Source organism: Pituophis catenifer, unplaced genomic scaffold, assembly GCF_029215685.1.
Source record: "Pituophis catenifer annectens isolate HBS135680 unplaced genomic scaffold, rPitCat1.0.hap2 SCAF_17, whole genome shotgun sequence".
NCBI classification, from domain to species: Eukaryota; Metazoa; Chordata; class Lepidosauria; order Squamata; family Colubridae; genus Pituophis; species Pituophis catenifer.
Genome location: NW_027256897.1, coordinates 1,720,575 through 1,791,064, shown reverse-complemented (window position 1 = coordinate 1,791,064; position 70,490 = coordinate 1,720,575). Strand labels below are relative to the sequence as shown.

The 70,490-nt window shown below is 44.6% G+C and overlaps 3 protein-coding genes across 3 annotated transcripts in view; all 3 read right to left on the bottom strand.

Moving 5' to 3' along the window:
* ABL1 (ABL proto-oncogene 1, non-receptor tyrosine kinase) overlaps window positions 1-27,496 on the bottom strand; it is a 71,856-nt gene extending 44,360 nt beyond the window's left edge. Inside the window, 1 exon segment of the mRNA XM_070955937.1 lies at window positions 26,457-27,496. Coding sequence (XP_070812038.1) covers window positions 26,457-26,595 — 139 coding nt within the window. The 5' untranslated portion in view covers window positions 26,596-27,496.
* A 2,972-nt stretch (window positions 27,497-30,468) lies between these two features.
* On the bottom strand, window positions 30,469-37,959 carry EXOSC2 (exosome component 2). Its single transcript, XM_070955571.1, has 9 exons — window positions 37,823-37,959; window positions 35,912-36,013; window positions 35,434-35,479; window positions 34,674-34,763; window positions 34,465-34,530; window positions 33,938-34,006; window positions 33,551-33,727; window positions 32,699-32,827; window positions 30,469-32,415 (listed from the first exon to the last, which is right to left on the bottom strand). The coding sequence occupies exons 1-9, from the start codon at window positions 37,951-37,953 to the stop codon at window positions 32,335-32,337; spliced, it is 891 nt and encodes a 296-aa protein (XP_070811672.1). The 5' UTR covers window positions 37,954-37,959; the 3' UTR covers window positions 30,469-32,334.
* A 5,052-nt stretch (window positions 37,960-43,011) lies between these two features.
* PRDM12 (PR/SET domain 12) lies at window positions 43,012-58,396 on the bottom strand. Its single transcript, XM_070955791.1, has 5 exons — window positions 58,120-58,396; window positions 51,749-51,939; window positions 48,142-48,297; window positions 44,971-45,082; window positions 43,012-43,640 (listed from the first exon to the last, which is right to left on the bottom strand). Exons 1-5 carry the CDS (start codon window positions 58,394-58,396, stop codon window positions 43,258-43,260), a joined length of 1,119 nt encoding a protein of 372 aa, XP_070811892.1. The 3' UTR covers window positions 43,012-43,257.
* Between the last annotated feature and the right edge of the window lie 12,094 nt (window positions 58,397-70,490).

Here is a 70,490-nt window from a genome sequence, read left to right as displayed (position 1 = left end):
AAGAAAGAAAGAAAGAAAGAAAGAAAGAAAGAAAGATCCATAGACAGATGCAGAAGTGGGCTTCAAAAATTTTAGCAAGGGGTTTTCTGCCCGGTTGCTGGGTGGGCGTGGCCATGGTGGGCGTGGCCTAATCAGCATCCTGCACCAAGGTGGCAGAGGTTTGCCCTCCCCGGGCTCCAGAGGCTTTCCTCGAGCCTCCAGGAGGGTGAAAACGGCCTCCCCAGGCTTCAGAGGCCCTCTGGAGGCCGGAAACAGGCCCAAGTTCCCCAACTTCCGGTAGGCCCATTTTTCGCCCTCCCCGAACCTCCGTGTGCACCCTGCACTTACCTGCATCCAAAATGGGATGCCTGGGGACTCCGGGTGGGGGCAGGGGGGAGGGGTCAGCCAGGAGTGGGATTTGGGGGTTCTCTGAACTGCACAGAATCCTAGCTAGAGGTTCTCCCGAACCTCTGTGAACCCCCAGCAGCCCCACCCCTGGATAGATGGTATCATCTAAATAGGTAGGTAGGCAGGTAGGCAGACCAAGTCTTCTAGATAGGGATACATGGATGGAGAAAGAGAGAGAGAGATGGAGTTTTGGATGGATGGATGAATGGATGGATATGAATAGATATGAACAGACAGACTCAATACACAGCACTACACAAAACAATTATGAATAATATGAAATATCTGTCCTTACAAACAAACGGTAAGGATCTTGCTAGAAGAACTACTCAAATAACCTCTGGATTGAAGGTCCCTCCCGACCCATTTTTAAAGCCACAAAGAGCAAATCACATCCCATCCATGCCACCAGATTTCACAGCTCCGGAGATCTTTCAACACTAACCACGGGATCAACGACAGCAATTGCCAGTGCAGCAGCACCTTCTAAAGACCTTCGGGCTTGTCTCATGCCCACTTCCTTCCTCCTGCCTAGCCACTTCCTAAGAGCTTCGACAGTTTTATTTATTTTGTCATCATGGGTTTTGAGAGCGAAAGCCTTCCGCAAATCCCCTGGTGTATGCAGTACAGTTCAATTTTATCAAGCTTACTAGAGGTCTTCAATGCCCATGGCTGACATGGTGACCTCCAACGCTGGAAGGGAGATTTTTGGATAAAATGATGGAGAAGACACCCAAATCCCTGCTCGGCATCTCTGGTCCAAGGACCTTCAAAGAACGTATTTCTCAGCCAAACAGACAAGATAGTCTTGGATAACTGCCACATGTCCTCCTGAAGTTCTCAACTTCTTCTGATGTTCAACCAAGACATACCCTATAAATGGATGGAGAAGACACCCAAATCCCTGTCTGGCTTCTTTGGTCCAAGGATCTTCAGAAAACTTGTTTCGGAGCCAAAGAGACGAGAATGGTCTTGGATAACTGCCCGGTTGCCTTCTGAAGTTTTCAACTTCTTCCAATGTTCAACCAAGACATTTTATATATCTACAAATCAGTTTTATATCTGCTTTTTTTTAATTCCCTCTGATCTCTATTTCTCAGTTACTCTCTCCCAGGTAAAAAAGATTGCAGATCGCCATCATTTTTACATCAAATTTAACCACCCATTCCCTACATATTTGACCCATCAAGTAATTACTGAAAAGTACAGATTATGTACAAAAGAAAATGGGTATTGATTATTACTCTGTCAACACCAAAGCATCCAATTCTCTTTTACAGAATAAAAAAGAACACTAAGTGAAACATTTGTTGATTGAATAGGTTGCAATTTGCAATAACAAAAAAGAACAGGAATCCATAAATATTTTTCTTTCACTGCTACAATGATCCATCAATGAAACAGTGTAACGGCAAGAAAAATTGTGTCCATCATACTGAAATAACCCGTCGGTATTATTTTTGTTAACAGCAAAAATAAAACACCAAATCCATCAGGACATAATAATCCATAAATGCAACTTGGCAAAAGCAAAGATAAAATATTGTACCCACCAGAACCCTGAATTAAAACTGCAGCTCCCCATTAAACTCGGTGCAGTGATCAAGCAGAAAATGTTTACAGCCATCGCAAAGCAAATGCATCGAGTTTTGGAGAGAATAAAACCAGAATTAAATAAGGAACTGAAGGCACAGCTCCAACACACACCCTTAAACATCCCAAAAACCCAAAGTAAAATAGAAGGCAAGCTCACAGGATCATTATGAGGGGGGGGGGGGGTTGGACTAGATGACCTCTACAAGGTCCCTTCCAACTCTGTCAATCTGTATCAATAAAGGAGAAAGTTGGTAGCTCAGGGTTGAAATGAGGGTGCTGTCTGAGCTTGGTGATTTTCTTACAGATGTTTCATTACCCGACTAGGGAACATCATCAGTGCTAGAAGGGAGAGGGGTGTGTGGAGAGGAGGGGGGAGGAGGGGGGAGGAGCAGGAGAAGCAGGAGGAGGAGGAAGAGGTCTCCTGCTCAAACAGGGGCATTAGATTAGAAGACCTCTAAGATCCCTCCCTTGTTATTTCGATGGAGGGAGGGAGGGAGGGAGGGAGAGAGAGAGAGGGAGAGGGAGAGAGAGGGGTAGAGAGAGATAAATAGATAGATAGATAGATAGATAGATAGATAGATAGATAGATAGAGATAGATAGACAGAGATAGATGGATAGATAGAGATACTGTAGATAGAGATAGATAGATAGATAGATAGATAGATAGATAGATAGATAGATAGATAGATACTGTAGATAGATAGAGAGATAGAGATAGAGATAGAGATAGATAGATAGATAGATAGATAGATAGATAGATAGATAGATAGATATGGATGGTAGATAGATAGATAGATAGATAGATAGATAGATAGATAGATAGATACTGTAGATAGATAGAGAGATAGAGATAGAGATAGAGATAGATAGATAGATAGATAGATAGATAGATAGATAGATAGATAGATAGATAGATATGACAGAGAGGCAGACATATAATATTAGTTTTTGTTGTATCTATAAACTTCAACTAAATCATTACAAAAATAAAAAGCCGCCAGACCGATCTCTCGAATAGGCAAAGAGCAAAATGGAGTGAAATACAGTTTCACCCACTGTTCTTCTTCCCCTTTTTCTTGAGTGAGTTTCATTTCTAAGCATTCCCACAAAAGGTCCCCAGGCCTCTCAGAGTAGATAGATCCCATTCCACTGAACCCAAATTCCCTGCCTTTTTTTAAGGCTTATTTTTTTTCCCATTCCCGGTTTTGTGCGAAGCCCCACCGAAAACCTGGAGCCGTGGACGTCACCACTGTTCCAAAATCCCAAGTGTCAAATTTCCCACAAAATGTTGCAACCGCTTTACACAGCCTCTAATACCTGCTAAAACTCCCAAGGACCTCATTTTCTGTCGTCAGAGGGTTGTTAAGCAAAGGATGAATTGCCTCCTCCGATGACCCCAGAATACAAATACATCCATTAAGATGATTCATAGATTGGCTGTTGAGATGCAAACGGATGCGTAAGCTGTTTTCCTCCAAAAATTTTAAAAAATAAAATACATATATATTATGCAACCATTGTGTAAAAGCCAAGAAGAGGCTGCCCTGAGTCAAGTAAAGGTTTCCAGTGGCATCGAACAGAAATTAAACCTTTGATTAACTCTGTGCAAGTGGTGATCCACTGAAGGAAAAAGAGTGGGAAAGAAAGAGAGGGGGGGGAGAGAAAGAATGAAAGAGAGAGAGAGAGAGAGAGAGAGAGAAAGAAAGAATGAAGGAAAGGAAGAAAGAAAGAAAGAGGAAAAAGAAAGAGACAGAGAAAGAAAGAGAGGGAAAGAAAGAGAGAGAAAGAAAGAACAAACGGAAGGAAGGAAGGAAGAGAAAGAGAGAGAGAGAGAATGAATGGAAGGAAGGAAGGAGAAAAAGAAAGAGAAAAAGAAAGAGACAGAGACAAAGAGAGAAAAAGAATGAATTAACGGAAGGAAAGAAGGAAGAGGAAAAAGAAAGAAAGAAAGAGAAAGAGAGACAAAGAGAGACAAAGAATGAAAAGAAGGAAGGAAAGAAGGAAGAGAGAAAGAAAAAGAAAGAATGAAAGAAAGAAAGAGAAAGAAAGAAAGAGAAAAAGAAAGAGACAGAGAGAGAGAGAGAAAGAAAGAGAAAGAAAGAATGGATGAAAGGAAGGAAGGAAGGAAGAAAAAAGAAAGAGAAGAAAGAGAAAGAAAGAAGAGAAAGGGAAAGAGAAAGAGAAAGAGAAAGAGAAAGAGAAAGAGAAAGAGAAAAAGAAGGAAAATGTCCCTTGGAGAGTTTTTTGCTGTCCCCAGCCTCCAGAGACTCCTAGAGAGGCTGAGAGCTGAGCTGGCGTGCCAGGCGATATGGCTCCGCGTGCCACCTGTGGCACGTGTGCCATAGGTTTGCCATCACGGCCCTATAGCAACGCCCTTCTGGAAAACCTACAGTGATGGAGCACCCACAACTCTGGGAGATAAGCCATCTCTCTCTCTCTCTCTCTCTCTCTCTCACACACACACACACACAAACAAGCTAGGTTTCCCCCCCCCCCCACAAATGTTATTTTACAGCTGCTTCTTTTCAAACAAGCCTTAGTTGAATTTTTTTTCTCTTTTTGGAAGAGTACCATCCAGTGGTGAAAAGCAAGAATTGCCAGCAGAAGTTGAAACCGAAAACACTTTCTTGAAAAACTTCTGAAATCTTGCATCGCTTGGACCCAGGCAGAGCAAACCTGAAAACCGTGAACTGCGTTTAAAATAAATAAATAAATAAATGTACTGTAGATATAATTTTCCAGGTGTTTGCATTTAGGATGAGCCTTGCAAAGCGAAGCTTAAGGCAATGGTCGAAAAGAGGGGATAACATCTCAAATTGAGTATGCTAAATGATTCTGAATATTCACCACAATTTATCTTGCTTCCGAATCTTCAAACTTCGGGTCCCTTTTGGGAGTTCCATTATAATTTTGAGTGGTCGCTAACAGTGGTGGGATTCAAATTTTTTTACTATCGGTTCTGTGGGAGTGGCTTGGTGGGTGTGGCTTGGTGGGTGTGGCAGGGGAAGGATACTGTAAAATCCCCATTCCCTCCCCACTCCAGGGGATACTGTAAAATCTTCATTCCCACCCCACTCCAGGGGAAGGATACTGCAAAATCTCCATTCCCTCCCCACTCCAGGGGAAGGATACTGCAAAGTCTCCATTCCCTCCCCACTCCAGGGGAAGGATACTGCAAAGTCTCCATTCCCTCTCCACTCCAGGGGAAGGATACTGCAAAGTCTCCATTTCCTCCCGATCAGCTGGAACTCGGGAAGCAGAGAATAGACAGAGGCGGGGCCAGTCAGAGGTGGTATTTACCGGTTCTCCGAACTACATAAAATTTCCGCTTCCGGTTCTCCAGAACTGGTCAGAACCTGTTGAATACCTCCTCTAGTCGCTAAGCAACCGGTCATACATTTGAGAATAGGAATATAGAATAGAATAGAATAGAATAGAATAGAATAGAATAGAATAGAATAGAATAGAATAGAATAGAATAGAATAGAATAGAATAGAATAGAATAGAATATGAATTAAGGATAGAATTGAACAGAATATGAATTAAGGATAGAAGTGAACAGAATAGAATAGGAATTAAGAGAAGAGTAGAGTAGCATAGAATAGAATATGAATTAAGGATAGAATTGAACAGAATAGAATAGGAATTAAGAGTACACGAGAAAAGAGAAGAGAGGAGAGGAGAGAAGAGAAAAGGGTTGAGTTGGGTTGAGTTGAGTTGAGGAGTTGGAAGGGACCTTGGAGGTCTTCCTAGTCCAAATGGGATGACCGATGCAGTCACATTTCTTAACAATTTGTAACATCGCAGTTGTGAGTCACTGTTTCTTCTTCCTCCCTGTTTTGATGATTAAACCTAGCCAGTGGGCAGGCTCGGATTCTTAACCGTCCTAATTGTGGCATGCTTGCCTATAAAGATTTGTGCTTTTTTTAAAAAAAGTGATCCCTGATGCAATTTTAAAGAAAAAAAAATTAAATTGCAGGGAGCACACATCACCGAGTTTGACTAGAGTTAATTTTTATGCAGACGGCTTGGGCAGTTGAAATCTAAAGGATGGGTCATAGCTCATCTTGAATCATCATCTGAAGGAAAACCAAAGAGTGGGAAAAGAATGCTCGCTATAAAATCGCTCTGCCTTAAAATATTTACAAGCATTCTGGAAAAAATAAAATTAGGTCCTAGGATGAACGTCTTCAGAAAAGACGCTTAACTCACAAACCAATTATTTTTAGTCTGGAGAATGGCATTTTAACTCAAAAAGAGAGGCACCCGGTTTAATCAATATTTTCTATATCCATTTGAGCTTTCAGTGCTCATCCAGTTGTTGATTTCAGACTCATCAATCCTGTATTATTTATGGGAAGGCATCATGATCAAATCTTACGGCTTTTTGGCATTAATGTTGTTTTATACGTCAGTCAACGCTCTTCAAAACATTGGCTGAGCCTTGTTACGAAATCATTCATGCTGCCCAGCCGCCTCTTATGTCGTCTTTAAGTCGAGCACAAATCTCGAATCCTCTTAAACTGGGCCATGTTAGGTATAGGGGAAATTCTGCTGGGGAACATGGGTCCAATTTGGGAACCGTCCTGTCAGCCTTCTGGAGATGCCTTCAACTCCCAAAGCCTCAGATATCCTATGGGGTGCAATTCCCAGACTTGGGAAGGGTTGAGGAGCAGACTGATTTATGGAATACAGGTAATTCTATTCTGTTCAATTCCATCCTTAATTCATATTCTATTCTACTCTACTCTACTCTACTCTACTCTACTCTACTCTACTCTACTCTACTCATTTCACTTAGGTGCATTTGTTTTAAAAGCAATACAGGCAGTCCTCGATGTACGACCATCATTGAGCCCAGCTATCTTGCTTAGCAACAGACATTTTGGGCTCAATTGTGGTTGTAAGTCGAGGACTACTTGTGCACCTTTCTAGCAATGGAGTTTTTTTTTCCCCCTCCTGTATCGATTATAAAGAAGAAAGGAAGATTTTAGCAGGGGCATGGTGGCTTTAGAATTTGAAGGGAACCCATTCCGATATTCCATTTGTATTTCCGACCATACAAAACCTAGAAATTTCTGCAATGCTGTAAGGTCCACACATTTTCTGCTAGGATTATACAACTTAAATCAATGACTTTATTATTTATTCATGCCGGGTTGCGTTTTGGGGTTTCAATAATTTATCGCAAGCTGCTCTTGGTAGTGATCTTTCAAAATCATCTTCATAAACAATGGCGTTAAAACAGGAGTGGGAAAAAATGATTAAGGGACGGGGCCAGCCCGGATTCCTTTTAGAAACAATCAAGAAATTCCAAAAAGGTAAAACTTGGCTTCTATTTTCTTTCTGCGCATGAAACAATTCCCAAATTTTATCAAGCAACAGTTTGTTTAGTGACCGTTCAAGGTTACAACAGCAGTGAAAAAACTGACTTATGACCGTTTTTCACACATCCGACCATGGCAGCATCCCCACGATCACATGATCAATATTCAAAGGCTTGGCAACTGGCATGTACTTATGACAGTGTTGTGGTCTGCCGGCAGCCTGCAGAGCTGGCAACGGAGTCGTACAATGAGGAGGCTGGGGAGGAACTTGGGCCAGTCCTGGAGTTTGGGGAACGCTCAGACGAGGGCTCTGCGTCAGAGGCAGAGAGGGGGGCAGGGCCATCTGGGAGCGATGCGCAGACTCCGGAGCCTCCAGAGTTGGACATCAGGAAGGCAAAGGAACAGGGGAGCCTATTCCTTGTGTGCGCATGTGCAGAGCTGACAGAAGGCAAGAACAATTAAAACAAAAGGGATGACTCAGGAGTAAGGCTTGGAGATGATTGGCCCCTCCCATAAGACATAAAGGAGGAGCAAAGGCACGTGGGCCTTTGCAGGAAGCAACTGTGTTAGTACTGGATGGTTTAAATTCTGAAGCTCCGTTTTGACTCTGTGCTCCGTGTGGTCTTGCCAAGATAATTGCCAATTAGGTCTTTGGCAGCATGTCAAAGAAGATAAAGGTGGGTGTTTACCAGCCTTATCCGCAGACTTCTGTTGGACTATTTATAAACTCTTGGTGATTCAGCACGTGCTGTGAATGAAAGGAATTCACAGCCATTAAAATAATAAAAAAGGAGGTTTTGAGACTAAGAAAGACCCGTAAAATGGGGCAAAATTCACTTAACAAATGACTCACTTAGTGACAGACATTTTGGACTCAATTGTGGGTTGTACGTCGAGGACTACCTGTATATTAGCTTTAACAAAGGTAGTGAAATTTCAAAGCCCTAGCTTTGAAATGGTTCGAACAATTTTTGCATACTTGAACAGCGCACTCAAGAGTGAAATGAGTTCTATATTTTAGCTATATTTTAATATTGGCAAAATTAAAACACCACGTGCAAAAATCGAAGCAAGAGAAAACAGCATGCATTGGGGGAAAAGGGCAAAGGGAATAATTAAAAAAAAAATAAGTGTTTTCCCCAGTCAAATGGCGTTCAGCCCTAAACTGATTTTCATTATGTCGCACCTACCCAATAAAGAAATTAAAACATTCATCAAAGTGAGCCAGGTTGAAACTTTAAAAAAAACGCAATTCTCAATAACGGCAGAGAATATATTTTCAAGCTCGGTTGAACGTTGGAAGAAAAAAAATATCTCAGCGACCAAAAAAATAAAATAAAAACAAAACCCTCACGCTTGATGGATTATTTTCCAAGATGAAATGTTGTTTCCCTCTCCTGCGGAAAATGATGGAAGGAAATTGGGGTCGTCAGAATTTCATTCGTTCGTTCACTCACTCACTGACTACTCATTCATTCAGAAGATATTGTAAAATTTGGGAACACAGTAGAACTATTAGCAGGGAAAATGGGATGATCAGAGCTCTGTGGCTCACCCTGGATCGCCTAAAAGTCCGAATTTATACCTGCAAAGAACTTTTTTTAAAAAAAAAACTAACAAGGAGAAAAGCAACCAAGAACTAAGGAGAAACTTACTAAGAGTGAGAACAATTAAGCGGTGGAACAACTTGCCTCCAGAAATTCTGGATGCTCCAACACTGGAGGTTTTCAAGAAGTTATTGGACAATCATTTGTCTGGGATGATGATATAGGGTCTCCTACTTGAGTAGGACGTGGTGGCTCGGTGGCTAAGACGCTGAGCTTGTCGATCGAAAGGTCGGCAGTTCAGCGGTTCGAATCCCTAGCGCCGCATAATGAGGTGAGCTCCCGTTCCTTGTCTCAGCTTCTGCCAACCTAGCAGTTCGAAAGCAGGTAAAAAATGCAAGTAGAAAAATAGGGACCACCTTTGGTGGGAAGGGAAGAGCGTTCCGTGCGCCTTTGGCATTGAGTCATGCCGGCCACATGACCACGGAGGCGTCTTCGGACAGCGCTGGCTCTTCGGCTTTGAAACAGAGATGAGCACCGCCCCCTAGAGTCGGGAACGACTAGCACATACGTGCGAGGGGAACCTTTACCTTTTACCTTTACTTGAGTAGGGAGTTGGACCAGAAGACCTCCAAGGTACCCATTCAACTCTGTTATTCTGCATTTAGAACAGGGTAAGAGAGCAATTTGGTCTATTTCCTCAAAGGATAGGATCGCTTCTCAGTCCCAATTTTCTGTTTTGACAAAGTCAACACCGTCCTTCCAAAATCGTCAGTCTAACTTCTTTTGAGAAACTCTACATCCATGCAAATTAGCCACCCCCGGGTCTTTCAATTCCTTTTTAAAGAAGAAAATTAATTGCACACCATTCCGTGAAGTTATTTCATTTGCGTGGCCGGTCAATCTTCTTCTTTTTAAGGTTTCTTCCCCCCCCCTTTTTTTTTTCTTCTTCTTTCTTTCTTTCAGGGCTGCCTCCGCCGCCGCTGTTCATTTATTCCAATCTGCTGCATATTCCCGCAGCAAGGTTATTAGCTCTTTTCCTAATGGCTGCCAGGACTCATTTAATTCTGCTTAATGAATGTATGTCTGAGCAGCGGAACCTATTATGTGGAGCTTAATAAAGGTTGGGAATGAATTTCCCCCCCCAAAAAAAATTGATGGCTACAGGCTGCTGCTTCCAGATAAAATACACCGTAGTTGCTGGGAAGAAACCAGGCAGGGGAAATGATGAAAAAAAAAGGAAACATACCCCATGATGGCTGAGTGGCGAGTGAGGAAGGTACCCCGTATGTATCAACTTATACGAATCTGATTTTTAGGGGGAAAAATTCACTGCCGTTGTTAAGTTAGTCGCATACTGGTTGTTAAGTGAATCTGACTTCCCCCCCTTGACTTTGCTTTTCAGAAGGTCGCAAAAGGGGATCACGTGACCCCGGGACACTACAGCTGTCGTAAGTCTGAACCAGTTGCCAAGGGTCCGAATTTTGAGAACTGTGGGGATGCTACAAAGAAGAACAGCTGTACGTCCCTTTTTTCAGGGCGGTTGTAACTTTGAACGGTCACTAAATGAACCTGCAAATGTAAGAATCGGCGTTTCTCTGAGCATCTCCGTAAATGTTTCTCCGTGGACATTTGTTGCCTAGGAATCTCAATCTACGTTTCTCTAAGCAAAAAGTTAATGTTGGCGCCTCTGCTAGATCCATCATCTTTCCAGTTTTACATTCCACCAACTCCTTCTTCTAACCACAAAACTCACCGAAGACATCACCCAACACCTCCTGCCTCCCTCCCTTGACTCACTCCTGGGCTAGGTTGGTGACGCATCGAATTGGTGAGATGACTCAAAAGCAACTCACCCAACTCTTCCGAGATGCATCAGGCCGTGTGAGCCGTGACGTTTGGTAGACCCATCTCCAAACTCAGCTTGGAAGAGAGCTTAGCAGAATAACCGAATTGGAAGGGGCCTTGGAGGTCTTCTAGCCGAACCCCCTGCTCAAGCATCTACCTATATAAGCATCTGCCTATATACTTGTAAAAAAGATGTGGAGACTCTAGAAAGGGTGCAGAGAAGAGCAACAAAGATGATTAGGGGACTGGAGGCTAAAACATGAAGAACGGTATGTCTAGTTTAATGAAGAGAAGGACTAGGGGAGACATGATAGCAATCTTCCAATATCTCAGGGGTTGCCACAAAGAAGAGGGAAAGAAGCTATTCTCCAAAGCACCTCAGGGCAGGACAAGAAGCAACAGGTGGAAACTCACCAAGGAGAGAAGCAACTTGGAACTAAGGAGAAATTTCCTGACAGGGAGAACAATTAATCAGTGGAACGACTTGCCTCCAGAAGTTGTGAATGCTCCAACATTGGAAGTTTTAAAGAAGATGTTGGATAACCATTTGTCTGAAGTGGTGCCTAAGCAGGGGGTTGGACTAGAAGACCTCCAAGGTCCCTTCCAACTCTGTTATTCTATTCTGTATCACTTCAGATAGATGGTTGTCCCATCTCTTCTTGAAAACCTCCAGCAATGGAGCACCCATAACTTCTGGAGGCAAGCTGATTAATTGTTCTGTCATGAAATTTCTCCTTAGTTCTAAGTTGCTTCTCTCCTTGATGAGTTTCCACCCGTTGCTTCTTGTCCTGCCTTCAGGTGCTTTGGAGAATAACTTGACTCCCTCTTCTTGGGGGCAGCCCCTCAAATATTGGAAGACTGCCATCCTGTCACCCCTGGTCCTTCTTTTCATGAAACTAGACATATCCACTGAGGCCAACTTTCCTTCCCTCCCTTCCCTGAAAAGCAACAAATTAAGATCACCACGATGCATAAAAGTAACCCGGTTTGCACGAACGTCCAGGCCATGAATGAATGAGTGTGCAAAATCTGCACAGTTCCAGAAACGAACCAGATTTATTGGCCTTCTGCAGAGGCCCAGCCTGTTCCTCCTTCGCTCGCTCGCTGCCGCGTGTGAAGAATTAAGAGCAAATCTCGCCCTTGTTGGCTCCCAGTCCAAATGTTCTCGGTTGCACGTGATCGATTTCACAGGCCATCACTTATTTAATGTGTGACTCGTGGAACAATTAGAGGCAAATAATGGAGAATCGGCCAGTCGGCGGCTGCCAAAACTCCAAGCTTTATTATTCCAATATGATCCGTGGCTGGAAAGATGATTATTCTGATGCGATCCGTGGCTGGAAAGATGGTCTTGTTAAAAGAGTCAGGAAGGCTGATCAACTTCCATCAAACGGGGCTGGGAGGAAGGATGCAGCCCACCACTCAACATTTCTTGATGAACACGGTCCCCAAATCCCCTGGAATGTTGTTGTTGTTAGTTGTGAAGTCGTGTCTGACCCATCATGATCCCATGGACCAGGTTCCTCCAGGCCTTCCTTTCCTCTACCATCCTCTGGAGTCCATTGAAGCTCACACTGACTGCTTCAGTGACTCCATCCAGCCACCTCGTTCTCCGCCGTCCCCTTCTTCTTTTGCCCTCCATCGTTCCCAGCATTAGGCTCTTCTCCAGGGAGTCCTTCCTTCTCATTAGGTGGCCAAAGCATTTGAGTTTCCTCTTCAGGATCTGGCCTTCTAAAGAGCAGTCAGGGTTGATCTCCTCTAGGACTGACCGGTTGGGTGGCCTTGCAGTCCAAGGGACTCGCAGGAGTCTACTTCAGCACCAGAGTTCAAAGGCCTCCATTCTTTGGTGCTCAGCCTTTCTTACGGCCCAACTTTCACAGCCATACATTGCAACTGGCCCCTGGAATAAATCACATTAAAGAAAAGCACACCTGCTATTGATTTCACACTCCTTGTGCAGGTAGTCCTCGATTTACGACCATGGTTGAGCCCAAAATGTCCACTGCTAAGCCAGACAGTTGTTAAGTGAGTTTTGTCCAGTTTTTACTACCTTTCTTGCCGCAGTTGTTAAGTGAAACACTGCGGTGATTCGGATAGCAACCTGGGTTGTTAAGTGAACCTGCCTTCCCCATGGACTTTGCCTGGCAGAAGTCGCAAAAGGAGACCACAACTCCTCCGTCGTAAATATGAGTCAGTTGCCAAGTGTCTGAATTTTGATCACGTGCCCATGAGGAGGGGGTGTGTGCTGCAGCGGTCGTGTGAAAAATGGTCCTAAATCATTGGAACAGTCACTAAATGAACTAAATGAACTGTCCTTGACTTACAACTACTTGTTCAGTGAATGTTCAAAGTTTATTTATATTTATTTATATTTCTCATTTCTAGGCAGCCCCATCTCCCTCCAGGTGGGACCTTACAAATAAAGTGACAACGGCCCTAGGAAGAAGGAAAAAAATACCGTTGTTAAGCAAGACAGTTGTTAAGTAAGTCGCACCCAATTTTATGACCTTTTGGCCATAATTGTCAGGTGAATCACTGCAGTTGTTAAGTAACTCAGCTGTTTCTCCGAGCGGAGCATTAGCATTTGCAGGAAAGCAGAAAGGTAGATAAATTTAGACACAATAATAATTATAGATAACTAAACCCCACGCCGATGTCTTATGTCAGCCAAGAACTAAATGTCAAAGCTGGAACAGAAGTGCGGCACAGGAGGAAAAAAACAATTCTGGAAAAATTCACCCACGGCCCAGCCAATTAATTTTCCCCAGGGCTGCTCCAATTACAGATCCTCCTTCTATCCAACCAGATTTGCCTCCACCTCCAGACAAGTCAAAATTGCTTCCTCCACCTTTGATCATCTGTAAAAAATTTTTTTTGCAAAAGCTCTAAATTCTTCCATTTCTTCTTAATTCCTCAATGCGGCACCCAAAGATGCTATTTAAAAAAAAAAAAGAACAACGGAATCTATTTTCCATAAATATACTATGGTTCTCGCCACCCCACCCAAAAAAATAAGATAAAAAATAAAATAAGGTGGAGAACTGGGGGAAAAAGATGGAAAAAGATTAGAGAGGGAGATTCAACGTTATTTCCCATCTAGGCAGACATTTTGTGAGTGTGCCCATGGAACAATCCAACAACAATCCAGCCCAACAAGAGACGGGTGGGCAGGCGAAGAGGGGCTGGGAGGGGAGAGGCGAATAGGGGCCGGTGAGGCGCCTCTCGACGTGAGTGACATAGAATTGGCCACACCCACTCAGTCACATGACCACCTAGCCACGCCCACCCATCCAGTCATTAGTGGTCCACGGGATTTTAAGTTATGAATTTAGTAGTCCATGAGGTCCGAAAGGTTGAGGACTAGAAGACTTCCAAGGTTCCTTCCAACTCTGTGATTCTATGAAACGGTCTCAAAATTCCTCCCCCGTGGCCCCCAGCCTCAAAAAGCTTGGAAAACCCAACCCCCTGCTAATTTTCTCTCCGTTTGCATTCCCTTGCTTTGAAAAGAAAAGGGATCAAAGGCTTCCTCGCCAGTCAGGCCCAGGGAAAAAGAAAAGAAAAGAAAAGTTGACTGCCTTGAAGACTGAAGGAGTAGTAGCTGAACAGATGGTTTATTCGTTCGCCTCGCTGTCTTTTCAAGTTTTAAAACAGCCCCTAATTAAGTCACTTAAAGGAGATCTAATTAGGTGGTGTCAGGAGACGTACTCATTATCAAGACATTTCAAAAACAGGCAAAAAGGAGAAAAAAAAATAAAACCCAAAAGAGAGAGAGAGAGAGAGAGAGAGAAAGAAAGAGAGAAAGGCCCATTATCGGAAAGGAATTTTTAATAGCTTCCGTTATACCTCCAACTTCATTTCTTACTTAGACCAAATTCCATCTTCTTTTTTATATTCATTTTTTAAAAAGTTTTTTTTATTAAACAAACATTAAAAACATTGGACATAGTGTGACCATCCCCGGTCTTGTCATATCCATACATATTTTTAACATCACGACAAATATAATTACTATTTAACATACATTACTATTTTGTTCTTATTTACACATCCATACATGTCCCCATATTTGTCTAAATATTATATTATCCGATATCCATTTTACAAAACCCTAATTCTTTTTTGTTCCAACTCCTTTCCAACCATTGGTACACTTTGTCCCAAATTTATATCTTTATATCTTTTTATATTCTAAATAAATTCTGAATATTTCCAAAGCTCGGTTAAGAAAAGCCAGTCGGGGGAGTAACTGAAATGATGAAAAAAATTGTTCCCTGAATCATGTTTGGCCAAATCATCATTAAAAATGTTTTTAAATTGTGAATGCAAGTCGTTCCCTGCTTCGTTTAGTGTCCGTTTGACGTTACAAGGGCACTGAAAAGAGTGACTTAAGAACATTTTTTTCACACTTAACGTCCATTGCAGCATTCCCTGAGGTCACGTGATAAAAATTTGGATGCTTGGAATCTGGCATGTACTTATGACGGTTGCAGTGTCCCGGAGTCACATGATCCCTTTTTGCGACCTTCTCACCAGCAAAGTCCATGGGGAATTCACTTAATAACCATGTGATGAACTGAACACAACAGCAGTAATTCTGCTGTTAACAACGGCGGAAGGAAAGCTTGTAAAAAAGGGGCAAAGCTTAAAATTTAACAAATGTCTCACTCAGCGACAGAAATTTTGGCCTCAACCTTTGTCGTAATTCAAGGACTATTTGCAGCCTCTCACAAATGCATTACAGCAATTTATGATGTTTTTGCTAAAACAATAATAACCTGTATTTCCGGTTTTGGGCATCATGAACAATGGCTTCACTTAAGGACCACAGGGTTCTTTTAACGGCCGCCACAAAAAGGATCATTAATTCAGGACAATCACGTGATGACCTGCTTTTATAACTGTCACAAGTTACGACCGTAATTGGCAGGCTCCACTATAGGCCACAAGGTGAGGACTACCTCCCCTTAATTTTAAGCAGTGCTTCCCATTGACTTAAGAGGCAAAAATTAATCAAATAAGTGCCAAAATTATCTGTTATGACAAAGGCATTTCAAAAGTCAAAATTAACACCGTCACAAAGAGGAAACTATTTTCTTCCAGCAAGAGAAGAAAAAGAAAACATCTTTTTTTAAAAAAAAAAAATCCATTTCTTACAAACCAGTTGTTTTTATTTATTTATTCATTCTTATTATTATTATTTATTAAATTGGCATGCCAGCCGATTCCCAGGCACAGGGACTCTGGGTGGCTGAGAAATTGAAAACAAGAAAAGGACATTTTATTTATGTACCTTCAAACGTTTTTACGGCCTCTTGTTTCAATTGAGTGGGTAGCTGACAACACAGAAAAAACAGAATAGAATAAAAACAATATAAGGCCATGAAAAAAATTTTAAAAAAAAAATGCCCCGGGGGGGGCTGCAAAAAAACACAGTTTTTCCATCATGTCAGGCTTTTGAACGCTGATGCAATTTATTGGCAGGTTTTTAAAGACTGTGGCTCATTCCTGGGAGCCCTGCAAACTCCACCAAGAAATGTCTTAATAATAAGGAGGGGAAAAAAATTGTTTTCCACAAATGTAATTCGCAGATCGGGACCCAAAGATAAGAAAGAAGCGAAAGCATTCGTAAACCCAGAATCTGATTAAGAGGAAGAGGAAGAAAATGGTTAAGCTGTTAGGGAACCCCCCCCCCCCCGAGGATCGAACATAGAATAATATGGGGGTTGGAAGGGACCTTGGAGGTCTTCTAGACCAACCTTCTAGCATCGCATAGCGTTCCAGACAAATGGCTGGCCAACCTCTTCTATAGAAAACCTCCAGTTGATGGAGCACCGAACTAGACTGTTTTGTTTCTCTGGGTCATATAATATATGTGGGTACATACATAATTTGGTATTTATTTATTTTGGCGTGGTTATGTGGTGTATATTGGAGGTGCTGACCCTTTGAGAGCTGGGTGTAATGAAATTTCATTTTAATGTATGCCAATCACTGTACATTCAAAGTGGCAATAAAGTTATTATTCTATTCTATTCTCTATTCCTATTCCATTCTTATTCTATATTCTATATTCTATACTATATTCTATATTCTATTCCATATTCCCATTCCATATTCCTATTCCATTCTATTCTCTATTCCATTCTCTATTCTCTATTCTCTATTATATTCTATTCCATATTCCCATTCCATTCTATTCTCTATTCCATTCTATATTCTATATTCTATATTCCATTCCATATTCTATATTCTATTCCATATTCCCATTCCATATTCCTATTCCATTCTATTCTCTATTCCATTCTCTATTCTCTATTCTCTATTCTATATTATATTCTATTCCATATTCCCATTCCATTCTATTCTCTATTCCTATTCCATTCGTATTCTATATTCTATATTCTATACTATATTCTATTCCATATTCCCATTCCATTCTATTCTCTATTCCATTCTCTATTCTCTATTCTCTATTCTCTATTCTCTATTCTCTATTCTCTATTCTCTATTCTATATTCTATTCCATATTCCCATTCTTCTAGTCTCTATTCCATTCTTATTCTATATTCTATACTATATTCTATATTCTATTCCATATTCCCATTCCATTCTATTCTCTATTCCTATTCCATTCTTATTGTATATTCTATATTCTATATTCTATTCCATATTCCCATTCCATTCTATTCTCTATTCCTATTCCATCCTTATTCTATATTCTATACTATATTCTATACTCTATATTCCATATTCCTATTCCATTCCATTCTATTGATTGTAAGACGAGGAGTCCTCACAATGACCCTTTTACTTGAATTTCAAATATTTCAAAGACAAAGCAGAGCTGACTTCAAGGCCAATTCATTATGGGAGTTTCCAAAATATGGTCACTCCAGTTGTCCAAGAACCTGACATACAGCAAACCGTACCAAACCTTTTCTGATCAGGGAACTGTTTGTGTGTGCAGAGCCCTCCTGCCACCCTGTGGTCAGTTTCACACCCACACAAACACACAAGCACTGCTTGAAAGCACAGTGGTATTTAAAGAACGCCGCAGCCGGAAAGCAAAATTTCTCAGGCCCAAACTTGCAATGCAGGTAGTCCTTGATTTATGACTCCACCTGGGACTAGATTTTTCATTACTAAGCAAGACAGTTTATTCACTTGTGTGCAAATTTACAAACTTTCTTTGGGGAAGGAGGGGCAGAGTTCTGAAGCCAATGACCATTAAATGACGGATGCTAAATTTACAGATGCCTCTAATTCAGAATTATGTTGTGAGAGGACCAAAAAAAAAGGAGCTGCAAAGATACACCTCCCGTTAAAGTCTCTGCAAATGCCGCTTCTTAATTCTATCCTTTGGGATATTCCCATTTCTCCTCTTGCCTTTTAGCTTAAGCTGTTCAATACAGGTGGTGCTCAACTTACAACCGTTTTGTTTAGTGTCCGTTCCGAGTTACAACGGCACCGGGAAAAAAAGTGGCTTATCCCGTATTTCACACTTAACGGCTGTTGCAGCATCCCTGGGTCACATGATCGAAATCCAGGTGCGCTTGGTTAAAGGAGATACTATGCTACATGGGATAGTTTCTATCAATGGTTAGGAACACGAGGTAGAAGTTGGAATGCGAAAAGAATCAGGTTAGGTGGACATGGAAAGAGACATTAGGTAGGTCCGTAATGGCGAACCAATGGCACGCGTGCCACAGCTCACCTCTAGCATGCATGCGTGCGCCAGGCAGTTGATTTTTGGGCCTTCTGGGCCCACCAGAAGTAGGGAAACAGGCTGTTTCCTGCCTCCGGAGGGCCTGGGAGGGAGGGGGAAGGCCCGTTTTTCTTTCTCACCTGGCTCCAGAGCCTCTCTATGCACCTGGGGAGGGCGAAAACAGCCTTCCCCACCCAAAACGGCCCGTTTCCCAACTTCTAGTTGGACAAGAAGTTTCTGGCCTTTCTAGGAATTTCTGGAGGCTGGGGACAGCAAAAAACGTGACTTCCTGTTCAACCAGAAGTTGGAAAACGAAAATGAAAGTAAAGCAAGCTGTTTGCTGTTTGCTGCAACGAGGCAAAATTGCGCAGAGGCAGAGGGAGGTTTCTTTTTCTTCTTTTCCTCACCGAAAAAGGTAGGTGTGTCTTATACTCCAGTGCGTCTTATACTCCGAAAAATGCGGTACTTAACGAACGGCTCGTTTAAGAACAAGGAATTTGGGGCTCCATTGCAGTCGTAAATCAAGGACTTCCTGTGTCTGCAATCCTAAAGATAAACTCTATACTTTCTACCAGATTTCACAAGCTCCTTAAGGAGGCGGATTTCATCCCGAGAAGCTGGAACTGATGATGCCCATGTGACAAAAGGAACCGTGAATTCCTTCTTCCTTCTCCTGCAGCAAACAAGATTTGCTCAGCACTTCTTCGGGAAAACAGAAAATGAAATAAAATGAAACATGCAATTTGTCCTTCTCTTTCGCTGCTGCCAAACCCAAGCAAATGTGCGACTCAGCAGCGATAAGAATAAATATTTATAGGCCTGACAATGCATTTTGCAGCGGTGACCCTTTCCCCCAACAAAAAAAAAAAATCAATCCTCCCTCCTGGCAGCTCCAATTTGGTGAAGGGGTTAGATAGAAAATGCAGGCTGCAACCTTCCATGTTTGGGGATCCTCTGATTAAAACAATGGAATTGTTTTCACTCCGTGAAAATTTGGGGAGGGGGGATCGTGTGATGCTCAGCGACCCCTTCCCAAACCAAAGGGCAGGAAACGTAGTGCATCCTCAAAAATCATTGCCAAAATATAGCTGTTCAGATATTGTTGTTAAATCCAAGGAGGAAGTCACACCAATTTTTAAATACATGGATGAAGGCTGCAAGTAGAGGAACCAAGTTTCAAGTCCTCATTGTGAGTCGGCGCCCAGGAAGTAGGTCAGACCAAGAACAAACAAAGACCAAGAGCAAGGAAGAAGATTAAGGGAATGGAGACGAACACATATGAAGAACGGTTGTAGGAATTGGGTATGTCTAGCCTAAGGAAGAGAAGGATTAGGGGAGACGTGATAGCAGTCTTCCAATATTTGAGGGGCTGCCCCAAAGAAGAGGGGGTCAACCTATTCTCCAAAGCGCCTGAAGGCAGGAGAAGAAGCAATGGATGGAAATTAAGCAAGGAGAGAAGCAACTTAGAACTAAGGAGAAATTTCCTGACAGCGACAACAATTAATCAGTGGAACAACTTGCCACCAGAAGTTGTGAGTGCTCCAACACTGGAAGTTTCTAAAAAGAGATTGGACAACATTTGTCTGGACTGGTGTAGGGTTTTCTTTTTCCTCCAAGGTCCCTTCCAACTCTGTTACCGTCTTTTATTGAGTTTGCCTGTCCTAACCATCTTGCAAATCTGATTCTGCTGGGTCGTTAAGAAAGGTCGTTTAACGGGACAAAACTCACTTAACAACTGTCTCACTGAACAACAGAAAACTTTGGTCATAAGTCGAGGACTACCTGTACAGTGCAATAAAATCAACACAAAAGAAAATGAAATTTAGTGAGTGGGGTTCTTGCCTATATTTCGAGCATGGCCTAGCAAAAGTGACCCCCCAACCCTTAAAAGAAAAACCTGGGGGATCCATTCAAAGTTATCCAGAGGCTTCTCCATTTCTGGACCAAGCAATAGCCCATCAGTAACCAAACTTTGATTTAATTTCCTTAAAAGACGTTCACTTCAGTTTTGTTTCTTTAAGGGGTCCTTTGGCCTGAAATCTTTCCCTTCCCAACTGCCCCCCAACCGTATAGAAAGACCTCTGTCTTCTTAAATCTCCAACATCTCCAGGTTGGGGGGAGTTAAGATAGGCTCCAGTCATCAATCTGGAAGTGTCACTGTGGGACGCTGTGACCTTCCTGAGCATCTGAGCCCACAGTCTGACTCAGTTAAAAACAATTTCCTAAGCTTGCATATTTCCAGCGTTGTTGGAAGGGGATCTGCTCTAAACCTCAACGATGATGCAATTCGCGGAGCCTTCTTAAAAGTGTAAAGTATCGTTCGGAATAGTCTAGGGAAAAGTTTTATTTTTACGAGTCGGACCTCTCCTAGTGTAGAAAGATCCTGTTGGCTATTTGCAAAATGCTCAGTTTAACAGACTAATGTGTAAAAATAGGGGTCCGTTAAATCAGAACATCCATTAAATCTGAAAGAGGATTTAATCTACTATTTGGAACTATTTGTTTTATTTTTACAAGTCAGACCTCTCCTGGTACAGAAAAAATCCTTGCATGAAAGCCCTTTTTGCCTGTTGGGCTATTTGCTAAACAGGTCTTACAGGACAAATTGGAAATGCTGAGTTTAACAGACTAATGTGTAAAATAGGGGTCTGTTAAATCAGAACGTCCATTAAATCTGAAAGAGGATTTAATCTACTATTTGGAACAGTTTGGAAAAAATAGTTTTAGTTAACAAGTCAGATCTCTCCTGGTACAGAAAAATCCTTGCATGAAACCCCTTTGGCTATTGGCTATTTGTATTGACTTCCGACTCTACTTTTGATGCAGTAGAATAGTGCAGTAGCAACATAAAACTTCAAACTTTCATATACTAGTCATTTCTATAACAACAAACGTACCTTATCAGCAAAACCCAAAATCAAAGTTTCTCTTTTTTTTCCTGCACCTCAAACCCAAAGTCCAGAAGTGGTTTCCATGTAGAAACAAAGTTAATTGTATTCTTTCTTTTTTAAAAAAAATCAAAACAGTCGATTTAGCCACCTCTGCTAATCCCATCAATTTTGGCAGCCTTATATTCTGAAAAATACGGTATTTTACCAGGTGAAAACGCGCAAGGACAAGTTTGACTCATCAAAGCCACTAAAGTGAACGCAGTAAAAACTCACATCCCATCCACAGTTATAAAACCTACTTACCAATCTGGCGTGCCATCCATCATTCCTGTTAATTAGCCTGCGCATCACTTGAAGAAAAATTTATTTCCAGAGGAACTAAACTGCACCCCACAGAATACAAAGTGGAAAAGCTGACCAACTTTTCTTTTTTTCCAAAAAAAAAAAGAGAGAGAGAGAAACCCACCAATCAACGTTTCTGCCATTGGAAAGAGCTACGAGGCCCAGGTGCAAACTTGAAGCAGAATTCAAAATTTCAATATTCCACTTTAAGGTGTTATTTATCGTGCAAAGCTTCATAAAACCGCAAGGCCGAATAGGGAGCGATTGGGTGATTTAAGTAACTGAAAGACATTTAAAAAAAAAATACCCCGCCGTTTGCATTCAGAGAGATTATTCTGTAAAAAACAGGCAAGGGTCCTCATGAGGCTTAGTCAGGTTTTGGCTGATCTTTAATAGGTGTGTTTTTTTTTTCCTTATTTTTCTCTTTCAAGTTATAGTCTTCTATTCTCCCTGATCAATTAGGATACATATAATTTCTACCAACATATGGCGAGAAGATGTTACGGAAGTTCATTTCCGCCGAAAAAAAGGATTTTCCCCAACCAAAGATATTAAAGCGCAAGCAACTTTCAAAAAGAATGATAAATGTCTCATTGGGTGGATTGATGTTAAGAGCATCAAGGCGTGTGTATCAACAAGAAAATGAAGTTGGCTTATTGGATCGGGAGTTTTTTTCTGCCTACAACTTTCCAAATCTCGCCTCCGAGAGAGAGAAAAGCATAAAGTTGTGGAGTTGGGATGGATTGGATCCCCAAGGGCTATCTAGTCCAACCCTCTACAAATTAGAAAAACTTTCTTTGAGAACTAGCGAACTAGCCTCCTGAAGAGATGGAGAGAACCCATAACTTCCAATGGTGGATTGTTCCATTGTTGGACCAATGTTACTATGATAAACTTTTAGTACTAATATTAGAACTGAAAGGAAATTTATTGGTCCTCGAAGGAAAATTCCACGTGTCTTCTAACATAGAACATACAATCATATTGTATGGAATATGTTTGGAAGGGACCTTGGAGGTCTTATAGTCCAACCCTTTGCTCAAGCAAGAGACCCTCTAACATTATGAACAAATGATTGTCCAATCTATATATATATATATAAATGGCTCTGTGTGTATGTTCCAGCATAATTCTGGAACGCCTCGAGCAATTTCAACCAAACTTGGTACACAGATGACTTACTCTCCGGAAAGAAATACTGTGGGTGTAAGACACCCCTAACTCCCCTCGGGAGGGGGGGTGTCTCTGTGTGTGCATGTTCCAGCATAACTCTGGAACACCTGGGCTGCTGAAATGAAAACGAATGAATTATATCTATAGTTTTGACAGTGATAGTGTGCATGTTAGATTCATGTTAAGATACAGGCTGTTGTGCCTTAAAATGGCTTCTACTGTACAGCATGGTGGAGTTGCCATGGTAACGGCTTCAAAGTACTCTACAAGGGGGCTTCCTCTGGTACGGGGGATTGGGATAAATAAATACCTGGGCAACGCTGGGTTATCAGCTAGTCTCTTCTTAAAAACCTCCAGTGTTGGAGCATTCACAACCTCTGGAGGAACGTCGTCCCACTGATCAATTGTTCTCACTGTCAGAACATTTCTCCTTAGTTCTAAATTGAGTCTCTATGTTCCAAAATTTCTCAGCAGATTATCAGCTAAGGTGGGAACTGAAGATGGCTAGGAGTGAAAAGAACACCACCAGGAGATCCCAACAGTAGGGAAAATTAAACCAGGAAGCTGAAAAATATCGCAAAGAAAAGTGCTTCTAAACTACTGCTAAAAACATCAAGATGAATGTGTGCCTGTATCATCCCCAGAAAGCAAATACAATTTTTCTTTTTTTAAAAAAATGTATTTCCTCTTTATCCTTTTTCAAACTTTCAGATGCCAAGATAACCTTAACCGCCTTTTGAACTCCGAGTCGCACCAGGGCAGCGTGGACTGGCTAAAACCCAAGACACCAATTTTATATTTGCTTTCTCTGTTATCCCACTCGGTGGAAATTATCTGTAACTCAAACCCAGAGTTTTAGCTACCCACATAATAAAGAGGCAAGGAAAAACAACTGCCAGCTACCCAAAGGAAAAGGGCTCGTGTGTTTACGTGCTTCATAAACTTTGTGCGTCTGGACCACAAGCAGCGTGGTTTTTAAGGTAGGAAAACTTCCTCCTAGCGATAACATCCCAAACATGGTTCTCTGCGGATCAACCACAAAACAATCCATAATTCAAGATTTCGGACCTAGTCCAGGTCTCCCTGGAGAAGAAGACAAGGCTGCCAAGAATGAGACACACAAACCAGAGGTCGCCGGAGCAGGAGAACCAGAGTCCAACTGCAAGGCCGAGGCTGGGCTTGGGCAGCTGTTTGCAAAATCCCATTTGGAAAAGGGATCCTGCTCTCAACCCGTGAATTAAAGAGAAACCAAAGTCAAAAGTTCAGCTCCGAACTGCATATGCAGTTGAATTAAATGTTCTGTTTTCTTCTGAAACTTTTTTCTTTTCTTGGAATTATCCATGGTTGGCCTACTGGGGGTTGAAAAGCTCAATAAATCGTGTGTCGGTGGGTGTCGCACATTGGCGGTTGTGACGCATATTTTGAGTGACAGGGAGCCGTGGCGTTTCTTTCGTGAGCTTCTGTTTCCCTGAAAACGAAATAGAAGCTCACGAAAGAAAAAGATCTCACCTCTTGCCATGCTGCCGGTGTTGTGATGCCCCACCTCCCGCCGGCCAGCTGGTCTTCGGGTCTCTCTTCTCTCTCTTAAGCTAATTTGAGAGGCCACACACGCCTTCCCCTTATCAAAATGCTTTAATTAACCAGACCAAAATTCAATTTTCCAAATCCTAAGAGCCTAAAAACCCAATTCTCCGCCATCCTTCCCACCGCCAGTCCAGGTGTCAGCTGACTCAAGAAGAAGAATTAACTTCCTATATATAGGAAGAAGAAGGGATGTGGCGGCTCAGTGGCTAAGACGCTGAGCTTGTCAATCGAAAGGTCGGCAGTTCGGTGGTTCGAATCCGTAGTGCCGCGTAATGGGGTGAGCTCCTGTGACTTGTCCCAGCTTCTGTCAACCTAGCAATTCGAAAGCAGGTAAAAAATGCAAGTAGAAAAATAGGGACCCCCTTTGGTGGGAAGGGAACAGCGTTCTGTGCGCCTTTGGCGTTGAGTCGTGCCGGCCACATGACCACGGAGACGTCTTCGGACAGCGCTGGCTCTTCCGCTTTGAAACGGAGATGAGCACCACCCCCTAGAGTCGGGAACGACTAGCACATATGTGCGAGGGGAACCTTTACCTTTATATAGGAAGAGGCGAGAGAGATAAATAAACGTATAAAATAAATAAATAAGGGAAATGTGTCTGGAGCCGAACTAATCACCCAGCTGATTCAATGATTACTAAGTAGCTCAAATCTTTTATTTAAAGGCTTGCAACGAAAGCAAATTAAACCCTGCTCAGAAGCAATTCAACACATAGATCACACAAACTCTTGTTGTGGTTGCTTTCATGTGTCATACAAATCCCACATTTGTGTCAGCTTACGGAGAGCAGGTTGCGTCTGCACAACTTCCTTTTCCTCGTTTATTTAGATTTATTTTCTTAGATATTTTTTTTCTCCCTAATAACCACAGACCAGTGTTTGTTCTTTTCCTTCATTCTTCAGGCCAATCATGGGAAGCACCTGAAAACTATCTCAAGAGACCGTCTGTGTTCAAACAACCGCTCGAGCCATTATTTAGGTCTGTGATGGTGAACTTAATGGCATGCATGCCAGAGGTGGCACGCAGCGCCCTTTCTGTGGGCACGCGAATCATCGCCCCAGTTCAGCTCTGCCGTGTATGCACACGCATCCTGCCAGCCAGCTAGTCTTTGCATCTTTACTGTGCATACGTGGCGGGCAGGGCGCGCATGCACAAGGGGCGGCGTGCATGTGTGGTGCACACACTCATGCAAGGGCAGCACACGTGCGAGGGAGCGGAGCATATGCAGGGGGTGCGCGCATGTGGGGGGCGGGGCGCATGCAGAGGGCCACGCACACATGTGCAAGGGACTGCACACGCATTGCATTTTGGGGGTTCAGGCACATGTGCATTCACACGTGCATGCACACGCTGTGGGCACTTGGTCCAGAAAAGGTTAGCCATCACTGATTTAGGTAAACTACAGTTGGTTGAAAAACTTTGGGGCTGAGCCACTGTTTAAACATCACGACAAGTGCAGCCCACAAGCCTACATATCGTGATAGGCCACAAACAAGCATCACTTAGCATGTGTGATCATGGCCTCCTTCTCTTTCAAACCTGGTTTGAGTAACACAGAAAAGCATGATAGTTATTACCTACAAATAGGGAGTCCTTCCCTTACGGCCAAAAATCGGGACCCTGATTCCCATCGCTAAGCAAGGCGGAAGGTTAAAGTGAGTCGCGTCCGACTTGATGGCGTTTTTTTTTTAACCCGGTTGTTAAGTGAACCGTGCAGTTGTTAAATGAACCTGGCTAACCCCGTTGACTTGGCATTGTCAGAAGGTCGCAGAAGCGGATGACATGACCACCAAGACACTGCCACCGTCGTAACTATTGAGCCAAGCGTCCGGATTTTGATCGTGTAACCGTGAGAACGCTGCAACGGTTTTTAAGTGTGAAAAACGGACAAATAAGTCCACTTTTTTCAGCGCCGTTGCAACTTCAAATCAGTCGTTAAACGGAGCTCTACCTGAATGTTCAGTCTTAAAGGCTCAGCCCCTCCCTCTCCCCTCATGCAAATTCACCTGGCCAGGTGAACCCACCCACCCTGCTCAAAACAAACCAGGAACTCTTACCATGCTCCAGAAAGACGTTGCAATGGGTGGCCCCTTGCTTTGACGAGGCTTCTTTCTTCACCCCACCTTTGATAAAATGCAAGGCGGAAAGACTGGGCCTCCGTTGGTCGCCCAGGACTTTTCCAGGTTGCTGACCCATAGATTTTTCCTCCCACGCAAGACACACCAACACGGCCTTTCCGGGACAGGACAGTAAACTTCAGCGTCGCCTTCCCAGCACCGGCCTTTCCAAGCAAAAGCCACGCTTCTCGTCTCCCGTTCTCCTCTTTCAGCCCTGCGTAAATTTGCAAACTTCCATCCGGTCAGCAGGCCCGGATTTTTAAAGAGCCCTCCTTTGCTCCGTCTTGCAACTTCACCTGTGGAAAGGTGAGGTCATCCTCAGATTGCAAGAAGACACTCACGGAAAAGTTCCCTTTTTCTGGCATAGCGTAAGGCCAAATCCCTGTGGCTTCAAGCGTTATTCCAATGGAATCAAACAAGAGTCTAAAAATTGTAGTTTTTTTGTTTTTGGTCCGTTCACCAGTCCTCCATAAAAGTCCTCGAATTTGCATCTGTAAGAGGAAGGCCAGGGAATCTTTCAGTTATATTCGGTCCGATGCAAACGTTTATGGGTGCCGTAGTCATTTTAGCATTGCTTCTGCCCCGATTCTGTTCTTTGGACATTCCTAGGAAGGTAAAATGAGAATTGATGCAGAGTGGGGGGCATTTTAAGGACCAAATTGTGAAGAAGCGGCGATATTCGCGGATAATAAATTCAATAAACCCAGCCACAATCGGATCTTCCGAGAGGCAAAACATTTGAAGGAAGGAGGAGGTTAGTCCAAAGAAACGGAAAGCGAAAGAGATGGGAGGAAGAGTTGCAACAGAGGGTCATCTCAGGTCAGTGCCAGGTAGGTTGTCCTCAAAAGCAGGTGTTTGGGGGGGGGCGGTCAGTCAGTTCCTGAAGATTGGGGTCCAGCATCGGATTCAGCAGCCGCAGGAAGACCCAGGCAAAGTTGGGAGCCTCGGAGAATGGAGATCGGAAGGGCCCCCTTCAAATTACGCTGTGGGAGGTTAGAGAAAAACAGGATTGGGGGAAAATGTGGGAAAGAAGGGAAGGGGAAGGGGAAGGGGAAGGGGAAGGGGAAGGGGAAGGGAAGGAAGGAAGGAAGGAAGGAAGGAAGGAAGGAAGGAAGGAAGGAAGGAAGGAAGGAAGATGAAGAAAACTAAAAGAAAGAAAAAGGGTGAGATCAGAAAATGAGGGACCAGGGGAAGGAACTATGAAAAGAAAATAGGAAGGAGGGAAGGAAGGAAGGAAAGTCTGAGGGAGTCGGAAAGTGAAAGGAAAAGAAAAGAAGGGAGGTTAATGAAATGGTGAAGCCAAGGAAGGAAGTATGAGGGAAAGGGGAAAAGAAGGAAGGAAGGAGAGAAAGGGAAAAAGGAGAGAAAGGGAAAAGGGAAAAAGGAGAGAAGAGAAAGGGAAAAAGAAGGAAGGAAGGAGAGAAAGGGGAAAAGGAGAGAAAGGGAAAAAGGAAAGGAGAGAAGAGAAAGGGAAAAAGAAGGAAGAAAGGAGAGAAAGGGGAAAAGGAGAGAAAGGGAAAAAGGAAAGGAGAGAAGAGAATGGGAAAATGAAGGAAGGAAGGGGATAAAGGGAAAAAGAGAAGGAAGGAAGGGGATAAAGGGAAAAAGAGAAGGAAGGAGATAGAGGGAAAAAGAGAAGGAGATAAAGGGAAAAAGAAGGGAAGGAAGGAAGGGGATAAAGGGAAAAAGAGAAGGAAGGAAGGAGATAGAGGGAAAAAGAGAAGGAGATAAAGGGAAAAAGAAGGGAAGGAAGGAAGGGGATAAAGGGAAAAAGAGAAGGAAGGAAGGAGATAAAGGGAAAAAGAGAAGGAGATAAAGGGAAAAAGAAGGGAAGGAAGGAAGGGGATAAAGGGAAAAAGAGAAGGAAGGAAGGAGATAAAGGGAAAAAGAGAAGGAGATAAAGGGAAAAAGAAGGGAAGGAAGGAAGGGGATAAAGGGAAAAAGAGAAGGAAGGAAGGAGATAAAGGGAAAAAGAGAAGGAGATAAAGGGAAAAAGAAGGGAAGGAAGGAAGGGGATAAAGGGAAAAAGAGAAGGAAGGAAGGAGATAAAGGGAAAAAGAGAAGGAGATAAAGGGAAAAAGAAGGGAAGGAAGGAAGGGGATAAAGGGAAAAAGAGAAGGAAGGAAGGAGAGAAAGGCTAAAAGGAAAGGAGAGAAAGAGAAGGAGGGAAAGAAGGAAGGAAAAGAAGGGGATAAAGGGAAAAAGAGAAGGAAGGAAAGGAATGGGAAGGAGGGAGGGAGAAGAAGGGAAGGAAAAAAAGGGAGCTCCGGAGGGCGGGCGAGGCCAGCAGAAGAGAAGCCGGGGGTCGACGGGGTCCGGCCGGGGGTCGTCGGGCGGCCTCTCAGGCCTAAGGAGCAGCGGTGTCGGTGGCGGCGGCGGCGGCCATGGCTGCGGAGGGCCGGCGGGAGGGCGAGGGCGGCGCCCGGCAGGAGGAGAAGGAGGAGCGCCAGCCAGGCAGCGCCAGTGGGTGGCCCGCGAGCCCATCCTCCGCAGCCGCCCCATGCTCCGCAGCCCCCGCCCCAAGACGGACCCCGCCTGGTGCCATCATCCCCCGCCGCCCCCCCCCCCACACACACCACCCCCTCCTCTCTTTTACCTCAGGGATACTGGACTACAACCCCCATTGCCCACAGGGCTGGGTGAGGACTCCCATCCTCCACTGCCGTCCTCACTGGGTGATGTGTCCGGCTTTGGCACTTCCCTTCTATGTTTTCCATCATCCCCAGCCCCCCAACCCCCTCACCCCTCTTCTCTTTACCTCAAGAATACTGAACTACAATCCCCATTGTCCACAGGGCTGGGTGAGGATTCCCATCCTCCACTGCCGTCCTCACTGGGTGGGGTGTCCGGCTTTGGCACTTCCCTTCTATGTTTTCCATCATCCCCAGCCCGCCAACCCCCTCATCCCTCTTCTTTTTACCTCAAGAATACTGAACTACAATCCCCATTGTCCACAGGGCTGGGTGAGGATTCCCATCCTCCACTGCCGTCCTCACTGGGTGGAGTGTCCGGCTTTGGCACTCTCGTTTCCCATCATCCCCAGCCAGCCGACCCCCTCACCCCTCCTCTCTTTATCTCAAGGATACCAGACTACAACCCCCATTGTCCATGGGGTTGGGTGAGGATTCTCATCCTCACGTCTGACTTTGACACTTCCCTCCTTTTATTTGCCATCATCCCCAGCCTGCAGACCCCCTTCTCTTTACCTCAAGTGCATTGGACTGCAACCCCCATCATCCACAGGGCTGAGCAAAGAATCCCATTCTCCACAGCCCAAAGCCTTTTCCCAACCCGATTCTCATTTGTTTGTTGGTACCCATCATCCTCTGCCAGGGATGCCCGGGGCCCAGACATCTCTTAATAAAGAGATTTCTATTTTATTTAATGTTTAATTAAAAGCAAACTCCTAAATCTCTGTAATAAGCCACCAGTTTAAAAATATAAATTTTTAAACTGAAATTTTAATTCGTTTTAAATTATTGGGAGTTTTAAATTGCCTCGGGCAAAAATTATTTAATCGGGTTTTAATCATGCTTTAACTTTTGTATTTATGTGTTTTATTTTGTGCCTGTTCACCGCCCTGAGTCCTTCGGGAGTAGGGCGGTATACAAATTTAATAAAATGAAATGAAATGAAATAAAAAACGTAAAAAACTAATGTATCCTGAGTTTTTTGGGGTTTTTTTTTTGAAATTCTGGCTTAACTGTAGCAAGACTGAATCCTAAAATTATATAACAAGTTTAAAATGTAAATAAAGGAACTAATGTATCCTTCGTTTCAAAGTCCTGATGCCACAGTAATGAATTCCACAAAAAACTCTTTAAAAATAGAAACAATAAATTGTGGTGAATTGCACCTTAAAACCTGGCGGACAAATTCCATTTATTTATTTATTTATTTATTTATTTATTTATTTATTTATCTATCCTGTAATTTTCATCCAGAAGGAAAGACAAGGGATTTTTTTATTTTATTTTTTTAAAGGCAGGCTTGATGCAAGGTCGGCAGTTCAAATCCCTAGTAGAGTTCTCAGGTTGGACTAGATGACCTCCAAGGTCCTTTCCAACTCTGTTACTGTTACTGAATCGACTTCCAACGACAACTTGGAGAGAGAAAAAAAAACAAATTTCTGCAGTTTTCTTGGCAAGATTTCAGAAGTGGCTTGCCATTTGCCTGCTTCCTAGGGCTGAGAGTGAGTGGCTGGCCCCAAGGTCACCCAGTTGGCTTTTGCATCCAAGGCAGGATTAGAACTCAGAATTAGAACTTATTTCCCTGGTCCAAAGAACTGGGCAAACGAGACACAATTCAGAATTTGGTTTCGCTCCGAATTAAGTACAACTTTTTTTTTTTTTTGCAGCAACCGCAAAATTGCAAAGACAGCAATTCCAATTCGCTGCCCCCAAAATCGGAGGACTATTCTCTTGGCTGCCTTTGCAAACCACGATGTAAAAATAGAAATTTAAAAAATTATTTATTGATTCGACACATTTAAATAGCCTTCCAAACTTGCTCATAGGCGATTCCCAGGCGGCTTGTAACATTTTCTTTAATTAAGATACAGTTTAAGGAGGAGAGACGTATATTACACAGGAATTTGAGATGGGTAGGTTCTCTTTTTTTAACATCAGATCCTTTTTTGCGCTAATGAACGATTTTTATGCTTAAGAAATCTCTTTTGTTGTGCAATTTTTGGATTTTTCCATCGATGCTGGATGTCAAAATCAAGCATTTATCAGGCTAGGGACAAGCACCGGAGCAATGTTCAAATAAACAACAACAAAAAAAAAGGAATAAAAAACTGGAATGTAGAGAGATGTTTGAGAAAAAGAAGGATGAGAATTATATTAGCTCTTCCTTTCTGCTCATCCTTCCTGTTGAGTCTAGAATCTTCTCCAATTATATTTCCAAGTTAAGATGTCATGGATCAGGGAGATTGTCCGAAGTTTTGATGTTATTCACAGAAAGGGAGAAGATGAACAGACGAGACCACAGCTCTTTGTGGCCTACAACAGGGTGCCACAACAACTTGGGCCGTAGCCTACTACTGGACCATGGCCTGTTAGGAAACCAGGCCGCGCAAGGAAGGAAGGAGAGGAATGGGATGGATGGGAGAAGGAAGAGAGGGATGGGATAAGGAGAGAAGAAAAGATGGAAGAGGAGAGGGGAGGGAGGAAGGGAGGGAAGGAAAGATGGAAAGAAAGAAGATATGAGATGAATGGGATGGATGGAAGGAAGGAAGAAAGGAGATGGATAGGAGAAGGAAGAGAGGGATGGGAGAAGGAAAGAAGAGACGATGGAAGAAGAGAAGGGAAGGAAATGAAAGATGGAAAGAAGGAAGAGATGAGATTAATGGGATGGATGGAAGGAAGGAAGGAAGGAAGGAAGATGAATGGGATGGATGGAAGAAGGAAGAGGGATGGGATAAGAAGGGAAGAAAAGATGGAAGAAAAGGAGGGAGGGAAGAGAAAATGGAAAGAAGGAATATATGAGATGAATGGGATGGATGGATGGTGGGTGGGAGGGAGGGAGATGGATGGATGGAAGAAGGAAGAGGGATGGGATAAGAAGGAAAGAAGAAAAGAGGGAAGAAAAGGAGGGAAGAAAAAATGGAAAGAAGGAACATATGGGATGGATGGAAGGAAGGAAGGAAGGAAGGAGATGGATGGGATGGATGGAAGAAGGAAGAGAGGGATGGGTTAAGAAAGAAAGAAGAAAAGATGGAAGAAAAGAGAGGGAGGTTTGGAAGAAAAGAAGGAAGATGAGATGAATGGATGGATGGAAGGAATCCTTGCCGCTCCTCACCACTCCTTCTCTACCATCATCCTTCCAGTTCCAGGAGCCTCTGGCGTGTCTCCAACGCAATCTCCTCCATCACTTCTGGTTTGAGAAGGTCTTTGATCTGCAGGAAAGGAGGAGACATCCAGATAAACGTCGCGCTTCCCTCTTCCCCCCCACCTCTGGCTTGGAAGCCCCCTTGCTAACTTGAGTTCCTGCAGGGCAACTCTGGGCCCTGGAAGTCCACACGGTACTTCCCCTTTGCCAAGGTTGAGAAACTCGGCCTCAGAAGGCTGCCCCGCCAAGGGGTTGGGCGCGCAACCCAACCCGTTTCCCTGCGAAACCTTGAAGGAACCTTCAGGTTCCCCGGTGGAGACCCGGTGCCCAATGCCAAGGAGAGGCTCTACCTGGTGAGGGAGAGAAGCTTCGTAACAGTAAAGGATGCTGGTGTCATATAAAGTCATCTTCTGGGAGACCAGAGCCAGGATACAGTTTCGGAGGCGGGAGATGACCTCGCGGTCAGACAGGGGCACCGGCTGAAAAGACGGACACAGGACCTTAGCAGCTTCATGCTTGGTGCGTATCAGGTAGTCCTCCACTTATGACCATTCGTTCAGCAACCATTCAAAGTTATGACGGTGCTGAACTACTCCACTCTTTCTTTCTTTCTCTCCTTGTTTCTTTCCTTCCTCCCTTTTCCTCTTTCCTCCCTTTCTCTTTCTTTCTTTCCTTCTTTCTCTTTTCTTTTCTTACTTTTCTTTGCTACCTTCCTTCCCCTCCTTCTCCCTTCCTCCCTTCCTTTTCTTCCTCCCTTCTTTTTCTTCCTCCCTTCCTTCCTTCCATCTTTCTTTCTTTCTTATTTATTTATCACATTCTTCACCACTCATCTGCCTCGAAGTAGAGCTCTGCGCAAAGTACCATTTAATCAATAAAATTAAGCATTTAAAAACAGAATAATTTAAGTTTTTTTTTAAAAAAAAAGAAAAACATAAAACAATATAGAATTCTGTATTGGCCAAGTGTGATTGGACAGACAAGGAACTTTCTAGAATTACAAAAGAGATTTCCAGGAATGGGGAGGTTAGCAGTTGTTAACATAGTAGATGAGGGGTCTCATTGTGTACCCCCCCTCCCATCCAAGGCTCCAAGGCAGGTTTTGACCCATTCGCAGAAGGCCAAGAAATCGGGGGCTTTTCTCATGAGTTCCCCAAAGTTTTTGCAATCTCTTCAGTCATGGTATCCCCAAGCCTTCAACTCACCTCCAGGTTAGCCACAAAGCCCCCAGCCTCATCCTCTTTCTGCTCAGGGGTGGGGTAAATCCAGATGAACCCATTGTTGCCAAGAATGATGGAGGCTCCACACGGTAAGTCGTGGAAGTGAGTTTTCTGACGTTTCACCAAGGATGGAGACACCTGGACTAGGACCCCCTGGCCGAGCTGGAAAGAGAAATAATAAGGCCACGAGGAATAAAAGTGAGGGTCAGCAGGTTGGGAAAAAACAAGATTATATATTTGATATATGAAGAATATTCGTTGTTTTTGGGGTGGTCTTGACTGCAGCTCTGCCTCCTGTTCCACAAAGCCATCCCTGCTCCCCCTTACAAAGTCCTCTCTCAACGCATTAAGGAGAAATGAAAAGCAACTCGCCTTTCCGTATTTGAGACTTCGAGTGTGCAACGAGACTGCCCCGTCGGAAAACACTGCTTGGACTTCGGCCTGCCAGGAGCATTTAAGGAAATAAAACCACAGTTGGGTTTCCCCTGCATTTCTACCACCGATAAATACAAAGCCAACCGATTTTCAAAGATTGAAAGATCTGAACTTTATTCAAAGTTCTCCTTCCAGAATGACTGACTTGCTCTTCCCAGCATCTAGCCAGGTGTGAGAGCTAAAGGTATTGGGAAACGTATGCTACCTGAGGAATTCTGGGAGTTTGAGTCAAGGGGCCAAGGTTGAAAAACACAGACCAAGCTTGGTATTATGGGCAGAGCCCAGCAAACGAGGTTTTAACACAAGCCAACCATAAAAATGTTCAGCAGTCAACGTGGCGACTTGCAGGAGGGATGGAATGCAGGTCCCATCATCCCCAGAGTATGGGCAACGGTGCTCCATCAGCAACAGGGTCAGAACAAGATTCTTAAAAAGAGGTTCCCCCCCCCCAAAAAAAAGGATACGCTGACAAGGTCCCCTTCTTGGAGGAAATCCCGCATGGCCAGCTCGTCTTCTGCAGACCGGCGTCTCTGGAGAACAAATACAAACTGAATTGAATAACTTTATTTGGCCAAGGGTGCTTTTAATTTAGACACACAAGGAATGCGTCTCCGCTGCAGGAACTTTTAGAATTTAGCATAACAGAGTTGGAAGGGACCTTGGATAAACTCACCAACTCTCCGCCTGGAAGATTCATGGATGAGAGCAATAGCACAGATTCTAGCCTAGAGTTGGTCTCGACCTTCCATCGTTTCTGCTGAACCTAAAAAAAATTATATATATATGTATATATATATATATATATATCCAAACTTCTTCAAAATGCTGTCCACCCAAACAATATTTGAATATTGAACAATATATTCAAATATTGAAATAGACAATATTTGGCAGATAATTGGTTGTCCTAAACCACCCCATTCTTCAGCAGACGTCATTTTAGGAGTTATTGTCCTATGTTTTACATTCCTAACAAATTGTTCCACGCAGTGGACAAACCCAGCAGCGCAGAAAAAAGTACTAGCAAATATTTTCAACATGGCACTTTTTTAAAAAAAATACAAATTCAGAACTCCCACTGGAAAAAAATAACAACAGAATTCATGCGGTTCTGCATATTTCTGGGAGGGAGGGAGGGAGGGAAGGGGGAGAGCGGAGGGAGGGAGGAAGGAATGGGGAGGAAGGGAGGGAGGGAGGAAGGAAGGGGAAGGAAGAGGAAGGAAGGGAAGGGGGGAGGAAGGAAGGGATGGATGGGAGGGAGGAAGGGAGTGGGGGATGGATGGATGGGAGGGAGGGAGGGAGGGAGGAAAGAAGGGATGGAGGGGGATGGATGGATGGGAGGGAGGGAAGAAGGAAGGAAGGAAGGAAGGAAGGAAAGGAAGGGAAAGAGGGAAGGAAGGAGGGAGGGGTGTATGTTTAAATGAAAACATTACCTCTGTAATTCGCCCAACCACAATGTCTCCAACCTCACCATTGTACCTGCCAGGAAAATCAAGAAGAACCATGATCCAAGAACTCCCCAGCTAAAGGTAGAGAACGTGTAACCTTATGCCGTAATAAATGTGCTAATCTTGAAAGCAACCCTTGAGATTACGGGGTTATTTTCCAGCATTAAATCAGAGGTGGGAAATGGAGCAGGAAGAAAAAGCTCGGCTCTACGATAATCAAGTCGACGCACCGAAGACGCACCGTGGAGAATTATGAATTTAATTTAAAGGCTTTTCTCCATTTAGTAACCTTTTAAGAGGCCTCGATTTCGACTCTCCCAGAATCCCCCCGGCCAGCCATGCTATCAATGCATCATCTATCATCAGGCTGGCTGGGGAATTCTGGGAATTGAAGTTCAATTCCACCTGCCTTATAATTCCTAGGATCAGGTATTTTAAACACCACTTCTTCTTTTTTTCTCACCTGGTTTTTAACGCTTTGACACACACCAGTTTGTTCACTCGCTCCACAACTCCAGCCACCGAAGCGATCAGCTTCTCATCCCCAAGGTAGGTTCCATGGCCCCTAGCAAAACCAAAGGGAAAGAAAATTAAAACAGGGGAGAGAAACGAGGGGAAAAAAACGTGTGGATTGTTTTACATCCTTTTGGAATAGAGACATAGACATAGATTGATTGATTACAGGTAGTCCTCAACGTACAACAGTTCATTTAGTGACTTTTCAAAGTTACAACGGCATTGAAAAGGGTGACTTATGACCGTTTTTCACACTTATGACCGTTGAAACATCCCCAGTCAATGGGGAAGCCAGATCCACTTAACAACCGTGTTACTAACTGAACAACTGCAGTGATACACTACACAACCAGGGCCAAAAAGATCATAAAATGGAGCATAATTCACTTAACAAATGTGTTGAGCTCAAAAACAACCCAGTTCAGAGAGAACCAAGGACTCCACAGTTCTCCCCCTCCTCCCCAAACCCAACAGCCTTCTAGCACTGATGGTGTTACCTAGTTTGGGTCATGAAATGGGTCTGCAAAAAAATGAACCAAGGAACTCAAGAGAGCCCCAAGGACCTCTCCGATGGGTGACAAATAAATGACAAATAGATAATAGGTAGAAGATAGATAGGCGATGGATGATAGATAGAAATAAGATAAACAGAGGATAGAGAAAGAGATGATAGGTGGGTTAATGGATAGATACATATTGATAGATAGATAGACGGATGGATGGATGATAGGTGGATGATAGATGATAGATAGATAGATAGATAGATAGATAGATAGATAGATAGCTGGATGATGGATAGATGATCGATAGATGGATGGATGATAGATTATGGGTAGGTAGGTAGATAGATAGATAGATAATAAATGGGTAGATGGATAGATGGATGGATGGATGAATGATAGATGATAGATGGATGATAGGATGGATGGATGGATGGATAGATAGATAATTGATAGATTTGATAGATAGAAGATAGATGATAGATGATGGATGGATAGATAGATGGACGGATGGATGGATGATGGATGATAGATGATAGGATGGATAGATAGATAATCGATAGATGATTAATAGAAGATAGATAGATGATAAATGGATAGATGGATGGATGATTGGATGGATGATAGATAGATAGATAGATAGATAGATAGATAGATGATAGATGATGGATGGATAGATGGATGGATGGATGATAGATGAAGGATGGACAGATAGATAGAGGGATAGATAGATAATAGATAGATAGATAGATAGATAGATAGATAAATATGGATAGATGGATGGATGATTGGATGGATGACTGATTGATAGATAGATAGATAGATAGATAGATAGATAGATAGATAGATAGATAGATAAATATGGATAGATGGATGGATGATTGGATGGATGACTGATTGATAGATAGATAGATAGATAGATAGATGGATGGATGGATAGATGGACAGAAAAATGATAGATAAAACTTTTGCATGTTTCTTTTCTGCAAAATCTTTGCAGACCTGCATGCTGGGAAATCCAATTCCTCCCACCCTCCTTCATGCAGCCTCTCTTACTGCCCCAGGAGCCCCCCACCCACCCACCCTTTTGGACCACCGCCTTTCCATGGGGTGGGGTGGGTGGGTGCCAAGGGTGGCTGGCTCCATGCTCTCTGCCCATGCTCAGGAGACCCCTCTCGCCTCCCCTTGCAGTCCTCTTGCAGCAGAATGCAAAAGGCTCCTGGAGGGGTGGAGGAGGGGGCTCCTGAGCATGCGCAGAGCATTGCAAGACCCAAGGGGGCTCCTGAGCATGCGCAAAGCGCACCCTGGGGCTCCAATGCAGCCCCGCGGGGGGGGAAGGAAGAGGCATCCGCCCTCACCGCATGTAGCCCGGGTCCGTGGTGATGGTGTCCCCGGGGACCACTAAATCCCGGTCCCCGCCGCTGCTCCGGGACAGGTTGGACGCTAAACGTTTCCGCGCCGTCGGAAGCCTGAACTCCAACGCCGCCATCTTGGTTGAGGGCGCACCGGCCACGCGCGCAGGCGCAGAACCTCCCGCGCGGTCTCTGCGGCCGGCATGTCTACTCCTGGCGGGACCTTAGAGGAAGGGGTTGCGAGCGCAGAATGCGACACCTCCGGCTTCCATTCGCGGCGCTGGGATTCTCCTGCTTGAGCAGGGGGCTGGACTAGAAGACCTCCAAGATCCCTTCCAGCTCTATTCTGATTCATCTCTAAGGCACTGAGACTTCCCGCCATTGCAACGGCTGCATTTTGCAGCCACCCACCCATGCAGAGGGGATGATGCAAAGAGAATAACAGAGCCGGAAGGGTCCCTAGAGGTCTTCTAGTCCAACAACCCCCTGCTCAAGAAGGAGAGCTTATATATACCATGTCAGGCAAATGGCTGACATGGAAAAAATTATCCTGTAATCTGCAACTACTACACTGCAAAAACATTATGGACTACATGTTTCGATCAGGGTAAAGCAATAGACGCCATTTACATAGACTTCTGTAAAGCCTTTGATTCAGTGGTACACGACAAACTACTTCTAATACTAAAATCTTATGGCATTTCTGGACTCCTGCATAAATGGATAGCTGCCTTCCCGTCAAACAGGCAAAACAGGAAGCGCTGTATCAAATCCTGTACCTGTTAACAGCGGTGTTCCCCAAGGCAGGGTTTTAGGTCCAACACTCTTCATACTTTACATAAACGACCTTTGCAATCATATTAAAAGCAACTGCGTTCTCTTCGCTGATGATGCAAAACTATTCAACACCACCGACAAAAAGACTTCAAAAAGACCTTGACTGTGTCAGATTGGTCAAACAAAGTGGCAACTTCAAATCTCAACCAACAAATGCTCTTGTCTTACACACTGGCAAAAAAAAAAGAAATCAGAACATAAAATACAAATTAGATGGACATGACCTTGTAGATGAGCCTCACTCTCTCAAGGACCTTGGAGTACTCATCTCTAAAGATCTAAGCGCCAGAGCCCACTGTAACAACATTGCCAAAAAGGCATTAAGAGTTGTTAACCTAATCTTGCGTAGCTTCTTCTCTGGTAATATTGTACTGCTAACTAGGGCATGCAAAACCTTTGCTAGACCAATTCTCGAATACAGCTCATCTGTCTGGAACCCGCACTGTATATCGGACATTAATACAATTGAGAGAGTCCAGAGATATTTCACGAGAGGAGTCCTCCACTCCTCTGCTCGCAAAAAGAATACTTTATGCCACCAGACTTGAAATTTTGGGCTTAGACAACTTAGAATTATGCCACCTTCGGTCTGACCTAAACGTAGTACATAGAACTATCTGCTACCACGTCCTACCTGTCAATGACTACTTCAGCTTCAACCACAACAATACATGAGACACAATAGATACAAACTCAAGGTAAACTGCTCCAAACTCAATTGCAGAAAATACGATTTCAGCCACAGAGTGGTCAATGCCTGGAATGCACTACCTGCCTCTGTGGTGTCTTCCCCAAACCCCCAAAACTTTAATTAAATTAAATTAAATTAATTAATTAAATAATTAAATTTAATTTAGACTGTCTACTGTTGACTTCACCCCATTCCTAAGAGGTCTGTAAGGGGTGTGCATAAGTGTACCAGCGTGCCTTCCGTCCCCGCCCTAATGTCCATTTCATATATTCATAATCATGTTCATACTTTTATCTGTAATCTTATATATGCTTGACAAAATAAATAAATAAAAGAATAAATAAATAAAAGAAACTGTTTCTTTTGGGCTCGAGAAGGTGGATGCAGTCCGGCTTTTAAAAGCGGTGCTCTGTCGCCCTCTAGTGCCCATTTAGAGGATATGCTTTATTTCCTCAAGTCCGCTGTTAATTTAAGTACATTAAGCACATAATTGAAAGTGTTAAGTGAGTTTTGTCCCATTTTATGACCTTTCTTGCCACAGTTAAGGGAACCACGCCAGTTGTTAAGTTAGTAACACAGTTGTTAAGTTAATGTGGCTTGTCAGAAGTTTGCAAAAGGGGAACATGTGACCCTGTGATCCTCATAGATATGAATCAGTTGCCAAACATCTCCATTTTGATCATATGACCTTGGGGGTTATAAGTGTGGAAAACAGTCATAAAGTCACTTTTTCCATTGTCTTTGTAACTTTGAATGTCACTAAACAAATTGTTGTAAGTGTACCCAGTTCCACTTTCCTTCCTTTGGAAGGATCCATCGAGGACCTCCCCCAAAAAATGCTTTTCTAAATTGGCAAATTTGAATTTCATAGGTTTATAGATTCGAAGAATCACAGAATTGGAAGGTTTTGGGAAAGGAAACCAATTGTGACAGCGTTCACACACTTCCCTACATCAAATTGTATTATGATGAACTGAGGAATTTTGGGATTTGAAGTCCACACATGCTATCTGGGGAATTCTGGGAGTTAACGTTACGGAGGTTGAGAAACATTCAGCAAATTGTAAAACTGATCTGTGAAAGGAGTGTAAGCACTTCTTAAAAATCAAAGAAAAATCAGCCCAGGCCACTAAAAAGCTTTTCATTCCACGTCACATTATGTTCATGTTTTTATTATTATTCTTTATTTAGAATACAAGAGCATGAGAGATACAAAGATATATTTATATATATATATATATATATTTATGTATTTACAGCTGTGTACATCATACAATTATCATATAATTGATATTAAAGTGTTGGGGTTTTTTTTCCCTTTTGTAAATAGGTGTTTTACATTATTTTTATCTACAAGGTTAAAGTGGCCACTGTGTATGACAACTCATGACATCTTATCCTTATCAGGAGAGATTTTTTCCTATGCAGCCGGGGAATTTTGCGTTTCTTAAAAATGTCTATTTTACAGAAAAAAAAACCCTGTCCATTCCTGAATCCCATTTTAGATCCGTGATGGGAATTAGGCAAAGAAACTGTTTCTTCTGTACGTCGAAGGTGGAAGTCGGTACCAAACGTTTGCAAAACTTTGTTTGACAAAAGGACAGAAATTGCACAATTTTTTTTTTCCTGGGGAAACCTAGGAAAGTTGCAATCCCAGGATACAAAGATGAGTAGAAACCTTTCCTAAAACAATGTATTTCATTTTATTTCAAGTCTTTTTTTTTCCCCCTCCAAGTTTTAAACGTGAGTGGGCAACTGTTTTTTTATCCATCAGACAAACTTACACCGGGAGAGAGGCAGAAATATGTGTGCAACCGGTTAAAATTATTTTTAAAAAGAGAGAGCCATTTGCAAAGATTGTTGATTGATTTCACCTCTGATAAATGCAGTGCAGAGGTGCAGCCATCTTGTCTTGGGCTGGGAAGCTAAGCAGGATTCAGCCTGGTTAGTAGTTGGAGGGGACTGGAGTGGAAGAAAGGAAATTATTATTTTTTATTTGTTTAAAAATCCTTTTTGAACTGTGGCCCAGCAACAGAAGGAAGTCTTCAGAACAGGCCTTGTGTTTTGGGGAACAACACCCCTGCCAAGTAGGCTGATGTTATCTGCAGGTAGTCCTTGATTTACGACCATAATTGGGACCGGTCGTTAAGCAAATTACATGTCATGAAACCAAAATCCGGCTTGCTGCCCTGATTTTGCTTGCCAGAAGACAGCTGCGACCGTCGTAAAAGTGAGCTGGTGGCGAAGCGCCTGGAATTGTTATCAGACACATAGATGGACATAAGTGTGAGGACGGGCCGTAAGTCGCTTTATTCAGTGCTACTGTAACTTTGAATGGTCGCTAAATGAATGTTCATAAGTCGTGGGCCATCTTAGTCCCATGTTGCAAATGGGAGAAGGGAAAGTCTCCCCCTTGTGGCTGAAATGGGAAATGAGAAACGATGGGAGAACTACCAAAATCCAGAATTTGCCTCAAATTAATTGTTTCTTTCTGGGAAATCATCTCTAGACTCAGGCAACCTGTGATCTATTCTAGATTGCAACCCCATTGCCTTAGGGGTCTTTCTTTCTTTCTTTCTTTCTTTCTTTCTTTCTTTCTTTCTTTCTTTCTTTCTTTCTTTCTTTCTTTCTTTCTTTCTTTCTTTCTTTCTTTCTTTCTTAAATTTCTATGCTCCCATCTCCCCTACAAGATATTCTGGGCAGCTTATCAATTTCTTTCTTTCTTTCTTTCTTTCTTTCTTTCTTTCTTTCTTTCTTTCTTTCTTTCTTTCTTTCTTTCTTTTCTCTTTTCTTTTCTTTTCTTTCTTTCTCAAGTTTGCTCAAATTTAATTATCCTTGCTAGGGCATGAATTAATTTCTTTTTCTTTTTCTTTGATTTATTAAATTTCTATGCTCCCATCTCCCCTACAAGATATTCTGGGCAGCTTATCAATTTCTTTCTTTCTTTCTTTCTTTCTTTCTTTCTTTCTTTCTTTCTTTCTTTCTTTCTTTCTTTCTTTTCTCTTTTCTTTTCTTTTCTTTCTTTCTCAAGTTTGCTCAAATTTAATTATCCTTGCTAGGGCATGAATTAATTTCTTTTTCTTTTTCTTTGATTTATTAAATTTCTATGCTCCCATCTCCCCTACAAGATATTCTGGGCAGCTTATCAATTTCTTTCTTTCTTTCTTTCTTTCTTTCTTTCTTTCTTTCTTTCTTTCTTTCTTTCTTTCTTTCTTTCTTTTCTTTTCTTTTCTTTTCTTTTTTCTTTCTCAAGCTTGCTCAAATTTAATTATCCTTGCTAGGGCATGAATTAATTTCTTTCTTTTTCTTTTTCTTTTATTTATTAAATTTCTATGCTCCCATCTCCCCTGCAAGATATTCTGGGCAGCTTACCAATTTTTCTTTCTTTCTTTCTCTCTTTCCTTCCTTTCTCTCTGACCTCTAGAAAGCCTGAGTGAAGAAACCACTGGGCCACAATCTGCCATTCCTTCTTTCTCTCCTCTTTTGACGTCCCTGTTCTACCACAACTTGCTTCCCCTGACGTCCCGCAACCGGAGGGGGCCAGAAAAACCTCCTTCCTTCGTCCTCCCCCCACCCCAAAAAAACGGATCCAAATCCTTCCCCCCGAATTAAAAAGTCTCTTTTGGAAAAAAACAGCCCAGACTCCTTCCCTCGCCTGGTTGCCCGCACGAAAACTGCTGAAAAACCTCATCTTCTCCCAATATTCTGCACCGTTATGTCCGCATCACTCTACCGGAACAGAGCCGAGATGACTGTACAGTAACCCGGACTTTTGTGTCCAACGCGGGGCAGCCCGAGGTCCCCAGGGGATCGCATCACGAGGCCACAGAGGCAGTCCCCCCCCATTGTGGAGCATTGGCTTTCCCTGGAGTAAGCCGCCCTCCGTGTGCCCCAGGAGAGTCCCCCCCAGCCTTCACAGCACCATGGTGGGGATGTGGTGTCCCAGAGCCGTGGGGTGCGGCACAGGCAAGGCGGGCGAGTGTGGCTGCAGGGCCCCGTTAGGAGGACGGTGCCGAGCGCTTTTCTGGTGCGCCCGGAGGCCGGCCAGCTGCGAATAGGCGCTTTGGCAGACTTGGCATTTGTAGGGCCGCTCTCCGGTGTGAAGGCGGACGTGGTTGCGCAGGGTGGAGGACTGGCTGAAACGGCGGTTGCAGAAGCGGCAGATGAAGGGCTTGTCCAGGGTGTGGATCCGCATGTGGGAACGCAGGTTGCTGCGGGAGTTGAAGCCGCGGTGACAGATGACACAGCGCATGCGGCCCACGGTGTTGACCCCGCCTTCGACCAGGTGGAAGTCCTCTGGGGTGGGGGAGAAAGGAAGGAAGAGGAGGAATAAGAAGGGCCTTTCGACGGATGGGGTTTTGGGAAGGTCATCGCTGTTGTGCCCAGGATGCCACAAGAGCCCTGGGCTTGGAAATCAAGAGAGATCTTCAGAAACTGAGAGATTAGATTTGGCTACTGGGAGAAGTCTGGAGTTGTCTATCCATCCACTCCTCCCTCCCTCTTTCTTCCTCTCTCTCCAGCCATACCATTCCTATCTATCTATCTATCTATCTATCTATCTATCTATCTATCTATCTATCTATCTATCCTTCATTCTATTTATTTATCTATCTATCATCTATCTATCATCTATCTATCTTCTATCTACTAACTACTATATCTATCTATCATCTATTATCTATCATCTATCTAATATCTACCATATATCTATCTATATCTATCTCTAATTATCTATCTAATACCTATCTATCTATCTATCTTCTATCTATCTATCATCTATCAATCATCTATCTATCATCTATATCTATCATTATCTATTTATCTTTCTATCATCTATCTTCTATCTACTATCTACTATATCTATCTATAATTATCTATCATCTATCATCTATCCATCATTATCTATCATTATCTATCTATCAATCATCTATCTATAATTATCTATAATCTATCATCTATCATCTATCTACCATTATCTATCTATCTAAAATCTATCTTCTATCTATCATCTAACATTTATCAGTCTGTGTCTGTCTCTGTCTATCTCTGATTATCTATCTATCTATCTATCTATCTATCTATCTATCTATCTATCTATCTTTTATCATTTATCTATCTATCATTATCTATGTATCATCTATCATCTATCTATCTATCATCTATCTATCTATCATCTATCTCTATCTATCTATCTATCTATCTGTCTGTCTGTCTGTCTGTCTGTCTGTCTGTCTGTCTGTCTGTCTATCTATCTATCTAATCTGTCCATTTCATCTCTCTCTATCCCTACAATTTGTCCACTTCTATCTATCAATTGATCTGCCTATCCATCCATCTCATCTATCTTCTGGTGGAGAAGTCTGCAAGATTAATCGTGAGAGGACCTGGGTTATCCCTGCAACCATTACTTCCTTTGCATCCATCGTCTACAGGACTGTAGTTTGCCTCTATCGCCAAAGCCTTAAATATGAGGGATGCCGAGGACGTCATGGGTGTTATATTGGCGTGCTGATGCCATGACAGGCGGCCTAGGAAGGTGTCAACCAGGAGGTCAAGCAAGAGTCTTCCCGGTGATATGACCCAGAAAGAACTTGCCAACACCAAAAGAATGTAGCCATCTCCTCACCGTGTTTGTTCTTCTTTTGTTCCTCTTCGAGTCCCAGGACACCAGGAATCCCCAAAAAGGTATTGTGAGAATTTCCATACCAAACCAGCAGTTCTTGATCTGGTGGGATCATCTGGAGGGAGAGGAGAGAAGACAGAACATGGTTGACTCTGTCGGTCCTTTTCTAAGAACGTGCGATGGAGACCAGCTGCATCAGATCAAGAGAAGAAACACCTCACCCAACATTAAACCATGACTACCCAAATCTGTAAACTTCGAGGTGCTGCTCTCAACCATGTTACTAGCTGAACAACTGCATTGATTCCCTAAACGTCATAAAAAAAGCACAACAAAGAATGTTCTTTCTGTGCCAACTCAGGAAGCTCAAACTGTCCAAGGAGCTGCTGATCCAGTTCTACAGAGGAATGATGGAGTCTGTCATCTGCACCTCCATAACTGTCTGGTTTGCTTAACAAATGTTTCACTTAGCAACATAAATTTTGGGCTCAATTGTGGTCGTAAATCGAGGCCTACCTAAAGCCACTGTTTTGATCCTCTAAGGACCCCTACCGAAGAAAGCAAGATCAAAATCGCAGCTGGCGCGTGGTTTTCTCCTTCCCGTTTAATCTTTTAATGATAATTATATCTTTAAAAAATTAGCCAAAGCCAGCCGTCGCTGAGATTCCCGCTCAGCTCTTCGAAGGCAACCACGGCTTAAAAAAATAAAAAATAAAAATTAGGACTGCAAAAGCCGAGCCGATTAATTAAATCAAGTTTAAAACGTTGCTCTAATGAGGCGGTTTGCTTGTAAGGAGAGAAAGTATTTATTTGGGGAGTTCAAAAACCATCCGGAGCATAAAATGGGATTTAATTTTTCACGCTGCAGAGAACTACCGTACTTTTGGGGAGAGGGAAAGAGGGGGGGGGGCTGTTTCTGTTAATTGGTTTTTAATACAGGTGCTTACATGAGCTGCAGGCAGCAAGCCACAGAGAGAGTGTATGTGTGTTTGTGTGTTTGTGGGAGGGTTTGTGTGTGAAATGACAAGACCCCGCACCTTCTAATAGGGGTAAAACCCTTCCTGTGATTTCACACCTATTAGAAGCAAATACCTCTACTGTAATTGTCAGGGAGTTAGATGGCAACAATTTCTTTTCTTTCTTTCCTTTTTAAAAAGAGGATTTTTTTTTTGCTGACGGCTTAAGGTCCTGACAGCTTCACCTGTTTTACCCCCTGTCCCATTTTCTTGTTTGCTCTCTTTGACAGTGTCACACCGCTGTCATTATCTCCCCTTTTTTGTGGGCTGCCAAAGAAATAAGCCGCCAGCTGCCATCAACGAGCATTTGATAACCTCTAGAAAAGAAAGAGGGGAGAGGGAGAGAAAAAAAAGAGAGAGAGAGAAAGAGAGAGAGACTTGGGTGGGGAGTTTTTTCCCCCCTTCCAAAGAGTCTAGAGTGAGAATCTTAACTGTTATTTTTCCCATTAGGAAGCCCAACCTGAGCCATAAAAGAAATGCAGCACCCCGTAATAACAGTACTTAGTTCATGCGTGGCGCGGAATCACATAGATTGAAGGAGGCGCGAGGAGGCGCCACCAAACATCGCAAGCTGTTAGTTGGGTGGGTGCATTGCTCTTTTTGCGCGGCCGGGAATTTTAGCATTTTTCAAACTGCAAAAGCTCGAAGCCATTAAGGCTGTTAAATCGATCAACGCAGGCTTTCAACAGACAGGCTCACCACGAGCCAAGGGAAATTACGACGCCCAGAGATAGTTTTTTTTAAAACTTACTTCCTTTTTTTTTTTAATGACAAATGGTCGCTTAGCAAAGGAAACTTGGATGCGGCTTGCTCGCTTGCTTGCTTCTTCGGCCTGAACTCAAATTTAAAAACATGCCTTTTTTTGGGGGGGATGTAGCCAAAAGAGGCTCTTTTAAAACCTAAGGATGAGAAATGATTGTTTTCTGGAACAGAAAATGAAGCTAATTTCTGTAAATGCAGGTAGCCTTCCTTGACTTAAAACCATAACCGGGACTGGAAATTTTATGGTATGGCATTGTGGTGGTAAGTCCAGTTGGAGCTGATTTTCTGACAACCTTTACGGCAGTTGTTAAGCCAATCGTGTGGTTGTTAAGTGAACCGTGATGTCATTAAGCAAGTTGCCCAGGCATTTGTTCCTTCCAACCTTATGATTCTATGATACTCTAGTTCTATGAATATATGATTCTATATTATTATGAAACGATGATATTAGAGGGCTGTGAAAATATCTACAGACCCCTCGCATCCTGGACATAAATTGTTTCAACTCCTACCCTCAAAACGATGCTATAGAGCACTGCACACCAGAACAACTAGACACAAGGAAAGTTTTTTTCCCCCAAATGCCATCACTCTGCTAAACAAATAATTCCCTTAACACTGTCAAACTATTCACTAAGTCTGCACTACTATTAATCTTCTCATCATTCCCATCACCCATCTCCTCCCACTTATGACTGCATGACTGTATCCTTACGATTTATATTGATTGCTTCCTAGTATGATTTGATTGCTTATTTGTACCCTATGACTATCATTAAGTGTTGTACCTTATGATTCGTGACTAATGTATCTTTTCTTTTTATGTACACTGAGAGCTTATGCACCAAAGACAAATTCCTTGTCTGTCCAATCACACTTGGCCAATAAAGAATTCTATTCTATTCTGTTCTGTTCTATATTATAGTTCTATAAATCTATGTTCTATGGTTCTATAATTCTATGGATCTATGGTTCTATCAATCTATCATTTTCTTTAAACGATCCCATAATCCCTTGCGGGTAGAGTGTCTGGGCAACTGAATGGAGCTGAGTGTTTGCTGGCTGACTGCCCTTCCTGTCGCCAATGCAGAGTTTTGTTCAGCAGATATATCCTCATTGTGCCCAGAGAGAAAAATATCTGCCTCTACTTAGGATCGAACTCACAGCCTCCTGATTGTAAGGCGAGAGCTCCACCTCTAGGCCACTGCACCACTCTATGGTTCTATTATTCTATGTTACTATGATATGGTAGTTCTATGAATCTATGGTTCTGGGGCTCTATGGGTCTATGAAAATAAAAATGAAATGAAACAAATTACTGCCAGAGATGAGGTGGTCAATTCCCTGCAGTCAATATCCGAGAACCTCTCTTCATTTTGGCTGCCTCATTTCATACCTCAATGGCTTTGTAGAAGATGCTATTCCCAATCTGGACCACTTCCAAATTTTGTTCCTGTTCGTTCCGGGCACACTTGATATAGGTCATCCAACTGCGATGATCTTCTTGGCTGGCGTCAATGAAGTATCGGACTGTCCCGTCTTCATTGAAAACCTGAGTTAAGAAAACCCAATGATTAATCCTGGTTGGTTGGTTGTTTTTTTTAAAAAAGAAATCTTCAATATATAATACTTTATTGAGTAGCCATTAGACCAGTGTTTCTCTACCTTGGCAATTTAAGACAGGTGGACTTCAACTCCCCGAATTCCCCAGCCAGCCTGCGGAATTATGTGGAATAACGCAGACTTTCTTTCTTACGTGATTCTTAAACTACTTGACCCAATGGCTTCTTATCTCAATTTCAAATAATGTCCTTACCCCCATATCAAAAAAATCCCATCCCGCCTCGTTTTATGCAAACAGCCCAGATTGGATCCAGGACTCACAAATAAAGAATTGCACGTAACTGCATTGTTCCCAGAATATGTCCAGATTATCCCCAGTCCATACTGATATAAAGAGAATTAAGTTGTTAGACATGAGTAGATGGTGTATCAGATTATGAAAAACACTGCAGAAAATAAGATGGAAATGCCTTTGTTTAAAGACCACGGAGGGACTTTAAAAATCTCTCAGGAGCCTCTAAGAGTCCATGCTTAGATATCCTGATTAGCCTGGTTTGGAATATAGGAAAATCTTGGCCATTGTGAGCCAAGTGAGCACAGCAGTGATTGAATCTTCTTTGCTGTGCGAGTCACACAACAATAATTCGGGGTATCTTCTGGTTTAGGAATCTCTCTCTCTCTCTCTCTCTCTCTCTCTCTCTGGAAATTGGAAAACTTGCAGAGAGCAAAACGAAAGAGAAGAAAGCTTGCAAAAAGGGAAGAAAACATGCAAGGAGAAATAAAGAAAAAGAAAACTCGCAAAGAGGAAAAAGAAAGAAGGTCATTGGCTAAGAGGAAAAGAGAAGAAAACCCGGGAAGGAAAAAAGGAAAAGAAGAAAGAAAGAAAGAAAGAAAGAAAGAAAGAAAGAAAGAAAGAAAGAAAGAAAGAAAGAAAGAAAGAAAGGAAAACTCGCAAAGAGGAAAAAAAATAAGATAATTGGCTAAGAAGAGAAGAAAACTTGTGAAGGAAGGAAGGAAGGAGAAGGAAGGAAGGAAGGAAGGAAGGAAGGAAGGAAGGAAGGAAGGAAGATCGCAAATAGGAACAAGAGAAGTAAACTTGCAAAGAGGAAAAAGAAAGAAGATAATTAGCTTAGAAGAAAAGAGAAGAAAACTTGTGAAGGAAGGAAGGAAGGAAGGAAGGAAGGAAGGAAGGAAGGAAGGAAGGAAGATAGATCGCAAAGAGGACCAAGAGAAGAAAACTTGCAAAGAGAAATAAAGAAAGAAGAAAATTTTCAAAGGGGAAAAAATGGTTTTAGGAGCGCAAACGAGTTGCAAACAGAGCTGCAGCAGTTCTGATCGGCTGTCAGCTGCAGAATATCCTACGTAGGCTTTGCAAAAAACACGGCTGCCTCGGAAGAATTCGAGCGCATGAGATGCAAGAAATGTCTTCAGTTTCACACTTTGCCAATCAAATGGGAAACATCCAGAAAATAGGCTTATTCCCTCTTTCAAATCAAAAGCGCACACGAAAAGGCCTCCGTCGTGGGGAACTGGCACATTATAATGCATTCGTGAAGAAATTACTTTTTTTTTTTTTTTTAAATAGAACTCGCCAAGGCTGGTTACTTGCAAAAGTAAGAAAAGCTTTGGGGGGGGGGGGGGGAAATAAAGGGGGGGGGAGGAAAAAACAGCAACTGCAAAAAAATACATACAAATTTAAATTCCTGTGTTTATAGGTGCGCATCTCCCACCAAATAGATAAAGAATGAACTGAAGTGCGAGGCAGGGGAAAAAAAAAAAAAAAACCTTGAGCCTAATAGGCAGTTTCCTTTATCCCTGGGTTGAATAGCTGTCATTTGCCTTCATTTATGGAGTTTTGAATAAAGAAAAAATTAGAAAAGCCCCATTATGCCTCTAATGGCAGCTTAAAACACACATTCAGCTCCGTTTTCTCAAGGTAGGTAACAAAAACCAGCCAACTCCATTCACAGGGCATGCGAAGCTGGGCTGGTTTTAACCTTGGTATCTTTTTAGCTGGCTTGGCTTTCTGAATTCAGCTTCTTTCTCCTAGCTTAAGGGTTCAGAAGCTAACGTTAATATTTATTGTCGTCACCGTTGCGGATGTTACCTGTTTTCAGGCAGGAGGAGCCACCGTAAATAACCAAAGCTGCCAAAAGTTACTCTGTGGTAATAAGGTAAAAGTTCCCTTCGCACATCTGTGTTAGTCGTTCCTGACTCTAGGGGGCGGTGCTCATCTCCGTTTCAAAGCCGAAGAGCCAGCGCTGTCCGAAGACGTCTCCGTGGTCACGTGGCCGGCATGACTCAACGCCAAAGGCCCACGGAACGCTCTTCCCTTCCCACCAAAGGTGGTCCCTATTTTTCTACTTGCATTTTTTTTTACGTGCTTTCGAACTGCTAGGTTGGCGGACGCTGGGACAAGGAACGGGAGCTCACCCCTTTATGTGGCACTAGGGACTCGAACCGCCGACCTTCCGATTGACAGCGTCTTAGCCACTGAGCCACCGTGTCCCTCTCTGTGATAATAGGGATGGCCAATAAATTTTACAAACAAAAATAAATAAACAGGCTGGGTTCTGAAAACCTGCCCAACATCAAAGTAACCAAGTAAAAACTAACCAGGATTAGCATGTCATGGGAATAATTAAATGTGAATTACAGGAAGTTCTTGACTTACTATCAACAGCGGAGTCTGAACTGTCTTTGGCTAATCGGCATGGTTGTTAAATAAGTTGTGTCCATTTTATGACGTCTTTTACCTCGGTTGTTAAGTGGTGAAGTTGTGCAGTTGGGGAAGTGAGTCACACAGTGCTTAAAGTGAATCTGCCTTCCGCATTGACTTTGCTCGTCAGAAGGTCAGAAAAAGGGGATCATCACGTGACTTGACATGACAATGCAACAGGCATAAGTACATGCCAGTTGCCAAGCGCCCAAATCAGCGGTGAAATCCTCTAAAGTCTGCTACCTTCTGGTGAGTCTGCTACCGAGTGCACCTAAGGCGCACCCGCGCAGTGCTAAAAAAGGAACATTTTGAAGCCTTCCGAGTCTGCAAAGGTAAGTTGAACAATGAGGGGGGGGGGTGGGAATCCACTGTGCCTTGCGGTTTAGACTAGCTAGAAAGCAGGAAATCTGACAATTCTACCTAATATAAATCACACGTCACAGCTGATCGTCACCCAGCTGATCATTGGAAATACCGGTTCGCCAGAACTGGTAGCATTTTCTCCCGAACTGGTAGCATTTCATCCCTGACCTAAATGTCGATCACACAGGAATGCTAGGAGGGTCGTGAGAAATTTCTCGGTCATCATTCACTTTTTTTCCAGTGCCATTGTAACTTTGAATGGTCACTAAACAAATTGAGTTGAGGATTACCTATAGGGTGTGTCCCTGTAAGCCCCCAACCCGTGAGCCTTCTTCGCGCGTGGAGAGTCTGCCTTTACCTCCCACATGAGACTGTTGTTCTTGCACAGGTCCACGTGTTCAGGTGAGATGATCCGTCCCGTAAAAGGTCCCATCTCCGTGCCAGCTTTGATCCAGGTTTTGGAGAAGATGCCCAGTCCCTCCCCAGGGATGGAGCTCTGGGCGATGATGACCTCTGAGGGCAGGACGAGGCTGGAGAGCTTCTGGACTTCTGCAAAACGAGAGAATCAGCAAGGGAGGGAGAGATTAACCACACCGGAATAACAGAAGGGACCTTCTGGAGGTCTTCTAGTCCAACCCCTTATCAAGCAGGAGTCCCTATCCCGTTCCAGACCAAAAAACACTCACAAAAGGGCAAGTCACATCACAAAATCGCTCCCTTCCTTCTGGGTTAACTGACACACTTTTGTCCTGGTTTCTTCAACCAGGGTTTGCCGAATTAACCATCATTACCTAGATTTGCCCAATCTAGTACGAAGCTGGACTGGCTTCACCCCTGCATTAATAAAGGAATCCCAATTTGTACCCTGATCTACAGTCTAAATTAGGGGTGTCAAACTCGAGGCCAGTGGGCAGGAGGATCCAATCCGTGGGGTGCTTAGATCTGGCCACCCTGGAAATAGCGAAGGACCAGCCTACAGGTGCGGCCTGCAGGTGAGGTGCCATAGGGCTGCAGGAGGATGCCCCCAGTCCCGCAGGGCCCACCACAGGTGCCCCCTACACAAATGATGTCAAGATGGCCACGCCCATCCCAGCCACGCCCACCTCAGCACCCCCCCCCCCCGGAGGTCAAAATTAACCCTGATGCGGCCCTCAATGAAATGGGAATTTGACACCCCTGATCTAAACCATCATCATCTCCCAATTGTGTGCCCCCCCCCCCGAAGGCCACACTGAAGGCAAACAAGCCACAACTTTATTTGGCACCCACCGATGAAAACCCCGATTGCTAAATTGTGCAGGGCAGCAGCACCTTCAGTAACGGATGCAAATCCCCTGACAACACAATAAGAAAAAGGCATTTGATTTAGACAGGTTAATCCTCCGTCGAAGCTGGCTGGTGGGGGGGAAAAAATACTGGAAATTATATTAGTTTAGGGGAGCAATGGAAATCGGATGGGAATAAGCCGCTTGGCAACAACATGGCACAAACTGGGAAATGCAATTGGTTGGGTTTTTTTAGATTTGGGGACTCCTAAAAACTTCCAAATGCATTTCGGATGCAGGCAACTTGCACAACGAGGAGAGTTGTGTTAATGAGCCACACAACACAAAACACCGGTCTTTCTCGGTGGTCGAGAGAGGTCGGTCAATGTGAATTTGCCCATAAAACCTGTGTCGGTTGTTCTCATCCTCGTCCTAATAACTTTTGCTTGGTTCCAAGTTTTGTCTGTAGCTTTTAAAATTTTGATCAGTTTATTTATCTATCTGTTCACCGTCTGTAAGCCACTCGGAGTCCCTTTATAGGTGAAAGGTGCAGCAAATAAATGTAATAAATAAAATAAAACAAAACAAAACTGGTGCATTTGTGGACTAGCATCAATCAGGTTCTCCTTGCACCCTTCTTGGTTAAATTGTAGATGTGAACACTTTGGGCAATCAATCAATCAATCAATCCTTTTTACAGTTCTATTTTCCTAGAGAAAATTCAAGGCCATGCCCCTTGTAAGCTCATTTAGATGTTGTGTTTTTCTCTTGCACAGATATTGTCAAGGATATACACACAATCCAGAGTTTATATTTCCTGGGATCTACGTTATACCTTTGATGTAAGAACATAGGTAAAAGGTAAGGTAAGAGAGTACGTATAGCATTATGTACGGTGTAGAAATGGACATGGAGCGAAGTTTTGTAGCCTGTATGTGGCCAACACACCCATGTGAGATTAGATCCATCTTTCTTTAAACAGAGTTAAGACAGGGATTGGAGAAATATTTGCAAACATCATTGTCCTTCGGGAAGATCAAGTCACGCTAAAGTTGCTATTAACAAAACAGGCTGGCGAAGAACTGAAGCTGAGCATCGTCCGTTATGATACCGTCATTAAATGAATCATGGTGTCATTAAGCAAGTTGGCCAGGCGTTTGTCTAGGATGGTCTGAGGGTTCTAGGTCATATGAATCTATGATACTCTATGAGTCTATTATATGAGTCTATATTATTATGAACTGTAATATTATAGTTCTATGAACCTAATCTATGATTCTATGGATCTATGATTCTATGATTCTATCAGGTAATATAGGGAATTTAGCATCACAGCCTCTGAGGAATCAGGTGGAGGAAAGCTATTGACGCTTGGAATTGAAAACTGATTTCATGGCAGTTTTATTATTAGGGTCGGTGGCCCAGTCAGCCAGATGTTCAGACTGAATTTGGCATTTTTGTCCAGCTACTGAGTCTTTCCTAATGGCCTGGGAAAGGCAGATGTGGATGTTTGATGGGGTTGCAAATATCGTCGCAGGATGTAAGCCGCTGCTGATAAAGCTGCCTTTTGCAATTGACTGATGGGGATTTTGTCAATGACGATGGTGCTCAAGAGGTGCTCCAGATGTTTTGGGATTGCACCCAAGGTACCTATGACTAATGGTACTTCATTATCAAAGTTATTTGCCGCCCATGTCACAGTTCCCGGCAACTCCGAGTGACCTAATCAATCAATCAATCAATCAATCCAGTCAATCAAAAAATCAGCCGCTGTCTCTTGTATAACTAGGATCGTGCACAGAAACACATACATTCACACACTCTCTTCCCCACAATTGCAAAGTGCAAACAGACTCCTCCGCTATCAAAATTAATTTAATTTATTCATTCTCCCAAAGGCCCAAGCGTTTGTTTTTAAATGTTCCCCTCTGATTTTTGGGTATCGGGAACACCAGACACAAGGGGCTAGTCTATTTTACGCCACAGTTGGAAGCAAAATATTGGGGTATATCAAGACCTTCTTCTTTTTGAAACCACCCTGAAAAATACACTTATATATAGCGTTAAAAAAAAGTATAAATTTCAAGGATATGCCGAATATCTTTCCATCGTGGCAGACTCAGTGCTAAAATCATTATCCGCCCCACAGCATCCTCTTTTGCCAATGGCACATGATTTGAGATGTGTCGCGATGCCCGTGTGGGAAATAAGGTTGCAATGCACAATACAGGACACACTTGTTGTGAAGTTATGGCCAGGTCACGCACCCAGCCTGAAATGACACAGACTTAAGGTTGGGTTTTCTGTAGCTGAGATCTGAAAAAGTGAGCTGTCAAACGGACGAAATTTGCACGAGGGATCTAATGTTTGAGACACATGGGGTGTCAATCATCAGATGTCGAATTTGAGATCTCCTGTCGAATTTGAGATCCTGGTGCTCCTAAAGGGTCTTTTCTCCAAATGCATCTATCCAACTCAACAACAACAAGAAAAAAAAAAGAATTTTAAATTAGTGTCCAACTTTTCTTTTTTTGCACACACCAAAATTTTCTGTCTCCACCGCTGGCTCTTTTTACCTCTCTGTGGGCTTTCTAAAAGAGATCTAACCCCCCCCTCCGCCCCCCCCCCCCCCGCTTGCTGAAAAGCAAATACACCCACACTGTATTTGAAGCTTAAAAAAACCCCAAAACCAGACAACGCCCAACTCCGTGTGCCAACTTTACGTGCCTTCTGCAAGATTGCAACCTGTGGCATCCTTAAGATTAATTTTTTCTCCTCTATTCATTCTTTCTCACTTTCTCTCCCTCTCTCTCTCTCTCTCCCTCTCTCTCCCTCTTTCTATCTCTTTTCCTTTCTGTCTCTTTTCCTCTCTTTCTCTTTCTCTCTTTTCTGTCTCTTTTCCCCTTTCTCTCTTTCTTTCTCTCCCTCTTTCTGTCTCTTTTCTCTTTCTCTCTCCCTTTTTTCCTCTCTCCCTCTCTCTTTCTCTCTCTTTCTCCCCCCCCCTCTCTCCCTCCCTCTTTTCCTCTTTCTCTCTCTCTTTCTCTCCCTCCCTCCCTCTCTTTCTCTCTTTCTCTCTCTCTCTCTTCCTCTCTTTCTCTCCCTCTTTCTGTCTCTTTTCCTTTCTGTCTCTTTTCCTCTCTTTCTCTCTCTTTCTCTCCCTCTTTCTGTCTCTTTCCCCTTTTTCTCTCTCTTTCTCTCCCTCTTTCTGTCTCTTTTCTTTCTCTCTTTTTTTTCCTCTCTCTCTCTCTTTCTATCTCTCTCCCTCTCTCTCCCTCTTTTCCTCTTTCTCTCTCTCTCTTTCTCTCTCTCTCTCTTTTCCTCTTTCTCTCACTCTCTTTCTCTCTCTCTCTCCCTCTTTCTGTCTCTTTTCCTCTCTCTCTCTCTCTCTCTCTCTCTCTTCCTCTCTTTCTCTCTCTCTCTCTCTCTCTCCAGGACACCTGGGGCTCTGCTCCAGTTCATTTTGGCACTCCTCTTCCCAGGAAAAGTGGAACAAGAAACTGGACTTTAAAAATAACACAACCACAACAAGGCTACCTTGTTAAGATGGCTCAAGAAAGAACTTGGGATGGAGGGAGGGAGAGGGAAAGAGAGAGAGAGAGAGAGGGAAAATCTTTAAAAAGCGAAGAGTGTGAGGTTAAATGGTGCCACGGCATTGCATAAAGCAATTTGTCACGCTGTTTAAAGTGATCCGCATTCATTCAAGACCCTTAGAAGGAAAATGGCTAATTCTAAATTCATTAGCCTTTAGAGAATGCTGTCGGCCAACACTGGGGAGAACTGAATGGCCTAAGAAACTTGTTTTAAAAGGCGCAGGAATTTCTGGCGACAAAATGGGAAAGATTAGCGGGCTGACATCTTTTCAAAGGAGACAGAATGGAGTTTTCACGGTAGATTAAGAAAGGAACAGTAATCTTTTTGGGGTGGGGTGAGGTGGGGGGGGACAAAGACCAGGGAATCCCAAATGCCAGGAGGGAAAGGGAATTTGTTTGTCCGGGAGTTTGATGAATGAAGAGTAAGGACTTGAGACAGGTTAAAGAAAAGAAAAATGGTCCCAACAACTTTTAAAAGTTCTCAGTTTAAGTGGGAACAAACCCGCCCCCCACCCCCCACTCCTTTAAGGTCAGGCTCAAGTTAACTAAATGAATTTAAAACCTTTTTTTAAATCAGTCAACTGCTATTACACGCCTAATAAGCCTTTAAATGCCTAGGGCTTTTGCAAAATAAATAAATAAATGAAGAAGCCCGGGAGAGACATCGAAGGGAAAACTTGAGTGGGAAAAGCGATAAAAAGAAGGATTATGATGGGGATCGTGATTTATTTATTTATTTTTGAAACCTTGGGAGAAAAGCACCTCGCAATCTGAGCTTAATCAGGTTCGAAGAGGCGGAAAAGAAAGATCTTGAAGAGGGGATATAAAAAAAAAGAGAAAGGAAAAGTTTTGGTTCAGTGTTAAACCATAATCAGGGTAGAGGGAAACTTCAGCTATTAAAGAGAAGCTAAAGAATGAAGAGATTTGTGATTCTTTTTTTATATATAAAAAAATAATAATACTTTTGCTGGGAGGATTTGGTAGATCAGAAGATGCTGCTCCGGATTTAATCCGGGAGGGGAAGGAGAGACAGAAAAAGGCAGGATTCACACAAGAATGGCTTCAAAGGGAGCATTCCTGGGTCAAGCGGTTGTGTGAATTAGACTTTTATGTAAACTAAACCATGATGGAGTTGGTGGGGCGTTGTGAAGTCTGTATTTTGGATGGTTTTCCAGGAAAGGCGGGGGGGGGGGAGGATTCAGGATTTCAAGGTTGTGTGAATTTAGCTTCATAGCCCCAACACCAGTGTGGCTCAGGGAAGGTGGTGTGGCCATTTCAATGCGAGGTTTTAATTTTAATTCTTTTAAGTCGTCTCTTTTAACCCGCACGCATGATTTGTGGCAAATCCTGGACCGCTAAAACACCCAGAATGCATCCACTGGCACACACATACTAAGAACAGGACACACGTGTAGAGAAACCAGTGGATACACACAACTCCAGAAGGAGCTCTACTTTAAGACCCGGGTCTGTAGTATACAAATCGGAGTCAGGAGGGCATTGGGGCCACGAAAAATCTCCTTGAAAAAGGACCATGTGTCCCGGCTCGTCTGCCTGGGTTGAAAGAACCCCTCGCCGGGGGTCTTTCTCACGACGCCAGGCTTCCAGGGTCCAAACCAGGCGAAGCGCACACGTGTCCGACCACCTTACCCTTCTCCCAAGGGTTTCCTCTGGGAAGCCGGAGGAGGAGAGAGACGCGGGCTTCCAGAATCCCGCAGCTCTCCTTTACACGTGTCGGCCACCTCTCCCCCAAACCCCTGGGTTTTCCTGGGAAGAATCAGAGCATTCACACGTGCAAAGTCTCATTCTCTCCCCCCGGCGTCTCCCCCACTCAAAAAAACCCACCACGGTTGGAAAAGAGAGGGAAAACTCACCTCCGGAGAAGGATTGAGCCAGGACCTCCGCCGTGAAGGCCGTTTTGGGGTTCCCGTGGCCGCCGCTAACGCCACCCCCGGCCGCCGCCGCCGCCGCCACCCCGACCCCCCCTCCGCTCTTCTCCTCCAGCAGCTGCTCTCCCAGCACGTTCCTCCAGCGGCCGTAGAGAAAGCTGTGCAGGATATCCGACGTGATGACTTCGGCCAGGGAGAGGCTGGGGGGCTTCAGAGCCCCTTTCAGGACCAGCGCCTCGGCCGGCAGCACGGAGCCCATCATGAGGAAGGAAGGCCAGCGAGGAAGAGCCTGGAGGGTCGGAGGCAGCCCCACCACCTCTTTGGACGCGGAGAGAGAGAGCCGGAGGGAGGCGCGGGCCCCCCAGCCGATTCCCAGCTCCGGGCCAAATCGCAAAGTCTGGGACGCAACTCCAGAGCTGGTATATATATGGGCTTGGGGGTGACCCTTCTAATTGCTTATTAATGACCTCCGTACCCCTCCCCCCTGACGTTGCAAAAGAGAGAGAGAGAGAGAGAGAGAGAGAGAGAGAGAGAGAGAGACCCAGTTTTTTTCCAGAATGAAATCCAGAGAGAGAGAGAGAAAGAGAGAGAGAGGCGGGAGGTGCCCCCCTCCCCTTGGTGGAAGGGGAGGGGGCTCGGCTAGGAGAGAGAGAGAGAGAGAGAGAGGTGGGAGGAGGCGAGGCTCCGCCGGCCTGAGCCCACCCACCAAACGAGAGAGACTGGGCTGCCCCCCCCCCAAAGACACCTGCTCTCTTCCAAGGTTCTTCGCAGACCAGGAGGAAATAAAGGGGAGGGGGCGGCCAACCAACCCACGAGGCGGAAGAGAAGCTCGGGGAAGAAGGCGGCTTCACCCGGAGGAGTGGGTTCCACAACGCCCACCTGCTCACCTCCGCGGGGCAGCCAAGACTCTCTTGGGTTCTTGTTCCTAATTCTCTCTTTTTTGGGGGGTGGGGGGGAAGAGGTGAGGGTTCCCCATTTTTTTTTCTCCTGGGGTTTCCCCCCAACCTCACCCTCGTCCGAGTTTTAGCGGGTGCCGAAGTCCAGGCGAGGCGGCTCCCGTCGGGCGAGCAAAAAGAGCGCGCCGTGAAATTGACGAGAAAAGAAGGACGGGAATTGACCAGACTTTGGGAAAATCGATTCAATATTTTTTTTTTTTTAACCAGATGGGAAGGAAATCAAGTCTCGGGCTTAGTCCCAGCCATCCAATTTCAAATCGGTGGCTTCTGCCTCCGCGCAACCCCCGCGCAACCGAAGCTTTTCCCCCTGTCCGATCCTCAGCACAAACACACACACCCCGGGACGCGCAGCGGAATCCAACAGTCTCGATTTCGGGATTCTCTCCCAAAAGTTTTGTCCTGAGCGGGAGGAAGATTTAAGGCGATTTTTTTTTTTAAAAAAAAAAAAAGCAGCTTTCCGAGTGGGAGGGAGGAACGGACGGATGAGAGTGGGGGGTGGGTGTCGTGATTTATTTTTGGTAATATTCATTTGGATCCGTCCCCCCCCCCACCTTTCCCTCTGCGCCCCTTCCTTTGTCAAGAAGGAACGGGCGGTGCGTTTTTAGAGCAGCGCGTCTCTTCCTTCGGGAGAGGAGGGGCGGGATCCCTAAACCCCGACCTTGTGCGAAAACAAAAAAGGGGGGTGCGCAACTCAAGGAAACCAGCGCCGGACAAGGCAGGGGCGCGCTGGCCGGTCTGCGGGCGCGCGCAAAAGATGCGGGGCGCGCCCGGGAAAAAAAAAAGAGAGAGAGACGAGTTTTTCCTGGAAGCGCTGTAAAAGCGACCGAGCGCGCCCTTCTTCCGAAGGATTGGGGGTCACGAACGCGTCTTTCAACTTGGAAATCTTGGATTGAAGAGGCCCCCCCCCCCAAATTTACAGGGCTGGAAATTATAAAGGCAATTCAGGAGAGGGAGAAGGAGAGAGAAATGAAACGCTCTGGAATAATAATAATAATAATAATAATAATAATAATAATAATAATAATAATAATAATAATAATAATAATAATAATAATAATAATAATAATAATAATAATAATAATATCATCAAATGAAATCGCCTTTGGCGTTTTGTGTCTCTTCTGTAACGAGAAGCCAAGGTTAGAAGCGGAAGAGTAAACTGGAGAAGTAGTTAAGATTTTATCAACGGATGGAGTCGCGTTTTTTGCCCCCCCCCCCTCTATCTCGACACGCACCCCCTGTTCAGTTCGGGGGCCCCCCCACAATTGCAGAAACGGTTCTTGATTTTGGGGAGTGTGAAAGTCCTTTAATTCCGGGCAAAATAAGGGCCGAAAAAAAAAGAGCTTTCAGTCGTTCAGGACTCAATAGAAAACGCGCGGTAGGTTCAGGGCAGAACTGCGGGGATTTATTCTGATTTATTTTTTGTTCCTTTGAAAGCTTAAAAAACATGTTGTCGCCCACACAGTCAACCTTTCTGAGGAGGTGGGGGGGGGGGCGCCTTACCTGCAAGACCGGTGTTTTGCCCTTTCCATTTGGCATCGAGAGCGCTTTGATATTCAGGAGGAGAAGGTGGGGGAAAAAACATCGGGAAAGATGGATTTAAAATCCCAAAGAGCCGCTTTTACGGATCAGCTTCCCGCCGGGCGTTAAGACGGCCCGGTGAAAGAATAAAAGGAGAATTTGGTTTTCAAAAGAACCCCTCCCCCCAAAAAAATGAACAGTAGGTGGATTCCGAAACGAGCCCCCTTAACTTGAAAGAGGCTCGGTCCGGAGGAAAACTTAACTTGGTAACTGCGTTACCATCTCAGGTTGAAACTAGAGACGGGGTCGGTCCAATTTGGCTAAACACAGGAAAAATTAGTCCCAGCCTTAGGGGGAGCCTTGGGGGGAGCCCGGGGGGGGGGTGGGAAACTAGTTCCAAAATTTAAAGTTCTCTGCGAAGCAAAGCCAGCCTGTTTCGGACTAACTGGGTTAACGCGTCGCATCAAAACTTAAAAGAGAGTCCCGTTTTTTCGGTAGCTCTGGATCCGATCTTTAACGGGGAATGGCGAGAAAGGGATGTTACGAGAACAATGCAAACCGAATTCAGAATTGGAAGTTAAATCATGCCCAACAAAAGAAGGACACACGAATACACACCCACCCACACACATAACGCGAATCGGATTAAACGCAAGCCCTGACATTAAAAGTTAAATTTTCGGAGGTGGCGGATAAAACGGGGCGCGCGCACAAATTGAGGTGTCCCAGGGCTGGATCGAGAAGGTTGCTTCATCAGCGTTACCCCGATTCCCTTTTGAATGCACCCCCTTCCTAAATGGGAAGGGGTCCTCTTCCCGTTCTTTACCCCGGATTTGACAACGCCACCTCCGTGGAGATGGCCGGACCCAAATTAAGCGCAGCGGAGAGAGGGGACCGAAAAAAAAAAAGATTCTCGAAGGAAAAATAATCATAATTTTCAAGCAATTTTTTCCCCCCCGGTTTATTGGGAAAGGAGAGAGGAGCTGTGAAAGCCGCCAACGACCCGTTTGCGTCTCGAGGTCCAGCGGCTTGCGGGACGGGTTCACACGTTTTCCGGGGAACCCGCGAACGCTCCGTTTCGCTTTGGTGAAAATAAACCGGGGTTTTTTTGGGGGGGGGGGGAGCCTGACCCGACACGCTTACCAATAGGTTACAAGAAGCGAGCCGAGACTCCAGGAACCCGCGTTCCCGTTTAGGAGCCACGGGCGGACACCTTGTATTCTTTCACACGTGCTAGGACACCAAAGCTAAGAGATTAACAAGAGCACCAGATGGCAGTCCAGCTAGCTAGCTTCGCCCAGTTTTTTACGCGGCTAAATGCCTTGGCGTCTTTTTCCTTATCCATCGGGTGTTTTTTTTGGGGGGGGGGCGACTAAGAGCTTCCTAGCCAATCAAGATTCCCACGTTTTATCGAGTTCACACGTTACGTTAATATAAATCTACCCCCCCTCCCCCAGACGTCGGTAAAAGCTTGCGAAGTTACTACTACTATTACTCCTATTACTAAGTTATTATTACTAGTTATTCCTGTTTTGATCAGAGAGTGTATTTTACGCGCAGGGCAAAATCTGACCTTGTCAGATTTCCGGGAAAATCGGGGTGTTACATTGACAGCCAAAACCAAGATTGGCGTTTGCGCTTTCTGGAGTCCAGCGTGCGTAAAGACCGGGTACCAGACCCGGAGAAATTTATCACGGGCCAGGACTGGGTCCGTTTCAAGGAAAACCTTCCCGCGTGGGAGAGGGAAACGAAAGGTTGGGGGGGGGATAAACGCTAAGCGCTAGGGCGCAATCCATTTACTCGCAAGGAAACCGATTCCGGATTCCGAAGACCTCCGCTGCCAAAGTTAAAAGAGTAGATCGAAGAAAAATAGCAGGAAATCCGCCCTTTGGTTCCCACTATTCGGTTTTCAGGGGGATAGACTGCCTTGAGAAGTGGAGGTTCTATTTGAGCAGCAGGTAAAATGTTGCACTGGCAACATGCCTCCTCCTCCCCTTCTCCAGCTTTTTGCAAACAGAAGCATGTTATTATTTCTTCCACTCCCAAATCTATCCAAGGGTTGTTTTGAGACTCCCGGGTCTCCATCTCAAGGACTTTCAGCATTTTGAAACAAAGTTTTCTTGAAGGAGGAGGAGGAGGAAAAGCAGAAGCAGAAGCAGAAGCAGAAGCAGAAGAAATACTAGGAAGGAGAAGGGGAAGGGAGAAGGAGGAGGAGGAGAAGAAGAAGAAGAAGAGGGGGAAGAGAAGGAGAAGAAGAAGAGGAGGAGGGGGGATGGGAGGAGAGGAGGAGAAGGAGGAGGAGGAGAAGGAGAAGAAGAAGAGGAGGGGAGGGGAGGAGGAGGAGGGAGGAGGAGGAGGAGGAGGAGAAGAAGAAGAAGAAGAAGAAGAAGAAGAAGAAGAAGAAGAAGAAGAAGAAGAAGAAGAAGAAGAAGAAGGAGAAATAATAGGAAGGGGAAGGGGAAGGAGGAGAAGGAGAAGAAGAAGAGGAGGAGGGGGAAGAGAAGAAGAAGAGGAGGAGGAGGAGGATGGGAGGAGAGGAGGAGAAGGAGAAGGAGAAGGAGCAGAAGGAGAAGGAGAGGAGGGGAAGAGAGGAGGGGGAGGGGAAGAGGAGGAGGAGAAGGAGTGGGAGAACAATTAACCAGTGGAACTGCCTGCCACCAGAAGTTGTGGGTGCTCCATCACTGGAGGTTTTGAAGAACAGATTGCCATTTGTCCGGAATATTTATTATAAATTTCTTCTGCTTGAGAAGAGGGTTGGACTAGAAGACCTCGGAGGTCCCTTCCACCTCTGTTATTCTGCATTCTATTCCATTCTGGATTCACACAATCTCGTCAGTCAACCAAACAGTTTGGGGTTCTGACAACAGGAATCTGAATTCCTGTCTTTAGCCTCCTCCCCTTCCGGGATTTTTCTGGCACTGTCCCATCCAGCGTCTGGGGGGAAGCCCACCCACCTATGAGGCCATTTCTCCCTGTAAACCATCATAGTTAAACCAATCAAGGTTGAGATGGTCTCTGGAAATTCTTCCATCAAGGAAGAACAGAGGCAAAGTAGAGGGAGCCAGGATTAAGCCGGAATTCAAAACTCTCCCCCATTCCGGAACTAGGGAATAAATCACCTCTTCCTAGCTGATATCTTGATTCGTTCAGTTTGCACCCCGAAAATCCTGCACCCCCCCCCCCCAAAAAACCCTGTGCCTCTCCAAGCAATCTGTGTCCAGTTGGATTATTTTAGGAGGGGGGTGGGAGATGCAACATTCAGCAAATTTAAGAGGGACATATCACCACTTACTTTCCTGCCTGATCCAATCCTCGATTTACAACGGTTCAGTTAGTGACCAAAAGTTACAACAGCAGTGAAAAAAAGTGATTTAGGGATTTACCATTTCTGACACAACCGTTGCAGCATTCCCCTAGTCATGTGATCAAAATTCAGATTCTTGGTACCTGATTCATATTTATGACGGGGGGGGGGGGTCTTGTGCTCCTCTTTTGTGACCTTCTGACATGTAAAATGAGTGGGGGAGCCAGATTCACTTCAAAACCATGTTCATCCTTTCATCGCTGCCGTGAAAATATTCGAACGCAGAAAATGGATGAATTCAAATCCCCAGACATTGCCGGTCGCAGAGAGGATGTCCTGGAGAGAGTGGCCGTCCCTTTTCTCTTGACCCAAGGGTACAGAGTAGTCGCTTTGAATTGTGGGGAATGGAACCTCCATATTATCTATCTATCTATCTATCTATCTATCTATCTATCTATCTATCTATCTATCTATCTATCTATCTCCATAATTTAGGAGGATTATGGTCCACTCCAAAATTCAAGGATGCACTTTCTATAAACCAGAACTTATTTTCCCAGACTTCTTTCTCCTTCCTTCTCTTTCCTTCGCCTCCTCTTCCCATCTTCTTCCTCTTCTCCTCCTCTTTTTCCTTCTTCTTGCCTTCCTGAGATAGGATAGTGTGCATCTACATCTCCCTCTTCCTCTTCCCTCCCGCTCTTGCTGCTACTATTGCTCCTCCTCCTCTTCTTCTTCTTCTCCTCCTGTTCTCCTCCTCCTCCTCCTCTTCCTCCTCCTCCTCCTCTTCATCTTCTCCTCCTCCTCCTCTTTTCTTCTTTTCCTCCTCTTCTTCTTCCTCCTCCTCCTCTTCCTCTTCCTCCTCCTCCTCTTCTTCTTCTTCTTCTTCTTCTTCTTCTTCTTCTTCTTCTTCTTCTTCTTCTTCTTCTTCTTCTTCTTCTTCTTCTTCTTCTTCTCCTCCTTCCTCCTCCACCTCCTCTTCTTCATCTTCTTCTCCTCTTCCTCCTCTTCATCTTTTTTCTCCTCTCTCATTTCTTCTTCTCCTCCTCCTCTTCTTCTCCTCCTCCTCTTCCTCCTCCTCCTCCTCCTTTTCTTCTTCTTCTTCTTCTCCTCCTCCTCCTCTTCATCTTCTTCTCCTCCTCCTCTTCATCTTCTCCTCCTCCTCCCCTTCTTCCTCCTCCTCCTCCTCCTCCTTGCCTTCCTCCACCCTCTCGTCCTCTCTCTCTTCCAACAGTCCAGAACTTTCCAGTCCCGATGTCCCTTGATCTTCACAACAGCCCTAGAAGGTAGGCTAGTTCTGGAAATCCAGGATCCTGAGTAGGCTGAGGCAGACACTTCATCCGCTGTCCTCCTGGGCTGACTTAAGGCTCCGGAGATGAGTGTAGCAAGAAGCAAAAAGGAAGGGGTAGCTCTCTGCTCTCCCCTGGTGGCCTTTTGGAGTTTAGCAGCCCTGATGCAGTCACTGTAGTTCACTCTAATGCTTTTAAATTCAGGATTTGGAGTTCGAAAACTGCCAGTTGTTGTTTTTTTCTCTCTCTCACCAAATTGAAAAGATTGCTTGGGAAAAAGTGGGGAAAGCGAGTCTTTTATCTCTGTTTTAAAGTCCCCAGGTCCAACTTTGCCAAAGAAACGTATTTCACCGATGCTCGTGTGCCATGCGGGATGGGGCTCATCACCCACTCAGAAGGGGAGGGGGCCAGGGCTGCCCTGCAGACACCCACTGCAGCCAACAGAGGGCGTCAGTGTCAATCAGCCTGGATTGGCTTCTGTTTGCAAACTAATTCTGTTTTTTTTTTTTCTTTTTTCCTGGAGAGGCCCCCGGAATGAAGGCCGAGCTGCCCCCCAGACCCCAATGCTGTATAGAGGCCCAGCGAAACCCTGAAAAGAGTTCACAGCAGGGGTGAAATCCAGCAGGTTCTGACAGGTTCTGGCGAACCGGTAGCGGAAATTTTGAGCAGTTTGGAGAAGCGGCAAAATACCACCTCTGGCTGGCCCCAGAGTGGGGTGGGAATGGAGGTTTTGCAATATCCTTCCGCCAGGAGTGGGGAGGGAATGGGGATTTTGCAGTATCCTTCCCCTGACACACCCACCAAGCCACGCCCACAGAACCGGTAGTAAAAAAAATGTGGATTTCACCCCAGGTTCACACAGAGGATCTAGAATGAGTTCACACAGTCCTCGTGGACCCAGATTGAAAGAAAGTAGCTTCTGCGTCTCTGATTAAGCCAGAATCTGAGTACTTCGTGGGTCAAAGGTGACTCTAAGGCCCTTCTCTCAGTCCAACCCTACCTTACAGGGTTGTTGCGGGTTTCAAAGGGAGTGCCCCGTTTTACAGCCAACTTGAGCTAAGTCCACCCATCTGTATTTCCCTTGGGTAACCTGCTTCTTCCTTAAGGGCTGTCTGAACGCCATATAGGGTCTCCTGCTTGAGCAGGGGGTCAGACTAGATGACCTCCGAAGCCCCTTCCCGTTCTTATTCCGAAGCTCGGTAAAGATTTCCTCCCAACAACAACAGCCCTGCTGCGAGATAGGCCGACAGGCTGAAACCATCTCTCTTTTTTTTTTCTCTCTCTCTCTCTCTTTCACCCGAACAAAGTTGGTTTCCCTTTATAAACTTGAAATTCCTCCACCCCCCCTCAAAATAATTTTTAAATTTCACACTCCAGTTTGTGTGTCTCTTTCCAACCTCCTGTTGGGGGAAAAAAAATAAAAATAAAAAAGAATTGGGATTTTGGAGTGTTTCCTTCTTTGCCCCAGTTTTTCCTCCACCAAAGTTTTTTTTTTTTAAATTTCCATAGGACGGTGCGGGGAAAAAAAAAACCCCACTTTAATATTCATAGCCTTTAATAGACCAGCCGTTCTCTTCAGGCCCCATTGTTACCCCACTCTTGCCCTGTCTATATTCCCATAGTTCCTTCAGAAAGACGTTAATATTCATTGATGTTAATAGAGAGACCCCAAGTATATTGCCGCATTGTTCCAAGCTGTTCTTGTAACCACAGAGTCAATAGCCAAAGCTCCTTTTCTCTCTCTCTTCTTCCACCCCCTCTTTTTTCCCCCCCCCCCCTCTCCTTTAGACCAGAGGACATCTTTATCCCGGCTTTAGATTTGGCCCGGTCCCCTATTCAGAGGCAGAGACACACAGCCCCCTCCCCAAAACCATGTCAAGGAGGGAAACGGTGGAACAGATCAATCATGTACGGTGCGCCGGAGCAATTTGACATCCATGGGGCTGTTGGCTGTTTTGAAAAACATGGGGAGGGGGTGGGGGGGGAATGACGGGTGATGGAAAGGCGAGGGCGTGGGGAGGCTGGAGGGAGAGCGGGGATCTGTTGGGGGGCTGAGGGGCGACAGGAGGAAAGGGAGGCCCCAGAGAGCCACAGGGAGGGAGGGAAAAAGTGAAGGGGAAAAAAAAAAAAGAGATTAACGCAACAGCTGCTTTTTTGGGGCGAGAGGGAGGGGGCGATCCCAGGAGGGGGAAGGAGAAGGGGTCCTTGGCGAAGCTCATTCAGCACCCTTGAATAGGGATTGCGGGATGGGTGGGTGGGGTGAGGGGGGGGGGTTGATTTATGTCTCTGCCGACTGAACATTTATTTCTCCGGGAGGATAAAGAGGGCAGGCTGGGCTTTCTCTCTCTCTCTCTCTTTTTTGGGGGGGGTCTTTAGAGGCGATCAAATGAAGCTCGGTCTGCAAAGCTCTGATGGGCGTTTAATGGTCTGGCCCAAAATGAAAATAAAATATTTCTCTTCGCCGGCTCTCGCCCCCCCCCCACCTCCCCCCCCCCCCCCCGCCCGTAGAAACACAGCCATGAGCTCGGACGCAGAGACCATCCTCGCTCCTCTCTTGCCCGGGGTCTCTCAGCCAAGGGGAGTGGGAGAGCCGGTTGGTTTGGCAGCTGTAGGAGGTTTTGGAAAGGGAATGCTGGGGAAATGCGCTCCTTCCTTCCTTCCTTCCTTCCTCCTCTTTCCTCCCTCTCCTCTTTCCTTCTTCCTCCCTCCCTTTTCCTTCCTCCCTCCCTTCCCTCCTTCCGCCTCTTTCCTCCTTCTCTTCTTTCCTTCTTTCCTTCCCTCCCCACTTCCTTCCTTCCATCCATCTTCCTCCCTCCCTTTTCCTTCCTTCCTTCCTTCTGCCTCTTTCCTCCCTCTCTTCTTTCCTTCCTTCCTTCCCTCCCCACTTCCTTCCTTCCATCCATCTTCCTCCCTCCCTTTTCCTTCCTTCCTTCCTTCTGCCTCTTTCCTCCTTCTCTTCTTTCCTTCTTCTTCCCTCCCTCTTTCCTTCCTTTTTCCTCCCTCCCTTTTCCTTCCTTCCTTCCTTCCGCCTCTTTCCTCCCTCTCCTCTTTCCTTCCTTCCTTCCCTCCCCACTTCCTTCCTTCCATCCATCTTCCTCCCTCCCTTTTCCTTCCTTCCTTCCTTCTGCCTCTTTCCTCCTTCTCTTCTTTCCTTCTTCTTCCCTCCCTCTTTCCTTCCTTTTTCCTCCCTCCCTTTTCCTTCCTTCCTTCCTTCCGCCTCTTTCCTCCCTCTCCTCTTTCCTTCCTTCCTTCCCTCCCCACTTCCTTCCTTCCATCCATCTTCCTCCCTCCCTTTTCCTTCCTTCCTTCCTTCCGCCTCTTTCCTCCCCCTCTTCTTTCCTCCCTTTTCCTTCCTTCCTCCCGGGAAGAAAGAAAGAGAACCAGCAAAAGAATGGTCTGCCTAAAAAAGACCTGAGGAGTGGAACCGTTTACCAGCCTGCGTGGCTCCTCCGTTCACCCCTTTGGCCCAGTGCTCAACCCACGAAAATCCTAAAGGAACCGTGTTAGTTCAACAGGCTAACCGACGAAGTAACTAACCCGCCTTAAGACCAACCCAAAGCGGCCTCGTCTCGGCGGATCAGCCTCTCCGCAGCTACGGAGCTGCCTTGCCTTGAAGCCCGCCGGGGACAGTTCACAGAAGCGCGTGAGGACGAAGAGAGAAAAGGAAGATTGCATGAAAGAGAGATGGGGGGGGGACACAGACAGGGAAGCCTACATCAACCAAATGAACCCCGGTTAAAAAAGTTAGCCAACTCGCGTCACCCGCTGGTTGTAGGAATGCAGCTTAGCCAGAACGTGGCCGGACCACAGCTGGCCACCCCTGGGGGTCTGTCCGCGTGAAAGAGAGAACGAGGGAAGGAAAGGAGAAGCAAGGGACAGGTGCGCCAAAGAGACCCGTGTCTTGGGAGAAGGATGGATGGATGGAGCGAAGAAAGGAGAGCCGCAGGCGCGTGTTTCAAGGGTGGGTGAAGAGCTCACACGCGTGTGCGAGCCTGGGGACCACATTTCCCCAATGGAGGGTGGGCGCAGGGGGGGGTCTTTCCGAGAGCAGGAGCCAAAGGGAAGGAAACGAGAGAGGGACACACACATCCCCAAAATCAGACTTACTCGCGAGTATGACGGCGTAGTTTAACAATAACAGAGTTGGAAGGGGCCTCGGAGGTCATCTAGTCTGACCCCCTGCTCACACAGGAGCCCTGTACTAGGGATTTGAACCGCCGAACTGCGGGCCTTTCCGATCGACAAGCTCGCCAACCCGTGTTAAAGTAAATTCCCACGTGTGGAAGCGTGCTTGCGCTCCGAAGGCCGCCCTCCCCTCCACCCCCACCCCGAGCCCAACCAACTCGTCCCTGTTATTTCTGCATCTTCACAACCTCCCTGTGAGGTAGGCCCGCGAGGTGGAGAACAGGATGCGCAATTGCCTTGAGAGGGGTGGAACGCATGGCCTTTTAGGAGCCTACACACCATTAGAGGTGGGTTGAGTTGGGTTGGGTTGTGCTGGGGGCAACTGCCCCCCCACCCTTTGGAAGAGCCCCCCCCCCGGTATTTAGAGGGAGAGTCTCCCAACTTTTCCCCCTTCAGGTGTCAATACAGGTAGTCCTCGATTTACGGCCAAGATTTCTGTTGCTAAGTGAAACATTTGTTAAGTGGAGGACTGCCTGCATTTGGGGTGGGAGGGGAGGGTGTTGGGGAAAGCCCCCACTCCTCTCAGACGAGGTTTTAACCCCTGCCCCCTAAAGCCCATCGCCTGGGACCCCTCCCCAGCGCGGGGATCAGAAGCAGCTCATTGTAAATCAGAGCGCAAGAGAAATTGCGCTTTAACTATCGATTAAAAGCCTCTTAACTCTTTTTTAAACTTTCTCGCTTCAATTTCTCGCCTCGCTTTCGGCCTCCCGGCGGCTCCCACTCTTCCTCCCCCCGCCCCATTTCGCCTTGCCCCGAGGGGGGGTGTCGGTGGGGAAGGGGGGTTTGGTTTTAAACATCTGCTGGGATGAAATCCACGCTTTAGGGCATCTCTCTCTTGATCCGCACTCCAAAGCGCCCCCCCCCCCCAACCCCGGTTGGGAAGTCATTAAAAAGATATTAGTTAGGCTGTGAAGAAGGAGCACCGGGCCCTGTATTGATCGGGGGGGGGAGGAAGGGGGAAGAGAGGGGGGGGGAGGAAGGCATTTTGGCAAATTCTTTTGCGCCTCTCTTGCCTCCCTGGATTTCTATTAATTGTCTTTCTCGTCCTCTAAAGAATTCCTTCTTTCTTTCTTTCCTTCCTTCCTTCCTTCCTTCCTTCCTTCC

Excerpts from the sequence above, each read along its gene's own strand:
- EXOSC2 (XM_070955571.1), bottom strand. The coding sequence starts at position 37,953 with ATGGCGGCGTTGGAGTTCAGGCTTCCGACGGCGCGGAAACGTTTAGCG. Across the intron at positions 36,014-37,822 it reads ACGGACCCGGGCTACATGCG|GGGCCATGGAACCTACCTTG; the intron begins GTGAGGGCGGAT and ends TGGTTTTGCTAG. Across the intron at positions 32,828-33,550 it reads GCTTTGTGGCTAACCTGGAG|CCGGTGCCCCTGTCTGACCG; the intron begins GTGAGTTGAAGG and ends CCGTCTTTTCAG.
- PRDM12 (XM_070955791.1), bottom strand. The coding sequence starts at position 58,396 with ATGATGGGCTCCGTGCTGCCGGCCGAGGCGCTGGTCCTGAAAGGGGCT. Across the intron at positions 51,940-58,119 it reads GGCTCAATCCTTCTCCGGAG|AAGTCCAGAAGCTCTCCAGC; the intron begins GTGAGTTTTCCC and ends CTCGTTTTGCAG. Across the intron at positions 45,083-48,141 it reads TCTTCTACAAAGCCATTGAG|ATGATCCCACCAGATCAAGA; the intron begins GTATGAAATGAG and ends CTCTCCCTCCAG.